Below are 72089 nucleotides of genomic sequence, written 5' to 3'. Positions count from 1 at the left end.
CTGTTATTATTGTGCATATTTTAAAACATATTTGAAGGATAGTGCAAGATTATGGCAGATTTTTTTTTTAAACTCCACCCAAAGTCAGATGTACTCGAGGATACATTTTTTTTTGTCTCTGCATTTAGTTTGAAGGATGCTGGAATTAGTTTTGCAAGCCAATGCTAACTAGTGTAAGGGAATGTTAGCGCAATGACAAAATGATGCTTAATTAACAGAATTTTGCACGATCTCTATAATTGTTTCTAACTTTTATTTCATACTTTTTTCTAGGTATATTTCTTAAAACTGCATTACTGGTAATTAAGGGCTTGTAATTAAACATTTCACTAAGGTCTACATCTGTTTTATTTCGGCGCATGTGACAAATATAACTTGATTCGATTTTTGATTTGATTTAATAAGGTTTGTACAAGCATAATCAGAAACATAACTTAGTGCTCGATTCAATAGCTGACATTTTGATGGTGTCAGAGGTGGAACTGTGTTGTAGCTGTTAAATCCACAAGGCATAATAACTGAAGAAATCCCAGTGAGATGTAATATACACCTCAATTATTTTGTTTAACAAGAACTGAAGCTTTCTGCCAATATCAGATATGTCTACATCCTGGGAAATGCTCTTGTTTCTTACAACCTCAAGGTAATCGCATTAGCCTATGTTAGCTCAACCATCCCGTGGAAGGGACAGCGATCCCAAATAAGTTTTTAATGATTTTTAATTTGAGCATCATTATTTCTTTATGTAGCCTACACTTCCTTGTTCTGAACTTCTAACACCCTTTCTGAAGAAAACAAAATGGGAAAATGGCTTCAACAGTGGTGAATAAATGAATCAGACTTGTTATGACTGCTAAAACTTTAGAAGTTAATCTGAGCTCTGATCTCTTCGTTGGTTGGCTGCTTCAGTCTGCGACTTCTCTTGTTATCTTCCCTCTGTTGGACTGGTGAGAAGGGACAAGGGGAATCCATGCATGGAGAATTGACAGTGTATATGTCATTGTCAGCCGTGTGTGTGTATGTTAGGCTAGCGAGGCTGAATGAAAATACTATTATGTTGATTAGAATATCTCTGGGCTTTTCACTGTTCATCCAAAACTTCCATCTTCCCCTTCCCGTCCATACATCAATGAGAACCTATTACAATGCCGTGATCTCCCTCTAGAAATCAGCACAGCAAGATGTCAAGACCCCTGAGGTGTCAAACGATACATTTTAACATGGGGTTTTATGGTTTCCTGCCCCGAAAACCATCACAGCTCATCTCTCAACACAAGGATTGCAGCTAGTATCTATCTCGACCCCAGGAAAGTAGTTTCCTATCAATTTTTTATCATGTGGACAGTTGTAAGGAAAATAAGCTCTGCTATGAGTGATAATGATTAGAGACAGAGGAGAGGTTCGACATGATGATGAGAATCTGTGATGTATTCAATGTAAACGTGTTTAGACTCAATGTATATGGACAATACATACAGCATGGAAATCTCCTTTTTAGAATAGATGTGTTTCCCAAATGGAACCCTATTCTCTACATACTGCACTACTTCAACCAGAGACTAGGGGTTCTCATCAAACGTAGTGCACTAAACATGGAATAGGGTGCCATTTGAGACGCAAACCTGTAACACATTCCTTTCAGTATTTATTGAATGCATTTTTATCTGTCTCTGACTGACTCAGCCAAACTCAATCTGTTTCCAGCAATGGTTTAAAATATGTATTTTTTGACTGTTTTGAACATGTATGAATGTATGAATATGAAATATGAATAGTAGCCTACAGACAGTACATAGTTGTCACAGGTCAGGGTTTGTTCCTGGAGTATACTACCTGTGGTTGCCACTGGAGAGCACCTTTGGGTTTCCTCCAGGATCCAGGTGACCCCGATTGGGTTTATTGGGATCACCGGCTGGATGATTATTGAGGTTCCTCTGTGGACTGGGCCAGTTGCTCAGGACTCATGTTTTGTTCAGTGTTTCTCATGTGTACTTGCTTTGTTGTTTCGCAATTAATACCTTAAGTAAATATTCTGGATTTCTCTACGCCTCGGTCCAAGTTCGTACTAGCACTATTGTCACAATAGTGTTATAGCATCTTAGTAGCGTTGCATTAGACTGTCGGTTATGTGAAACCTTTTTGTTGACAGTGTGACTTTACTGAATACATTTAACTAAATTAGTAAGGTGTCCAATCACCGGAGTGGATGAAAACGCGCTTTCATTTCATCCTAACCATTCAGCTGGGTCTTTATTTAGCATATCATTAGCATTATATCCCAGAAAGTCCAATTTAATGAATACATGCAGTAATAATCACGCTCTTGTTGACATAGTGGTGCAGGTTTCTCCTAACAACTTTTAAAGATTTAACATTTTGTGGTCGTCGTCTTCAAAGTAGTTTCCGAAGGTCACAAATAAGCAAAATTAGCACGAGCTGAATTAAATGAATTTAAAAAAAGATTTGTATACGCTCAGTGCGCTGTCGACATTTCATATTACACAGATATTCCCTAATTCTGACCATTCTACAACAATAATTTTTTTCACAAAATTTGATAGAGACATGAGGTATGGACCACTGGTTTTTGTAAAGGATTATCCAGGTAATACGCCGTGAGTCAGAAAGCACGTGCAGAAGGTGAGTTCATTGGGGCGGCAGGTAGTGGTTAGAGCGTTGGGCCAGTAACTAAAAGGTTGCTAGATCAAATTCCCGATGTGACAAGGTAAAAATCTGTCGTTATGCCCCTGAACAAGGCAGTTATCCCACCGTTCCTAGGTTGTCATTCTAAATAAGAATGTGTTCTCATCTGAATTGCCTAGTTAAATAAAGATAATACAAAACAGATACAAAAGAACAAACATAGGAAGCGAGAGAGACATCTAAGGATTGATGAAAGCAGAGGGCTTAAAAAAAGGGGGAGTAATCAGGGATGAAGTCCAGGCGGGCTGTATCACCGCCTGGTACGGCAACTGCTCCGCCCTCAACCGTAAGGCCCTCCAGAGGGTAGTGAGGTCTGCACAACGCATCACCGGGGGCAAACTACCTGCCCTCCAGGACACCTACACCACCCGATGTCACAGGAAGGCCATAAAGATCATCAAGGACATCAACCACCCAAGCCACTGCCTGTTCACCCCGCTATCATCCAGAAGGCGAGGTCAGTACAGGTGCATCAAAGCTGGGACCGAGAGACTGAAAAACAGCTTCTATCTCAGGGCCATCAGACTGTTAAACAGCCACCACTAACATTGAGTGGCTGCTGCCAACACACTGACACTGACTCAACTCCAGCCACTTTAATAATGGGAATTGATGGGAAATGATGTAAATATATCACTAGCCACTTTAAACAATGCTACCTTATATAATGTTACTTACCCTACATTATTCATCTCATAGGCATACGTATATACTGTACTCTATATCATCGACTGTATCCTTATGTAATACATGTATCACTAGCCACTTTAACTATGCCACTTTGTTTACATACTCATCTCATATGTATATACTGTACTCGATACAATCTACTGTATCTGCCTATGCTGCTCTGTACCATCACTCATTCATATATCCTTATGTACATATTCTTTATCCCCTCACACTGTGTACAAGACAGTAGTTTTGGAATTGTTAGTTAGATTACTTGTTGGTTATTACTGCATTGTCGGAACTAGAAGCACAAGCATTTCGCTACACTCGCATTAACATCTGCTAACCATGTGTATGTGACAAATAAAATTTGATTTGATTTGATTTGAGGTGTGTCTAATAACGGGCACAGGTGTGTCGAAGACCGCCATGAATCTCTCATAGGAACCCAAGCTCCTCCTCTCAGCCAGACGGCCGTAGCCCACTCCAGCGCCCGTTCAGTCAACAGGGAAATGACCTTGGACATCTTGGTGGTGGGGTCTCTCTCTCTGATAGGCAAAATAAAGGGAGCACTGGAGAAGGAGGCCAAGTTAGTTTGATGGAGTGCCTTTCATATTTTTCAGGAAGGGACAGTCGGGCATCGCTGACCTGTACGGACAGCTGGGTAGGCTGGGAGGCTGGCTGACTGTGAAGACCTGTGGTAGAAGGCCCTCTGATAGGTGTCGAGGTGGTCGAGGTGGATTTAAAAATAAACATAAGTATTCAGACCTTTTACTCAGTACTTTGTTGATGCACCTTTTGCAGAGATTACAGAGTAATTTCTTCTTGGGTATGAAGCTACAAGCTTGGCACACCTGTATTTGGAGAGTTTCTCCCAATCTTCTCTGCTGATCCTCTCAAGCTCTGTCAGGTTGGATGGGGAGCATGGCAGCACAGCTATTTTCAGGTTTCTCCAGAGATGTTCGATCGGGTTCAAGTCTGGGCTCTGGCTGGCCGTTCAAGGACATTCAGAGATTGGTCCCGATGCCACTACTGCGTTGTCTTGGCTGTGTGCTTAGGATTGTTATTCTGTTGGAAGGTGAACCTTTGCCCCAGTCTGAGGTCCTGAGCACTCAGGAGAAGGATCAATGATCTCACTGTACTTTGCTTCATTCATCTTTACCTCGACCCTGACTAGTCTCCCAACGCCTAACGCTAAAACACTTCCCCACAGCATGACACTGCCACCACCATGCTTCACTGTACGGATGATGCTAGGTTTCAACCAGACATGATACTTGTCATTCAGGCCAAAGAGTTCAAATCTAGGTTTCATCAGACCAGATAATCTTGTTTCTCATGGTCTGCAAGTATTGAGGTGCCTTTTGGCAAACTTCAAGCGGGCTGTCATGTACCTTTTACTGAAAAGTGGCTTCCGTCTGTCCACTCTACCATAAAGGCCTGGTTGGTGGAGTGCTTCAGAGATGGTTGTTCTTCTGGAACGTTATCCCATCACCACAGAGGAACTCTAGAGCTCTGTCGGAGTTACCATCGGGTTCTTGGTCATATCCCCGACCAAGGACTTTCTGCCCCAATTGCTCAGTTTGGCCGGGCAGCCAGCTCTAGAAAGAGTATTTTTGGTTCCAAATGTTTTCCTTTTACTAATGATAGAGGCTGTTCTTGTGGACCTTAAATGCTGCAGAAATGTTTTGGTGCCCGGGGCTCTACAGACAATTCCTTTGACCTCATGGCTTGGTTTTTCCTCTGACGTGCACTTTCAACTCTGAGACCTTATATAGACAGGTGTGTGCCTTTCCAAATCATGTCCAATGAACACAATTTACCACAGGTAGACTCCATTCCCGTTGTAGAAACATCTCAAGGATGTAAATAAATGGAAACAGGATGCACATGAGCTCAATTTCGAGTATCATACTGTAGCAAAGGGTCTAAATACTTATTTAAATTAGGTATTTCTGTTTATTTTTAATAAATTAGCTAACACTTCTAAAAACAACTCGGTCCAGGAATGTTCGTGTCTTTTGGATTTTCCGCTGTGCAGCATGTGTCCCAGTACATTTTGGAGTGTTTTACGCCTGTGTTCGGCGTCACCCTCTTTGTGCGCTGTGATTGTACGGAATAAAGTGTTTTTTTTTCCGAATCCTCTGCTCTCTACGCCTGACTCCACACCCATCACTCTTCAAAGCCTGACAGAAAAAGTCAAGGGGTCTGAATAGTTTCCGAAGGCAAATATTTAATATCAATAGTTTTTCGTCTGTTTGCACAATGGTCAACCTGGTTTATGTGAGTTTTGCTGAATAGTCACATGGGCAGACCTGGTTTATCAGAGTATTGGGACATAGCCACAGGTGGAAACCAGGTTGGTATTGTCATTTGGGGCTGAGATATGCTGGCATATATCTGGTTAATATTATATCCTCCTGATTTCTGCTTACAAGCAAAAACTAAAGCAGGAAGTACCAGTGACGCACTCGATAAGGAAGTGGGTCAGTTGACACAAATGCCACGCTTACAGGGCTATTTTGATAGCACAGACTGGAACATTGTCCAGGATTCATCCAATGGCATTATGGAGTATGCCACTTCTGTCAACGGCTTCATCAACAAGTGCATGACGACGTTGTCCACACAGTGACCGCGCGTACATATCCCAACCAGAAGCCATGGATTACACGCAACATTCGCAATGAGCCAAAGGCTCTCCGAACCCTTATAAGAAATCACGCTACTCCCTCAGATGAACAATCAAAAAGGCAAAGCATCAATACAGGACTCAAGATTCAAACCTTCTGCACTGACTCTGATGCTTTTGGATATGGCAAGGCTTGCAAACTATTACAGACTACAAAGGGAAACCCAAGAGCAAGCTGCCCAGTGATGCAAGCCTACCAGATGAGCTAAATGCCTCTTATGCTCACTTCGAGGCAATCAACACTTAAGCGTGAGATGAGAGGCTCAGCTCTTCCGGGCAACTGTGTTCACACTTTACATAGCTAATATGAGTAAGACTTTAATCCTCCATAGTCACGGTAGTCCGAACGTGTTATGGTAACTTTGAAAATGACACAATATCTAGAAATACTAAGCCATTACTATGTAACACCATGTTACTGCAGTAATTTTTGTGATCAATAGTCATGCCAGTTTTGTCTTCCCATTTGCGTCCGTCACACCTCTCTTGCTCCTGAGGTACAAAGCCGCAATCATCTAGCTGCTATATAGAAACTGTTTGTTCTAATTATAACAATTACAAACAGGAGCTTTGTCCAACTGGAAATAATGTTTGACCTTGAGCTAGAGCTCTGGCTTGAGCTTCCTGACTAGGTCTGGAGCCAGGGTTAGGGCTCTGGCTGGAGATTCCTGACTAGGTCTAAGATGGTCTAAGAGGTCTAAGATGACCACAGTATAAAACCTGTGGTCATCTTGGTAACTAGGAGGCTGAGATCTATCTATCAGCCCCTACAGTATAAAACCTGTGGTTATCTTGGTAGCTATGGGCTGAGATCTATCAACTACAGTATAAAACCTGTGGTCATCTTGGTAGCTAGGTGGCTGAGCTCTATCAACTACAGTATAGATCTTGTGGTCATCTTGGTAACTAGGAGGCTGAGATCTATCTATCAGCCCCTACAGTATAAAACCTGTGGTTATCTTGGTAGCTATGGGCTGAGATCTATCAACTACAGTATAAAACCTGTGGTCATCCTGGTGGCTAGGAGGCTGAGATCTATCAACTACAGTATAAAACCTGTGGTCATCTTGGTAGCTAGGGAGCTGAGATCTATCCACTACAGTATAAAACATGTGGTTATCTTGGTAGCTAAGGGCTGAGATCTATCAACTACAGTATAAAACCTGTGGTCATCTTGGTAGCTAGGAGGCTGAGATCTATCGATCAGCCCCTACAGTATAAAACCTGTGGTCATCTTGGTAGCTAGGGAACTGAGATATATCCACTACAGTATAACACCTGTGGTGTCTTGGTAGCTACGGGCTGAGATTTATCAACTACAGTATTAAACATGTGGTCATCTTGGTAGCTAGGGAACTGAGATATATCAACTACAGTATAAAACCTGTGGTCATCTTGGTAGCTACGGGCTGAGATTTATCAACTACAGTATAAAACATGTGGTCATCTTGGTAGCTAGGGAGCTGAGATCTATCAACTACAGTATAAAACCTGTGGTCATCTTGGTAGCTACGGGCTAAGATCTATCAACTACAGTATAAAACCTGTGGTCATCTTGGTAGCTACGGGCTGAGATCTATCAACTACAGTATAAAACATGTGGTCATCTTGGTAGCTAGGGGGCTGAGATCTATCAACTACAGTATTAGCAAGTGTTCTAGCATTGAGTGATTTTGTATCACCCTTTGGTAAGCTCATAGTTAGCAGTGACGTATGTTTGTCAAAGTATGATATGCAGTAAGTTGTAAAATGGGCTAGCAAAAATATCACTTTATAGTTTTTAAAGTTGAGTTTAATACCGTCTCAGTTTTTTTAATGTAACAATGTTTTCCCACAGATTGGACATCTCTGAGAGGGCATTCCAAGAAGGTGTTCAGAGAGAGAGAGAGAGAGCACTGCACATAAAACCTGTTATTATTTCTGAACTAAAGTCAGCGTGTCTCGACCTTCAAGCACCTTTTTGATTTGATGAATAGAAACATCAAAGAAAAAAGAATGAAATACAATCTGCTGACTTCTAAACCCCTTAAAAAAAAACGTATGTCCCTTTATTGGAACACTTTGAGCCAACCGTAGACAAAAGGACAGATCCCAAAGGGTCCAAATGAAGTGAACTAGATAGGGAATAGGGTGCCATTTGGGATGCAGATATATATTCCTCTCAGAAGTTAGACAGGAGAAATGTCTAAAAGCGTCAAAAGTTCTAATATAAGTGTTCTTTCTCAAGATATTTTACTCTTCATCAATTAAACATTTGGGGCAGTTTACAGCCATTTCAGTTAGGATGTTTGTAATAAAGGCTATGCAGGCTAGGTAGACTAGATAGGCTAAGCTGGCTCGGTAGGCTATGCAGGCTAGGTAGGCTATGCAGGCTAGGTAGGCTATGCAGGCTAGGTAGGCTAGATGGGATAAGCAGGCTCGGTAAGCTATGCAGGCTAGATAGGCTAAGCTGGCTCGGTAGGCTATGCAGGCTAGGTAGGCTATGCAGGCTAGGTAGGCTATGCAGGCTAGGTAGGCTAGATGGGATAAGCAGGCTCGGTAGGCTATGCAGGCTAGGTAGGCTATGCAGGCTAGGTAGGCTAGATGGGATAAGCAGGCTCGGTAAGCTATGCAGGCTAGGTAGGCTATGCAGGCTAGGTAGGCTAGATGGGATAAGCAGGCTCGGTAAGCTATGCAGGCTAGGTAGACTAGATAGGCTAAGCAGGCTCGGTAGGCTATGTAGGCTAGGTAGGCTATGCAGGCTAGGTAGGCTAGATGGGATAAGCAGGCTCGGTAAGCTATGCAGGCTAGGTAGGCTATGCAGGCTAGGTAGGCTAGATGGGATAAGCAGGCTAGGTAGAAAATGCAGCCTAGGCAGGCTAGGTAGAGTAGGCAGACTAGGTAGACTAGGTAGGCTATACAGGCTAAGGTGGCTAGGTTGGCTAGGCAGGGTAGGTAGGCTAGATAGGCTAAGCATGCTAGGTAGACTAGGCAGTCTAGGCAGGCAAGGCAGACTAGACAGACAAGGTAGGTTAGGTAGGCTAGGCAGGATAGGTAGGCTAGGCAGGGTAGGTAGGCTAGGTAGGCAGTCTGTGAGTTAGTGTGTGTGTGTGTGTGTGTGTGTGTGTGTGTGTGTGTGTGTGTGTGTGTGTGTGTGTGTGTGTGTGTGTGTGTGTGTGTGTACAGTTTGTGTCCACGCACACAAATGGGAGGCACCGTATTCATCAATATATGTTAAAATATCACCAACATATGTTGAACAAGGTAGTCATTGGAATGGAGTCAATGGAATGGAGTCATTGGAATGGAGTCAATGGAATGGAATTATTAGAATGGAGTCATTGGAATGGAGTCAATGGAATGGAGTCATTGGAATGGAGTCAATGGAATGGAGTCAATGGAATGGAGTTATTAGAATGGAGTCATTGGAATGGAGTCAATGGAATGGAGTCATTGGAATGGAGTCAATGGAATGGAGTCAATGGAATGGAGTTATTAGAATGGAGTCAATGGAATGGAGTCAATGGAATGGAGTCAATGGAATGGAGTCATTGGAATGGAGTCAATGGAATGGAGTCATTGGAATGGAGTCAATGGAATGGAGTCAATGGAATGGTGTCATTGGAATGGAGTCAATGGAATGGAGTCAATGGAATGGAGTCAATGGAATGGAGTCAATGGAATGGAGACATTGGAATGGAGACATTGGAATGGAGTCAATGGAATGGAGACATTGGAATGGAGTCAATGGAATGGAGTCAATGGAATGGAGTCAATGGAATGGAGTCAATGGAATGGAATCAAACACATCAAACACCTGGTTTCTAAGCTGTTGATACCATTCCATTCACTCCAGCCATTATTATGAGCCATCCTCCCCTCAGCAGCCTCCACTGGTAGCCTTGGAAATAAGGTTTATAAAATGAATAACTTGCTAATAACATCATCACTGAGACTCATTTAGATAAATAATTTGATGATACAGGAGTAGCAACACAGACATATAACATCAACAGATGAGACAGGAATGCCTATGGTGGAGGTGTTGCTGTATATATTCAGAGCCATATTCATGTAAAGTTTAGAGAGGATCTCATGTAAAATGCTGTTGAAGTGTTGTGTTTGCAGGTTCACCTAAAGCCTCTTCTTTTGGGGTGCTGCTATAAGTGCTGACAGTCAGTATTTGGATAATATGTGTAAAATGTTTGATAGTGTGTGTGATGTTAACACAGAAGTCTATTTTCTGGGTGAACTGTTTCTATTCAAGCTGTCCGCTTATTAAGAGGAAGCTGCTTATTGTAACCAGTGCCTGTAATCTGGTTCAGATTATTAATCAATTTACCAGGGTGTTTACAAACAGTACAGGAACTAGATCATCCATGTGTGTTGGATGAAATATGGATCACATGTTTACCAATGCTGTAGATCTATGCTCCATACCCATTGGATGTACTGACCCTAATATTGTGACCATGTCTAGAACTGCCAAAGTTCCAAAGGCTGGGACTGAAATAGTGTTATAATTTATCATATTTTGTATATTAGTTTTGTACTCTAATGTCGAAGATATAAAACATATGTGTTGGTGAGGAGCATCTGGACATGATACATTTATGAAATAGTTTTTTTTCCAGTTATTGATAAGCATACACCTATTAAGAAACTGACTGTTAGAACTGTTAAGGCTCCGTGGATTGTTGAGGAATTTAAAAACTGTATGGTGTGAGAGGGGGACGAGACACAATTAGTGGTGAATATGTCTGATTGACTGTCTTACTGTAAATTTTGAAATGACATGATTAAACTGAACAAAAATAAGAAATTGTAATCTGAAAATAACATAAGTGAAAAGGTATGGTGAAAAATACTTTTAATTCATTTTTGGGCAGATATTCATCTCCATATTTTATTGAATCAGATGTCTTCTTTAACACAAAACCTTTTGATGTTGCCAATTAATTTATTGACTATTTCATTAGCAAAGTAGGTCAATTTAGGTATACAATGCCAAAAACAAACTGTGAGCCATCACGTTCATGCATAACATACCTATTAATAAGGGGAAATAATTGTATTCCAGAATGTTGTTAGCTTGGGTGAGGTGGAAAAATGAGTTGTCCATTAATGAATAATGAGAAACCACCTGGTATTGAAACTTAGATTGGAAGCTACTGAGGTAGCAGACGTTATTGCCACTCCTATTTGTCATATCTTTAATCTGTGTGGAGAAAAATGATGTCCTCAGACCTGGAAGGAAGCCAAAGTCAATCCTCAATAGGCTTATGCCGACTCTTAGCAAACTTTTGGGAAAAATTGCGTTTACAATGCTATTTCTCAGTAAACGAATTAACAACAGACTTTCAGCATGTTTATGGAGAAGGGCACTCAACATGAACTGCAGTGACAGAAATGACTGATGATTGGTTGAAGTAAATCGATAATAAGAAGATTGTAGGAGCTGTACTGTTAGATTTCAGAGCAGCCTTTGATATTATTGACCATAACCTGTTGTTCAAAAACGTATGTCTTATGGCTTTTCAACATCTACCATTTGTGGATTCAGAGCTACCTATCTAATAGAACACAGGATTTTAGTTAATGGATGATTCTCTAATGTTAAACATATAAAGTGTGGTGTACCACATGGCAGCTCTCTAGGCCCTTTACTATTTTCTATTTTCACTAATGACCTGCCACAGGCATTAAAACCTATTCAGGCTAGGGTCTTTTTTTTCAGAATTTCCGCCTGACTAACGTGCCCAAAGTAAACTGCCTGTTTCTCAGGTCCAGAAGCCAGGATATGCATATAATTGGTATCATTGGAAAGAAGTTAGTAGAAATGTTAAAATAATGTATGAAACTATAACACAATTGATATTGTAGCCGAATATCCAAAGAAAAAACAACCAGAAATGTTTCTATTGAACATACTTCTTTCCATATGAAATATTATACTGTAGTTTAATTACATTTTAGGGAACCTGAGGATTAAATAGAAACATAGTTTGACTTGTTTGAACAAAGTTTAGCGGTATCTTTTTGGATTCCTTTGTCTGCATGTTGAACGAGTGGATTACTGAAATCGATGTCGCCAACTTAAGAAGGCCAGTTTTATTGCCTCTTTAACCAGAACATCAGTTTTCAGCTGTGCTAACATAATTGCAAAATGTTTTTCTAATGATCAATTAGCCTTTTAAAATTATAAACTTGGATTAGCTAACACAACGTACCATTGGAACACACAAGTGATGGTTGCTGATAATGGGTCTTTGTACGCCTATGTAGATATTCCATTAAAAATCAGCCGTTTCTAGCTACAATAGTAATTTACAACATGAACAATGTCTACACTGTATTTCTGACTGGTCTGATGTTATTTAAATTAACAGACCACAAATGTGTTTTTTTTTCAATAACACAAACATTTCTAAGTGACCCAAAACGGTAGTGAGTACATATCTATCTATTTATATATGTTTACATGTATTTCTTTTCTGGACTCCGACATCGCTCCTTCTTATATTTTCATAATTTATTTTTTTTCACTTTTTTGAATAATGTGTACTGTGTTGAGCTCTGCTAGGTATTACTGATTGAGCTAGAAACACAATCATTTCACTGCACATTTGTGTACGCGACCAATCATCTTTGATTCAATTTTAATTATTGTAACTTAACATTCATGTACATGTTTCTTACAGCCTTTCACCTTTAAAGTTTGACCTATGATTAGGCAATAAGGCACGAAGGACCTGTGTGGTTTCTTACAGCATTTAACCTTTAAAGTTTGACCTATAATTAGGCAATAAGGCACGAAGGACCTGTGTGGTTTCTCCAGGGAGTGCCTAAGAACAGCTAGGTTCTATAATGGTGAGATGCAATCAATAAATATATAAATACATTTAATAATTGATAAATTATCTAATAAATAAATAATAATTTAATAAATAAATAATGATTTAATAAATTATAAATGATTTAATAAATCATTTAAATTTGGCAACAAGAACCTCAGCAAATAAGGATTTGAAAAATAATGTGTAGATAGGTAAAAAAAAAAAACAGCTGATTGTCAAGTCAATAATATAGTTATGGAGGATAGCCAACTTCTCCTTTACTAGCTAGCCAACTAGCCAACTAACACACAATCTCTTCAAATAGCTGAAATGACAGCAAACTATGTTCATTTTCATTTGGTTTACCTTAGTATCTATATTGCCATTCATTTGGATATATCCATTTTAATGACCCTGATAAATTAATTCACCTAGCATAGAGAAGCTGTCATGGCATAGTGGAGATTCCGCAAGGTCGGAAAATTAACCCCCCGCTGTACCAAACTAAATTCCAGGCTTATATTAACCCCCCGCTGTGCCAAACTAAATGCCAGGCTTATATTAACCCCCCGCTGTGCCAAACTAAATGCCAGGCTTATATTAACCCCCCGCTGTACCAAACTAAATGCCAGGCCTAAATTAACCCCCCGCTGTACCAAACTAAATGCCAGGCTTATATTAACCCCCCGCTGTGCCAAACTAAATGCCAGGCTTATATTAACCCCCCGCTGTGCCAAACTAAATGCCAGGTTTATATTAACCCCCCGCTGTACCAAACTAAATGCCAGGCCTAAATTAACCCCCCGCTGTACCAAACTAAATGCCAGGCCTAAATTAACCCCACACTGTGCCAAACTAAATGCCAGGCCTACATTAACCCCCCGCTGTACCAAGCTAAATGCCAGGCTTATATTAACCCCCCCGCTGTACCAAACTAAATGCCAGGCTTATATTAACCCCCCGCTGTACCAAACTAAATGCCAGGCTTATATTACCCCCCCGCTGTACCAAACTAAATGCCAGGTTTATATTAACCCCCCGCTGTGCCAAACTAAATGCCAGGCCTAAATTAACCCCCCGCTGTACCAAGCTAAATGCCAGGCTTATATTAACCCTTCGCTGTACCAAACTAAATGCCAGGCTTATATTAACCCCCCCGCTGTACCAAACTAAATGCCGGGCTTATATTAACCCTTCGCTGTACCAAACTAAATGCCAGGCTTATATTAACCCTTCGCTGTACCAAACTAAATGCCAGGCTTATATTTACCCCCCCGCTGTACCAAACTAAATGCCAGGCTTATATTAACCCTTCGCTGTACCAAACTAAATGCCAGGCTTATATTAACCCTTCGCTGTACCAAACTAAATGCCAGGATTATATTAACCCTTCGCTGTACCAAACTAAATGCCAGGCTTATATTAACCCCCCTCTGTACCAAACTAAATGCCAGGCTTATATTAACCCTTCGCTGTACCAAACTAAATGCCAGGCATGTAGCATGGGGAAATAAGTTATTTTCTTCCCCAGGGGAAATTATAAATTGACTGGTTGGGCTGTGGGACAGTGGATGCGCCGTTGCGGCGGTTGTGGTGCTATAACTCTTTGCTATCAACCAATCAGCATCCAGAATCTAAACAACCTGTTTTATAAAATGCATTGCATGCTTGTGATTCTGCCCAGTGAACAAATATTGTATTTTAGCTTCTGTTGTGTTTGTTTACTGGGGCTGCCTAAACTCCACTCCACAGCTTGACAGGGAACGTTGGGGGGGAGAAAGCAAATTAATCAACATGAAAATAATGCCAATAAAATGTTTGCTCATTAATTTCAGCCTTCTTCCCCTAGAGAGGAGTTCCGTTGTTTGTTTGTTTTACCCACAGTGTGTGTGTGTGTGTGTGTTTTGTTTTTCCTGCAGCCAATGATCAATCAGGTCTCTGCTGCTGAGGATGCTCGCAGAAACAAAGGGAGAGAGAGCACAGTTTCACACCACACACACACACACACACACACACACACACACACACACACACACACACACACACACACACACACACACACACACACACACACACACACACACACACACACACACACACACACACACACACACACACACACACACATGCACACAGCTCAGTCCAGTCCAGGCCAGCCGACAAAACAACCAGCCAAACAATTCCCAGCCAACAGCAAGGCCAGTCATAAACAAAACTGTCATCATCATTTTACAACCGTTTCTCACATTGTTGTTGTACCTGCTGAAAAAGCGCCAAGAAAGAACCATCTTGGAGCCAGAAATTCCCAGTGATTCAGCAACGACTGTATGAAAATAACACTCAGTGGAAATAGTAACCAAATAATAACCACATATTTACCAAATAATAACTACATAATAACCAAATAATAACCAAATGTTAACCAAATAATAACCAAATAATAACCAAATATTAACCAAATAATACCCAAATATTAACCAAATAATAACCAAATAATAACCAAATATTAACCAAATAATACCCAAATAATAACCAAATAATAACCAAATATTAACCAAATATTAGCCAAATAATAACCAAATAATACCCAAATAATAACCAAATAATACCCAAATATTAACCAAATAATACCCAAATAATAACCAAATAATAACCAAATAATAACCAAATATTAACCAAATAATACCCAAATATTAACCAAATAATACCCAAATATTAACCAAATAATACCCAAATATTAACCAAATATTAGCCAAATAATAACCAAATAATACCCAAATAATAACCAAATAATACCCAAATATTAACCAAATAATACCCAAATAATAACCAAATAATAACCAAATAATAACCAAATATTAACCAAATATTAGCCAAATATTAACCAAATATTAGCCAAATAATAACCAAATAGTGCCAGTGCCACATGAACTGTCTATGAATGAGCGGACTGCGTCACAGTGGTTGTATTAACATTATTCCCGAGAATGACATTTCATTCAATTGACTTCTCATCTCACAACACAAATTTATACACCTAGAAGGACAGTTATTCAATCTTATGACTAGCCATTCATCTTGCCATGCTCTGCAACTTAATATAACGTAGCTACTACATTATCTCTCTCCCCTCTCCTCCTCGGGTTCTCTCCTCTCTCTTCTCAGTCTCCTCAGGTCTCTCATCTCTTCGCTGTCTCCTCAGGTCTCTCCTTTCTCATCTCTGTCTCCTTAGGTCTGTCCTCTCCTCTCTGTCTCCTCAGGTCTCTACTCTCTGTGGCCTCAGGTCTCTCCTCTCTGTCTCCTCAGGCCTCTCCTCTCTTTCTCCTCAGGTCTCTCCTCTCTGTCTCCTCAGGTCTGTCCTCTCTGTGTCCTCAGGTCTGTCCTCCCTGTCTCCTCTCTGTCTCCTCAGGTCTCTCCTCTCTGTCTCAGGTCTCTCCTCTCTGTCTCCTCAGGTCTCTCCTCTCTGTCTCCGCAGGTCTCTCCACTCTGTCTCTTCTCTGTCTCCTCAGGTCTCTCCTGTCTGTCTCCTCTCTGTCTCCTCAAGTCTCTACTCTGTGTCCTCTCTGTCTCCTCAGGTTTCTCCTCTCTGTCTCCTCAGGTCTCTCCTCTCTGTCTCCTCAGGTCTCTCCTCTCTGTCTCCTCAGGTCTCTCCTCTCTGTCTCCTCAGGTCTCTCCTCTCTGTCTCCTCAAGTCTCTACTCTCTGTGTCCTCAGGTCTGTCCTCTCTGTCTCCTCTCTGTCTCCTCAGGTCTCTCCTCTCTGTCTCCTCAGGTCTCTCCTCTCTGTCTCCTCAGGTTTCTCCTCTCTGTCTCCTCAGGTCTCTCCTCTCTGTCTCCTCAGGTCTCTCCTCTCTGTCTCCTCAAGTCTCTACTCTCCTGTCTTCTCTCGTTCACCTCTTCTTTCCCCCCAGAAGTGTAAGACTCCTCCTCCCAGAAGCTACGCTACTGACTAGCTGATTGTTTTATTTTCACATGAAATTTAGAATTTAGACTTTCTTGATGTATACATTTAATGAATTTCAATTTGCAGCTTACATAAGGAGAATGTTAGGAGTGATATTTCATTCATATTGCAAAGAGATAGGTAGGTATATACTCTTTGATACTGTGGGAATCAATGTTCTAGAGGATGATGTCCTCTGCTCTGCCACGTAACCTAGCTACATTGAAACAGCTTCTTTCAGACTCTTTCTGAAGTCCGGAGGAATCATATATGAGTCCAAAATTGCACCATATACCCTATATAGTACACTGCTGTTGACTACAACCAATAGGGCTCTGGTCAACAGTAGTGCCCTGCTAAAAGGGAATATGGTGCCATCTGGAACACATGGCATGTATACGTCCATCAGTAAAGGGTCTTGCCTGGGCTACAATCCAAATGGCAACCTATTCCCTGTTTATTCCACAGGTGGGTCTAACCGTGGATGCTGATTGGTTAAAACCGCATTCCAGCTAGAATCTATTCCACAAATTACCACCGGCTAAATCTATGACGTTAAAATGCCTATTTATTTATTTTTTTCCATCTGACTGCGCAATCCAATGTCTTATCAGCCCAGCAGGGCAATTTATATATGAGATCTACTCTATAAAAAACATCTACACATTATCTCATTATCTCATATCTCACATTTCTCCATATGGAATTATTAGTACAAAAATGTATTTTTCTCGACATAGGTACAGTGTGGATGTCACGACTTCTACCGAAGTCGATGCATCTCCTTGTTCGGGCGGTGCTCGGCGGTCGACGTCACCGGTCTTCTAGCCATCATTGATCCCTTTTTCCTTTTTCCATTGGTTTTGTCTTGTCTTCCCACACACCTGGTTTCAATCCCATTCATTACCATGTATTTAACCCTGTGTTTGCCCTCATGTCTTTGTCAGAGATGGTTAGTTATTGTTTTGGTGTTGTTTGTATTGGTGTTGTCGGGTCCTCGCACCCACTTTTTTTTATGTCATTAAACTACTCCATTTTACCAAGATAAATGATCCTTCGCCTGACTTCCTTGCCACCAATACACACGCCTCTGATAGTTGAATATACATACAGACAGACATACATATACACAGACATACAGACAGATATATACAAAGACATACAGACAGATATGTACACAGACATACAGACAGATATGTACACAGACATACAGACAGATATGTACACAGACATACAGACAGATATGTACACAGACATACAGACAGATATGTACACAGACATACAGACAGATATGTACACAGACATACAGACAGGCAGACATACAGACAGGCAGGCAGACGGACGGACGGACGGACAGACAGACAGACATGTACACAGACATACAGACAGGCAGACATATACACAGACATGCAGACAGATATATACACAGACATACAGACAGGCAGACATACAGACAGGCAGACATACAGACAAACATATACACAGACATACAGACAGATATATACACAGACATACAGACAGGCAGACATACAGGCAGACGGACGGACAGACAGACAGACAGACAGTCACTCCTCTTCCTCTTCTCAGAACCTCCTCTTCCTCATGGGAACAGACCAGTCAAACCTCAATTCCAAATAGCTAATTTATCCATGGTATGTCTATCTTAAAGCAATTCCAAATCTAACAGCTAATTAATCCGTTATATGGCCATCTTAAAAGAATTCCAAATCTAACAGCTAATTTATCCTTGGTATGTCCATCATAAAGCAATTCCATATTTTAGCTCGTTAGAAACCCAGCTCCGGGGCCCTTAGACCTGAGATGGTTTTAATGATGTCATAACAGTACATGAGTCATAACATCATTTGATGTTAGTTTAAGTAAAGCGTTATGATATTTTTTTAGGTCAAGATATTGGTGAGATCCGTTCAAGCAAACCATCCGTAGATCTGGACGCCTACGCCAGCAACCTTGCCCGAGGGGAGAGAAATCTGAGAGTTGGTTCGACACGCATTTAAATCACTGGAGACGTTAGAACAACGTTCAACTCTTGCTCTCTCTTGTAAGTTTACTTTTTATTTCGCGCTCTGTCACAGCCAAATTCCCAAGTACACTCAGCTTTGCTAGGCCTATATTATGGTAATTTCATAACTGATAGTGTAATTGGGAGAGATGGACACAGAGGAATGTTAGACAGAGAGGGATGTCAGATAGAGGGATGTTAGAGGGATGTTAGACAGGGGAATGTTACTGCCACTGTTACTGTTACTGTTACTGTTACTGTTGTTGTTACTGCCACTGTTACTGTTACTGCCACTGTTACTGACACTGTTACTGCCACTGTTACTGACACTGTTACTGTCACTGTTACTGAAACTATTACTGACACTGTTACTGTTACTGCCACTGTTACTGCCACTGTTACTGCCACTGTTACTGTTACTGACACACTGTTACTGCCACTGTTACTGACACTGTTACTGGCATTGTTACTGAAACTATTACTGACACTGTTACTGTTACTACCACTGTTACTGTCACTGTTACTGTTACTGCTACTGTTACTGTTACTGTTACTGTTAATGTTACTGAAACTATTACTGCCACTGTTACTGTTACTGCCACTGTTACTGCCACTGTTACTGCCACTGTTACTGACACTGTTACTGTTACTGCCACTGTTACTGTCACTGTTACTGTTACTGCTACTGTTACTGTTAAAGTTACTGTTACTGTTACTGCCACTGTTACTGAAACTATTACTGACACTGTTACTGCTACTGTTACTGTTACTGTTACTGCCACTGTTACTGCCACTGTTACTGAAACTATTACTGCCACTGCCACTGTTACTGTTATTGTTACTACTACTGTTACTGACACTGTTACTGTTACTGTTACTGTTACTGCCACTGTTACTGTTACTGTTACTGTTACTGCCACTGTTACTGTTACTGTTACTGTTACTGTTACTGCCACTGTTACTGCCACTGTTACTGCCACTGTTACTGTTGCTGTTACTGTTGCTGTTACTGCCACTGTTACTGTTACTGCCACTGTTACTGCCACTGTTACTGAAACTATTACTGCCACTGTTACTGTTACTGTTACTGTTACTGTTACTGTTACTGTTACTGTTACTGTTACTGCCACTGTTACTGTTACTGCCACTGTTACTGCCACTGCCACTACCACTGTTACTGTTACTGTTACTGTTACTGTTACTGTTACTGTTACTGTTACTGCCACTGTTACTGTTATTGTTACTACTACTGTTAATGACACTGTTACTGTTACTGTTACTGTTAATGTTACTGTTACTGCCACTGTTACTGTTACTACTACTGATACTGACACTGTTACTGTTACTGTTAATGTTACTGTTACTGCCACTGTTACTGAAACTATTACTGACACTGTTACTGTTACTGATACTGCCACTGTTACTGTTACTGCCACTGTTACTGTTACTGCCACTGTTACTGTTACTGTTACTGTTACTGTTACTGTTACTGCCACTGTTACTGCCACTGTTACTGCCACTGTTACTGTTACTGCCACTGTTACTGCCACTGTTACTGTTACTGTTACTGTTACTGCCACTGTTACTGTTATTGTTACTGTTGTTGACACTGTTACTGTAACTGCCACTGTTACTGCCACTGTTACTGCCACTGTTACTGTTACTGCCACTATTACTGCCACTGTTAATGTTACTGCCACTGTTACTGACACTATTACTGACACTGTTACTGACATTGTTACTGACACTGTAATTGTTACTGTCACTGCCACTGTTACTGTTACTGCCACTGTTACTGTTACTGTTACTGTTACTGTTACTGCCACTGTTACTGCCACTGTTACTGCCACTGTTACTGTTACTGCCACTGTTACTGCCACTGTTACTGTTGCTGTTACTGTTACTGCCACTGTTACTGTTATTGTTACTGTTGTTGACACTGTTACTGTAACTGCCACTGTTACTGCCACTGTTACTGCCACTGTTACTGTTACTGCCACTGTTACTGCCACTGTTAATTTTACTGACTGTTATTGTTAATGTTACTGTTACTGTTACTGTTACTGTTACTGTTACTGCCACTGTTACTGTTACTGCCACTGTTACTGACACTGCCACTGCCACTGTTACTGTTAATGTTACTGTTACTGTTACTGTTACTGTTACTGTTACTGCTACTGTTACTGTTACTGCCACTGTTACTGCCACTGTTACTGTTACTGCCACTGTTACTGCCACTGTTACTGTAACTGTTACTGTTACTGTTACTGCCACTGTTACTGTTACTGTTACTGGTACTGTTACTGTTACTGCCACTGTTACTGTTACTGCCACTGTTACTGTTACTGCCACTGTTACTGTTACTGTTAATGTTACTGTTACTGTTACTGTTACTGTTACTGTTACTGTCACTGTTACTGCCACTGTTACTGTTACTGCCACTGTTACTGCCACTGGTACTATTATTGTTACTGTTGTTGACACTGTTACTGTTACTGCCACTGTTACTGCCACTGTCACTGCCACTGTTACTGTTACTGCCACTATTACTGCCACTGTTACTGTTACTGCCACTGTTACTGACACTGTTACTGACACTGTTACTGACACTGTAACTGTTACTTTTACAGTTACTGTTACTGCTACTGCTACTGTTACTGTTACTGTTACTGTTACTGCCACTGTTACTGTTACTGCTGCTGTTACTGTTAATGCCACTGTTACTGTTACTGCCACTGTTACTACCACTGTTACTGCCACTGTCACTGCCACTATTACTGCCACTGTCACTGACACTGGTACTGTTACTGCCACTGTTACTGCCACTGTTACTGTTACTGTCACTGTTACTGACACTTTTACTGTCACTGTTACTGTTACTGCCACTGTTACTGTTACTGCCACTGTTACTGACACTGCCACTGCCACTGTTACTGTTACTGTTACTGTTACTGCCACTGTTACTGTTATTGTTACTACTACTGTTACTGACACTGTTACTGTTACTGTTAATGTTACTGCCACTGTTACTGCCACTATTACTGCCACTGTTACTGTTGCTGTTACTGTTGCTGTTACTGCCACTGTTACTGAAACTATTACTGCCACTGTTACTGCCACTGTTACTGCCACTGTTACTGAAACTATTACTGTCACTGTTACTGCCACTGTTACTGAAACTATTACTGCCACTGTTACTGTTACTGCCACTGTTACTGCCACTGTTACTGTTACTGCCACTGTTACTGACACTGCCACTGCCACTGTTACTGTTAATGTTACTGTTACTGTTACTGTTACTGTTACTGTTACTGTTACTGCTACTGTTACTGTTACTGCCACTGTTACTGCCACTGTTACTGTTACTGCCACTGTTACTGCCACTGTTACTGTAACTGTTACTGTTACTGTTACTGCCACTGTTACTGTTACTGTTACTGGTACTGTTACTGTTACTGCCACTGTTACTGTTACTGCCACTGTTACTGTTACTGCCACTGTTACTGTTACTGTTAATGTTACTGTTACTGTTACTGTTACTGTTACTGTTACTGTCACTGTTACTGCCACTGTTACTGTTACTGCCACTGTTACTGCCACTGTTACTATTATTGTTACTGTTGTTGACACTGTTACTGTTACTGCCACTGTTACTGCCACTGTCACTGCCACTGTTACTGTTACTGCCACTATTACTGCCACTGTTACTGTTACTGCCACTGTTACTGACACTGTTACTGACACTGTTACTGACACTGTTACTGTTACTGTTACTGCTACTGCTACTGTTACTGTTACTGTTACTGTTACTGTTACTGCCACTGTTACTGTTACTGCTGCTGTTACTGTTAATGCCACTGTTACTGTTACTGCCACTGTTACTGCCACTGTTACTGCCACTGTTACTGCCACTACTACTGCCACTGTCACTGACACTGTTACTGTTACTGCCACTGTTACTGCCACTGTTACTGTTACTGTCACTGTTACTGACACTTTTACTGTCACTGTTACTGTTACTGCCACTGTTACTGTTACTGCCACTGTTACTGACACTGCCACTGCCACTGTTACTGTTACTGTTACTGTTACTGCCACTGTTACTGTTATTGTTACTACTACTGTTACTGACACTGTTACTGTTACTGTTACTGTTACTGCCACTGTTACTGACACTGTTACTGCCACTGTTACTGTTGCTGTTACTGTTGCTGTTACTGCCACTGTTACTGAAACTATTACTGCCACTGTTACTGCCACTGTTACTGCCACTGTTACTGAAACTATTACTGCCACTGTTACTGCCACACTGTTACTGCCACTGTTACTGTTACTGCCACTGTTACTGCCACTGTTACTGCCACTGTTACTGAAACTATTACTGCCACTGTTACTGTTACTGCCACTGTTACTGCCACTGTTACTGCCACTGTTACTGAAACTATTACTGACACTGTTACTGTTACTGCCACTGTTACTGCCACTGTTACTGAAACCATTACTGACCCTGTTACTGTTACTGCCACTGTTACTGCCACTGTTACTGCCACTGTTACTGAAACTATTACTGACACTGTTACTGTTACTGCCACTGTTACTGCCACTGTTACTGCCACTGTTACTGAAACTATTACTGCCACTGTTACTGTTACTGTTACTGTTGCTGTTACTGCCACTGTTACTGCCACTGTTACTGAAACTATTACTGCCACTGTTACTGTTACTGTTACTGTTACTGCCACTGTTACTGCCACTGTTGCTGTTACTGCCACTGTTACTGTTACTGCCACTGCTACTGCCACTGTTACTGCCACTGTTACTGAAACTATTACTGCCACTGTTACTGTTACTGTTACTGCCACTGTTACTGCCACTGCCACTGCCACTGTTACTGTTACTGTTACTGTTACTGCCACTGTTACTGTTATTGTTACTACTACTGTTACTGACACTGTTACTGTTACTGTTACTGCCACTGTTACTGACACTGTTACTGCCACTGTTACTGTTGCTGTTACTGTTACTACTACTGATACTGACACTGTTACTGTTACTGTTAATGTTACTGTTACTGCCACTGTTACTGTTACTACTACTGATACTGACACTGTTACTGTTACTGTTAATGTTACTGTTACTGCCACTGTTACTGAAACTATTACTGACACTGTTACTGTTACTGTTACTGTTACTGTTACTGCCACTGTTACTGTTACTGCCAGTGTTACTGTTACTGCCACTGTTACTGTTACTGTTACTGTTACTGTTACTGTTACTGTTACTGCCACTGTTACCACCACTGTTACAGCCACTGTTACTGTTACTGCCACTGTTACTGCCACTGTTACTGTTATTGTTACTGTTGTTGACACTGTTACTGTTACTGCCACTGTTACTGCCACTGTTACTACCACTGTTACTGTTACTGCCACTATTACTGCCACTGTTACTGTTACTGCCACTGTTACTGACACTATTACTGTTACTGTTACTGTTACTGTTACTGTTACTGCCACTGTTACTGTTACTGTTACTGTTACTGCCACTGTTAGTGTTACTGCCACTGTTACTGTTACTGCCACTGTTACTGTTACTGTTACTGTTACTGTTACTGTTACTGTTAATGTTACTGCCACTGTTACTGACACTGTTACTGCCACTGTTACTGTTGCTGTTACTGTTGCTGTTACTGCCACTGTTACTGAAACTATTACTGCCACTGTTACTTCCACTGTTACTGCCACTGTTACTGAAACTATTACTGTCACTGTTACTGCCACTGTTACTGAAACTATTACTGCCACTGTTACTGTTACTGCCACTGTTACTGCCACTGTTACTGCCACTGTTACTGAAACTATTACTGACACTGTTACTGTTACTGCCACTGTTACTGCCACTGTTACTGAAACCATTACTGACCCTGTTACTGTTACTGCCACTGTTACTGCCACTGTTACTGAAACTATTACTGACACTGTTACTGTTACTGCCACTGTTACTGCCACTGTTACTGCCACTGTTACTGAAACTATTACTGCCACTGTTACTGTTACTGTTACTGTTGCTGTTACTGCCACTGTTACTGCCACTGTTACTGAAACTATTACTGCCACTGTTACTGTTACTGTTACTGTTACTGCCACTGTTACTGCCACTGTTGCTGTTACTGCCACTGTTACTGTTACTGCCACTGCTACTGCCACTGTTACTGCCACTGTTACTGAAACTATTACTGCCACTGTTACTGAAACTATTACTGTTACTGTTACTGCCACTGTTACTGTTACTGCCACTGTTACTGCCACTGCCACTGCCACTGTTACTGTTACTGTTACTGTTACTGCCACTGTTACTGTTATTGTTACTACTACTGTTACTGACACTGTTACTGTTACTGTTACTGCCACTGTTACTGACACTGTTACTGCCACTGTTACTGTTGCTGTTACTGTTACTACTACTGATACTGACACTGTTACTGTTACTGTTAATGTTACTGTTACTGCCACTGTTACTGTTACTACTACTGATACTGACACTGTTACTGTTACTGTTAATGTTACTGTTACTGCCACTGTTACTGAAACTATTACTGACACTGTTACTGTTACTGTTACTGTTACTGTTACTGCCACTGTTACTGTTACTGCCAGTGTTACTGTTACTGCCACTGTTACTGTTACTGTTACTGTTACTGTTACTGTTACTGTTACTGCCACTGTTACCACCACTGTTACAGCCACTGTTACTGTTACTGCCACTGTTACTGCCACTGTTACTGTTATTGTTACTGTTGTTGACACTGTTACTGTTACTGCCACTGTTACTGCCACTGTTACTACCACTGTTACTGTTACTGCCACTATTACTGCCACTGTTACTGTTACTGCCACTGTTACTGACACTATTACTGTTACTGTTACTGTTACTGTTACTGTTACTGCCACTGTTACTGTTACTGTTACTGTTACTGTTACTGCCACTGTTAGTGTTACTGCCACTGTTACTGTTACTGCCACTGTTACTGTTACTGTTACTGTTACTGTTACTGTTACTGCCACTGTTACTGCCACTGTTACTGCCACTGTTACTGTTACTGCCACTGTTACTGTTACTGCCACTGTTACTGTTATTGTTACTGTTGTTGACACTGTTACTGTTACTGCCACTGTTACTGCCACTGTTACTGCCACTGTTACTGCCGCTGTTACTGTTACTGCCACTATTACTGCCACTGTTACTGTTACTGCCACTGTTACTGCCACTATTACTGCCACTGTTACTGACACTGTTACTGACACTGTAACTGTTACTTTTACAGTTACCGTTACTGCTACTGCTACTGTTACTGTTACTGTTACTGTTACTGTTACTGCCACTGTTACTGTTACTGCTACTGTTACTGTTAATGCCACTGTTACTGTTACTGCCACTGTTACTGCCACTGGTACTGCCACTGTTACTGCCACTATTACTGACACTGTCACTGACACTGTTACTGTTACTGCCACTGTTACTGCCACTGTTACTGTTACTGTCACTGTTACTGTTACTGCCACTGTTACTGTTACTGCCACTGTTACTGACACTGCCACTGCCACTGTTACTGTTACTGTTACTGTTACTGTTACTGTTACTGCCACTGTTACTGTTATTGTTACTACTACTGTTACTGACACTGTTACTGTTACTGTTACTGTTACTGCCACTGTTACTGACACTGTTACTGCCACTGTTACTCTTGCTGTTACTGTTGCTGTTACTGCCACTGTTACTGTTACTGCCACTGTTACTGCCACTGTTACTGCCACTGTTACTGAAACTATTACTGCCACTGTTACTGTTACTGCCACTGTTACTGAAACTATTACTGCCACTGTTACTGCCACTGTTACTGCCACTGTTACTGAAACTATTACTGCCACTGTTACTGTTACTGCCACTGTTACTGAAACTATTACTGCCACTGTTACTGCCACTGTTACTGCCACTGTTACTGAAACTATTACTGCCACTGTTACTGTTACTGCCACTGTTACTGCCACTGTTACTGAAACTATTGCTGCCACTGTTACTGTTACTGCCACTGTTACTGAAACTATTACTGCCACTGTTACTGTTACTGTTACTGTTGCTATTACTGCCACTGTTACTGCCACTGTTACTGTTGCTGTTACTGTTGCTATTACTGCCAATGTTACTGTTACTGTTACTGTTGCTGTTACTGCCACTGTTACTGTTACTGTTACTGTTGCTATTACTGACACTGTTACTGCCACTGTTACTGCCACTGTTACTGCCACTGTTTCTGAAACTATTACTGCCACTGTTACTGTTACTGTTACTGAAACTATTACTGCCACTGTTACTGCCACTGTTACTGAAACTATTACTGCCACTGTTACTGTTACTGCCACTGTTACTGCCACTGTTACTGTTACTGCCACTGTTACTGACACTGCCACTGTTACTGCCACTGTTACTGTTACTGCCACTGTTACTATTACTGCCACTGTTACTGCCACTGTTACTGAAACTGTTACTGAAACTATTACTGCCACTGTTACTATTACTGCCACTGTTACTGCCACTGTTACTGTTACTGCCACTGTTACTGACACTGCCACTGTTACTGCCACTGTTACTGTTACTGCCACTGTTACTATTACTGCCACTGTTACTGCCACTGTTACTGAAACTGTTACTGAAACTATTACTGCCACTGTTACTATTACTGCCACTGTTACTGCCACTGTTACTGTTACTGCCACTGTTACTGACACTGCCACTGTTACTGCCACTGTTACTGTTACTGCCACTGTTACTATTACTGCCACTGTTACTGCCACTGTTACTGAAACTGTTACTGAAACTATTACTGCCACTGTTACTATTACTGCCACTGTTACTGCCACTGTTACTGTTACTGCCACTGTTACTGACACTGCCACTGCCACTGTTATTGTTACTACTACTGTTACTGCCACTGTTACTGCCACTGTTACTGCCACTGTTTCTGAAACTATTACTGCCACTGTTACTGTTACTGTTACTGAAACTATTACTGCCACTGTTACTGCCACTGTTACTGAAACTATTACTGCCACTGTTACTGTTACTGCCACTGTTACTGCCACTGTTACTGTTACTGCCACTGTTACTGACACTGCCACTGTTACTGCCACTGTTACTGTTACTGCCACTGTTACTATTACTGCCACTGTTACTGCCACTGTTACTGAAACTGTTACTGAAACTATTACTGCCACTGTTACTATTACTGCCACTGTTACTGCCACTGTTACTGTTACTGCCACTGTTACTGACACTGCCACTGTTACTGCCACTGTTACTGTTACTGCCACTGTTACTATTACTGCCACTGTTACTGCCACTGTTACTGAAACTGTTACTGAAACTATTACTGCCACTGTTACTATTACTGCCACTGTTACTGCCACTGTTACTGTTACTGCCACTGTTACTGACACTGCCACTGTTACTGCCACTGTTACTGTTACTGCCACTGTTACTATTACTGCCACTGTTACTGCCACTGTTACTGAAACTGTTACTGAAACTATTACTGCCACTGTTACTATTACTGCCACTGTTACTGCCACTGTTACTGTTACTGCCACTGTTACTGACACTGCCACTGCCACTGTTATTGTTACTACTACTGTTACTGACACTGTTACTGTTACTGTTACTGTTACTGTTACTGACACTGCCACTGCCACTGTTACTGTTACTGACACTGCCACTGTTACTGTTACTGTTACTGTTACTGTTACTGTTACTGACACTGCCACTGCCACTGTTACTGTTACTGTTACTGTTACTGTTACTGTTACTGTTACTGACACTGCCACTGACACTGTTACTGTTACTGTTACTGTTACTGTTACTGCCACTGTTACTGACACTGCCACTGTTACTGTTACTGTTACTGTTACTGTTACTGTTACTGCCACTGTTACTGTTACTGTTACTGTTACTGTTACTGTTACTGGCACTGTTACTGACACTGCCACTGACACTGTTACTGTTACTGTTACTGTTACTGTTACTGCTACTGTTACTGTTACTGACACTGCCACTGTCACTGTTATTGTTACTGCCACTGTTACTGACACTGTTACTGTTACTGCCACTGTTACTGACACTGTTACTGTTGCTTTTACTGTTACTACTTCTGATACTGACACTGTTACTGTTACTGTTAATGTTACTGTTACTGCCACTGTTACTGTTACTACTACTGATACTGACACTGTTACTGTTACTGTTACTGCCACTGTTACTGCCACTGTTACTGACACTGTTACTGTTACTGTTGTTGACACTGTTACTGACACTATTACTTACACTGTTACTGTTACTGTTACTGCCACTGTTACTGTTAATGTTACTGCCACTGTTACTGTTACTGCCACTGTTACTGTTACTGCCACTGTTACTGTTACTGCCACTGTTACTGTTACTGTTACTGTTACTGTTACTGTTACTGCCACTGTTACTGACACTGCCACTGACACTGTTACTGTTACTGTTACTGTTACTGTTACTGCTACTGTTACTGTTACTGACACTGCCACTGCCACTGTTATTGTTACTGCCACTGTTACTGACACTGTTACTGTTACTGCCACTGTTACTGACACTGTTACTGCCACTGTTACTGTTGCTTTTACTGTTACTACTTCTGATACTGACACTGTTACTGTTACTGTTAATGTTACTGTTACTGCAACTGTTACTGTTACTACTACTGATACTGACACTGTTACTGTTACTGTTACTGCCACTGTTACTGCCACTGTTACTGCCACTGTTACTGTTACTGTTGTTGACACTGTTACTGACACTATTACTTACACTGTTACTGTTACTGTTACTGCCACTGTTACTGTTAATGTTACTGCCACTGTTACTGTTACTGCCACTGTTACTGTTACTGCCACTGTTACTGTTACTGTTACTGCCACTGTTACTGTTACTGTCACTGTTACTGTTACTGCCACTGTTGCTGTTACTGTTACTGTTACTGTTACTGCCACTGTTACTGCCACTGTTACTGCCACTGTTACTGTTACTGCCACTGTTACTGCCACTGTTACTGTTACTGTTACTGTTACTGTTACTGCCACTGTTACTGTTATTGTTACTGTTGTTGACACTGTTACTGTTACTGCCACTGTTACTGTCACTGTTACTGCCACTGTTACTGTTACTGCCACTATTACTGCCACTGTTACTTTTACTGCCACTGTTACTGACACTATTACTGACACTGTTACTGACACTGTTACTGACACTGTAACTGTTACTTTTACATTTACTGTTACTGCTACTGCTACTGTTACTGTTACTGTTACTGTTACTGTTACTGCCACTGTTACTGTTATTGCTACTGTTACTGTTATTGCCACTGTTACTGTTACTGCCACTGTTACTGCAACTGTTACTGCCACTGTTACTGACACTATTACTACCACTGTCACTGACACTGTTACTGTTACTGCCACTGTTACTGCCACTGTTACTGTTACTGTCATTGTTACTGACACTGTTACTGTCACTGTTACTGTTACTGTCACTGTTACTGACACTATTACTGACACTGTCACTGTCACTGTTACTGTTACTGCCACTGTTAACGCCACTGTTACTGCCACTGTTACTGCCACTGTTACTGTTACTGTCACTGTTACTGCCACTATTTCTGACACTGTTACTGACACTGTTACTGACACTGTAACTGTTACTGTTACTGTTACTGACACTGTTACTAACACTGTTACTGTTTCTGTTACTGTTACTGTTACTGTTACTGTTACTGCCCCTGTTACTGTTACTGCCACTGTTACTGTCACTGTTACTATCACTGTTACTGCCACTGTTACTGCTACTGTTACTGTTACTGTTACTGTTACTGTTACTGTTACTGCCACTGCCACTGCCACTTTTACTGTTACTGCCACTGTTACTGCCACTGTTACTGCCACTGTTACTGACACTGTTACTGCCACTGTTACTGTTACTGTTACTGTTACTGTTACTGTTACTGCCACTGCCACTGTTACTGTTACTGTTACTGTTACTGTTACTGACACTGCCACTGACACTGTTACTGTTACTGTTACTGTTACTGTTACTGCCACTGTTACTGACACTGCCACTGTTACTGTTACTGTTACTGTTACTGTTACTGTTACTGTTACTGCCACTGTTACTGTTACTGTTACTGTTACTGTTGCTGTTACTGCCACTGTTACTGACACTGCCACTGACACTGTTACTGTTACTGTTACTGTTACTGTTACTGCTTTTGTTACTGTTACTGACACTGCCACTGCCACTGTTATTGTTACTGCCACTGTTACTGACACTGTTACTGTTACTGCCACTGTTACTGACACTGTTACTGTTGCTTTTACTGTTACTACTTCTGATACTGACACTGTTACTGTTACTGTTAATGTTACTGTTACTGCCACTGTTACTGTTACTACTACTGATACTGACACTGTTACTGTTACTGTTACTGCCACTGTTACTGCCACTGTTACTGACACTGTTACTGTTGTTGACACTGTTACTGACACTATTACTTACACTGTTACTGTTACTGTTACTGCCACTGTTACTGTTAATGTTACTGCCACTGTTACTGTTACTGCCACTGTTACTGTTACTGCCACTGTTACTGTTACTGCCACTGTTACTGTTACTGTTACTGTTACTGTTACTGTTACTGCCACTGTTACTGACACTGCCACTGACACTGTTACTGTTACTGTTACTGTTACTGTTACTGCTACTGTTACTGTTACTGACACTGCCACTGCCACTGTTATTGTTACTGCCACTGTTACTGACACTGTTACTGTTACTGCCACTGTTACTGACACTGTTACTGCCACTGTTACTGTTGCTTTTACTGTTACTACTTCTGATACTGACACTGTTACTGTTACTGTTAATGTTACTGTTACTGCCACTGTTACTGTTACTACTACTGATACTGACACTGTTACTGTTACTGTTACTGCCACTGTTACTGCCACTGTTACTGCCACTGTTACTGTTACTGTTGTTGACACTGTTACTGACACTATTACTTACACTGTTACTGTTCCTGGTACTGCCACTGTTACTGTTAATGTTACTGCCACTGTTACTGTTACTGCCACTGTTACTGTTACTGCCACTGTTACTGTTACTGTTACTGTTACTGCCACTGTTACTGTTACTGTCACTGTTACTGTTACTGCCACTGTTACTGTTACTGTTACTGTTACTGTTACTGCCACTGTTACTGCCACTGTTACTGCCACTGTTACTGTTACTGCCACTGTTACTGTCACTGTTACTGTTACTGTTACTGTTACTGTTACTGCCACTGTTACTGTTATTGTTACTGTTGTTGACACTGTTACTGTTACTGCCACTGTTACTGTCACTGTTACTGCCACTGTTACTGTTACTGCCACTATTACTGCCACTGTTACTTTTACTGCCACTGTTACTGACACTATTACTGACACTGTTACTGACACTGTTACTGACACTGTAACTGTTACTTTTACATTTACTGTTACTGCTACTGCTACTGTTACTGTTACTGTTACTGTTACTGTTACTGTTACTGTTACTGCCCCTGTTACTGTTACTGCCACTGTTACTGTCACTGTTACTATCACTGTTACTGCCACTGTTACTGCTACTGTTACTGTTACTGTTACTGTTACTGTTACTGCCACTGCCACTGCCACGTTTACTGTTACTGCCACTGTTACTGCCACTGTTACTGCCACTGTTACTGACACTGTTACTGCCACTGTTACTGTTACTGCCACTGTTACTGTTACTGCCACTGTTACTGTCACTGTTACTGTTACTGCTACTGTTACTGTTACTGTTACTGCCACTGTTACTGTTACTGCCACTGTTACTGTCACTGTTACTGTTACTGATACTGTTACTGTTACTGCCACTGTTACTGTCACTGTTACTGTTACTGCTTCTGTTACTGTTACTGTTACTGTTACTGTTACTGCCACTGTTACTATTACTGCCCCTGTTACTGTTACTGCCACTGTTAATGTTACTGTTTTTGTTACTGACACTGTTACTGCCACTGTTACTGTTACTGCCACTGTTACTGCCCCTGTTACTGTTACTGTTACTGTCACTGTTACTGTCACTGTTACTGCCACTGTTACTGCCACTGTTACTGTTACTGTTACTGCCACTGCCACTGCCGCTGGTACTGTTACTGCCACTGTTACTGCCACTGTTACTGACACTGTTACTGCCACTGTTACTGTTACTGTTACTGTTACTGCCACTGTTACTGTTACTGCCACTGCCACTGCCGCTGGTACTGTTACTGACACTGTTACTGCCACTGTTACTGTTACTGCCACTGTTACTGTTACTGCCACTGTTACTGTCACTGTTACTGTTACTGCTACTGTTACTGTTACTGTTACTTTTACTGTTACTGTTACTGTTACTGTTACTGCCACTGCCACTGTTACTGACACTGTTACTGCCACTGTTACTGTCACTGCCACTGTTACTGTTACTGCCACTGTTACTGTTACTGTTACTGCTACTGTTACTGTTACTGTTACTGTTACTGCCACTGTTACTGTTACTGTTACTGCCACTGTTACTGTTACTGCCACTGTTACTGTCACTGTTACTGTTACTGCTACTGATACTGACACTGTTACTGTTACTGTTACTGTTACTGTTACTTTCACTGCCACTGTTACTGTTACTGTTACTGTTACTGCCACTGTTACTGTTACTGTTACTGCCACTGTTACTGTTACTGCCACTGTTACTGTCACTGTTACTGTTACTGCTACTGATACTGACACTGTTACTGTTACTGTTACTGTTACTGTTACTGTCACTGCCACTGTTACTGTTACTGTTACTGTTACTGCTACTGTTACTGCCACTGTTACTGTTACTGCCACTGTTACTGTTACTGCCACTGTTACTGTCACTGTTACTGTTACTGTTACTGCCACTGTTACTGTTACTGTCACTGTTACTGTTACTGCTACTGCCACTGTTACTGTTACTGTTACTGCCACTGCCACTGTTACTGTTACTGCCACTGCTACTGTTACTGTCACTGTTACTGTTACTGCCACTGTTACTGCCACTGTTACTGTTACTGCCACTGTTACTGCCACTGTTACTGTTACTGCCACTATTACTGTTACTGCCACTGCCACTGTTACTGCCACTGTTACTGTTACTGCCACTGTTACTGTTACTGTTACTGTTACTGCCACTGCCACTGTTACTGCCACTGTTACTGTTACTGCCACTGTTACTGCCACTGTTACTGCCACTGCCACTGCCACTGTTACTGCCACTGTTACTGTTACTGACACTGTTACTACCACTGTTACTGACACTGTTACTGCCACTGTTACTGCCACTGTTACTGTTACTGTTACTGCCACTGTTACTGCCACTGTTACTGCCACTGTTACTGCCACTGTTACTGACACTATTACTGACACTGTTATTGCCACTGTTACAGTCTGCAAGACTAGAGAGATCTGCATTAGTGCATTTTGGATGGAAAGACACATTGGGATGCTAGAAAGTTACTAATTATTTTCGAGCCCAACCTATCAGATCACATGAAGCCACAGTTACCTCTCATGGCTAGAGAGAGAGAGAGAGATAGAGAGAGAGCACGCTCACAGAGAATAATTTTCCAGCTCCCTGACAGAAAACAGGCAATTTGGAGGTCAGGCCAGTTTAAAGTGTTAATTAGGGCAATATTTCAAGTCCCTGTGTTTCTCTGCCAGATAAATCAATGGGTTCTAGAGGACTAGAAAACAAAACAAATAAAACCAGAGAGGGCCAGAGGCTGATCAATCCCTTGGTCTTAATTATTATCTCTGTCTTCTGTTTTGAGAAAGAGAGTGAGACGGAGACTGAGAGGGAGAGAGAGAGAAAGAGACTACTTTGTCAATGGTAGGTTATGTTGTTACTCTTTGGGGAGATTCACCTACTGCTCACTTCTTGGCCACAGCACAGTAGACTATATGATCACAGACATTGACCCCTTCTCTGTCAGCTCATTCACCGTCAAACCACTAACACCTCTGTCTGATCACAGCCAAATGACATTGTTCCTCAACAGAACAGACATGGAAACAACCACACATTCACAACCCAGTAAGCTGTACATCAGACATTCATACAGATGGGCCCAAAACAGCACAGAAGAATACCAGAAAGCAACCTGTAACCAAAATATCCAAACACTCTTAGATAACTTTCTGGATACCAGATTCACTCACAGTAAAGAAGGCATCAATCTGGTAGTACAAAACATCAACTATATATTCAGACAAGCGTTCACTCTCAGTGAAGAAGGCATCAATCTGGCAGTACAAAACATCAACTATATATTCAGACAAGCGTTCACTCACAGTGAAGAAGGCATCAATCTGGCAGTACAAAACATCAACTATATATTCAGACAAGCGTTCACTCACAGTGAAGAAGGCATCAATCTGGCAGTACAAAACATCAACTATATATTCAGACAAACGTTCACTCACAGTGAAGAAGGCATCAATCTGGCAGGTAAAAACATCAACTATATATTCAGACAAACGTTCACTCTCAGTGAAGAAGGCATCAATCTGGCAGTAAAAACATCAACTATATATTCAGACAAACGTTCACTCACAGTAAAGAAGACATCAATCTGGCAGGTAAAAACATCAACTATATATTCAGACAAACGTTCACTCTCAGTGAAGAAGGCATCAATCTGGCAGTAAAAATATCAACTATATATTCAGACAAACGTTCCCTCACAGTAAAGAAGACATCAATCTGGCAGTAAAAAACATCAACTATATATTCAGACAAACGTTCACTCACAGTAAAGAAGACATCAATCTGGCAGTAAAAAACATCAAACTATATATTCAGACAAACGTTCACTCACAGTAAAGAAGACATCAATCTGGCAGAACAAAACATCAACTATATATTCAGACTAACGGCAAAAGAAGCACAACTGAAATTGATAAAAACAACTAACAAAAAGACCACAGATGACAACTGGTTTGATGCAGATTGTAAAATTATAAGGAAAAAACTTAGAACACTATCCAACCAAAGTACAGAGACCCAAATAATGTTGAATTACGCCTTCATTACTGTGAGACTTTACAACTCTATAAATGTACATTGTGAACCAAAAAAAACACAGTACAACATCAAGCAGCTGACACTAATCCATAAACACAAACAACTTCTGGAAAAAAAAATGTAAAAAAGAAAAAATCTTAACAATAAGAATTAGTGATACAAAATGGTGACATACGGACAAACCATTTTTAAAACACTCTACAACTCCGTTCAAATTAACACAAACGCAGAACAACGCTAAATTCATGAGAAGTTGAATGGATTAGAAAAGCTATAAAGCACATTCAAAATACATCGGACTCCCTACCTTACTGACCAGGAGCTCTATAAGAAACTAAACTATTACTGACCAGGAGCTCTGTAAGAAACTAAACTATTACTGACCAGGAGCTCTATAAGAAACTAAACTATTACTGACCAGGAGCTCTATAAGAAACTAAACTATTACTGACCAGGAGCTCTATAAGAAACTAAACTATTACTGACCAGGAGCTCTATAAGAAACTAAACTATTACTGACCAGGAGCTCTATAAGAAACTAAACTATTACTGACCAGGAGCTCTATAAGAAACTAAACTATTACTGACCAGGAGCTCTATAAGAAACTAAACTATTACTGACCAGGAGCTCTATAAGATACTAAACTATTACTGACCAGGAGCTCTATAAGCAACTAAACTATTACTGACCAGGAGCTCTATAAGACACTAAACTATTACTGACCAGGAGCTCTATAAGAAACTAAACTATTACTGACCAGGAGCTCTATAAGACACTAAACTATTACTGACCAGGGGCTCTATAATACACTAAACTATTACTGACCAGGAGCTCTATAAGAAACTTCAAGCCCTCAAATTTAAAAAAGCATGCGGACCTGGTGGCATCCTAAATTAAATGCTCAAACTCACTAGTGCAAAATTTCAATTGGCTTTAATTTGATCCTGAGTGTAGGTTATTTCCCTGACATCTGGAATCACGAACTCATAACCCCAATCTTGAAGAACGGAGACAAATTTGACCCTAATAATTACAGAGGCATTTGTGTGAACAGTAACCTGGTTTCTGTCGTATTATACATGGAAGAGTTATAAACTTACTTAATAACCACAATGTCTTGAGTAAAAGCCAAATTGACTGAAACACTGATCATATTTACACCCTACACACCCTGATAGATAAACATGTCTACCACCATAAGACCAAAATGTACGCTGGCTTTAAAGCATTTGATTCTATTTGGCATACAGGAAAACATATTGAAAGTGGTGTAGGGGTTAAGGAGCTAGAGCAGTACTGCCAGACCTGGGCCCTGGCAGTAAACACCCACAGCACATGGCCTACAGCAGAGCCTGGAGGAGCTAGAGCAGTACTGCCAGACCTGGGCCCTGGCAGTAAACATCCACAGCACATGGCCTACAGCAGAGCCTGGACGAGCTAGAGCAGTACTGCCAGACCTGGGCCCTGGCAGTAAACACCCACAGCACATGGCCTACAGCAGAGCCTGGAGGAGCTAGAGCAGTACTGCCAGACCTGGGCCCTGGCAGTAAACACCCACAGCACATGGCCTACAGCAGAGCCTGGACGAGCTAGAGCAGTACTGCCAGACCTGGGCCCTGGCAGTAAACACCCACAGCACATGGCCTACAGCAGAGCCAGGACCTGCTAGAGCAGTACTGCCAGACCTGGGCCCTGGCAGTAAACACCCACAGCACATGGCCTACAGCAGAGCCAGGACCTGCTAGAGCAGTACTGCCAGACCTGGGCCCTGGCAGTAAACACCCACAGCACATGGCCTACAGCAGAGCCTGGAGGAGCTAGAGCAGTACTGCCAGACCTGGGCCCTGGCAGTAAACACCCACAGCACATGGCCTACAGCAGAGCCTGGACGAGCTAGAGCAGTACTGCCAGACCTGGGCCCTGGCAGTAAACACCCACAGCACATGGCCTACAGCAGAGCCTGGAGGAGCTAGAGCAGTACTGCCAGACCTGGGCCCTGGCAGTAAACACCCACAGCACATGGCCTACAGCAGAGCCTGGACGAGCTAGAGCAGTACTGCCAGACCTTGGCCCTGGCAGTAAACACCCACAGCACATGGCCTACAGCAGAGCCAGGAGGAGCTAGAGCAGTACTGCCAGACCTGGGCCCTGGCAGTAAACACCCACAGCACATGGCCTACAGCAGAGCCTGGACGAGCTAGAGCAGTACTGCCAGACCTTGGCCCTGGCAGTAAACACCCACAGCACATGGCCTACAGCAGAGCCAGGACCTGCTAGAGCAGTACTGCCAGACCTGGGCCCTGGCAGTAAACACCCACAGCACATGGCCTACAGCAGAGCCAGGACCTGCTAGAGCAGTACTGCCAGACCTGGGCCCTGGCAGTAAACACCCACAGCACATGGCCTACAGCAGAGCCAGGACCTGCTAGAGCAGTACTGCCAGACCTGGGCCCTGGCAGTAAACCCCAAAAATACTAAAATAATATTTTCCAGAGAGGATCCAGATCTCAGGGAAATAGACCAAAGTTCTAAATTGGTATAAAATATATAGAGTACTGCACACACTACAACTACTACTTAGGTTTAATAATAAGCTCAACTGGACAGCTTTATGATGCAGTGAATGAACGGGCTAGGCATCCCGCTAGCGGGACAACTTCCGATGAAACTGGAGATTGCAGATTGTAGCTCTGATCCAGCCTCTCGTCAGGATATACAGCCGTCTGCAATTACTGACTCCTTCTGCAGCTTGGAAAGCCAGTGTTCCATTGTCAGGAAGAGAGAGCCTCTTGGATGTCCTGTGTTGGTTGTTGCTCAAAGACAGTTTTGTTGTAAAGTATTTGTAGCCAGTCCTGCTGAGGTATGTGTTTGCCAATAGGACTCAGTGTTTTTGATTATTGAAGTTGTTCTCTTTATGTTTGTATTATTCTGTTTGATTTGTTCACAGGGAGGGGGGCATCTTGGGAGTGCTTAGGCAAGAGGCCTGCGGGCATACATACAGTGCCTTGCGAAAGTATTCGGCCCCCTTGAACTTTGCGACCTTTTGCCACATTTCAGGCTTCAAATATAAAGATATAAAACTGTATTTTTGTGTGAAGAATCAACAATAAGTGGGACACAATCATGAAGTGGAACGACATTTATTGGATATTTCAAACTTTTTTAACAAATCAAAAACTGAAAAATTGGGCGTGCAAAATTATTCAGCCCCCCTTAAGTTAATACTTTGTAGCGCCACCTTTTGCTGTGATTACAGCTGTAAGTCGCTTGGGGTATGTCTCTATCAGTTTTGCACATCGAGAGACTGACATTTTTTCCCATTCCTCCTTGCAAAACAGCTTGAGCTCAGTGAGGTTGGATGGAGAGCATTTGTGAACAGCAGTTTTCAGTTCTTTCCACAGATTCTCGATTGGATTCAGGTCTGGACTTTGACTTGGCCATTCTAACACCTGGATACGTTTATTTTTTAACCATTCCATTGTAGATTTTGCTTTATGTTTTGGATCATTGTCTTGTTGGAAGACAAATCTCCATCCCAGTCTCAGGTCTTTTGCAGACTCCATCAGGTTTTCTTCCAGAATGATCCTGTATTTGGCTCCATCCATCTTCCCATCAATTTTAACCATCTTCCCTGTCCCTGCTGAAGAAAAGCAGGCCCAAACCATGATGCTGCCACCACCATGTTTGACAGTGGGGATGGTGTGTTCAGGGTGATGAGCTGTGTTGCTTTTACGCCAAACATAACGTTTTGCATTGTTGCCAAAAAGTTCAATTTTGGTTTCATCTGACCAGAGCACCTTCTTCCACATGTTTGGTGTGTCTCCCAGGTGGCTTGTGGCAAACTTTAAACAACACTTTTTATGGATATCTTTAAGAAATGGCTTTCTTCTTGCCACTCTTCCATAAAGGCCAGATTTGTGCAATATACGACTGATTGTTGTCCTATGGACAGAGTCTCCCACCTCAGCTGTAGATCTCTGCAGTTCATCCAGAGTGATCATGGGCCTCTTGGCTGCATCTCTGATCAGTCTTCTCCTTGTATGAGCTGAAAGTTTAGAGGGACGGCCAAGTCTTGGTAGATTTGCAGTGGTCTGATACTCCTTCCATTTCAATATTATCGCTTGCGCAGTGCTCCTTGGGATGTTTAAAGCTTGGGAAATCTTTTTGTATCCAAATCCGGCTTTAAACTTCTTCACAACAGTATCTCGGACCTGCCTGGTGTGTTCCTTGTTCTTCATGATGCTCTCTGCGCTTTTGACAGACCTCTGAGACTATCACAGTGTAGGTGCATTTATACGGAGACTTGATTACACACAGGTGGATAGTATTTATCATCATTAGTCATTTAGGTCAACATTGGATCATTCAGAGATCCTCACTGAACTTCTGGAGAGAGTTTGCTGCACTGAAAGTAAAGGGGCTGAATCATTTTGCACGCCCAATTTTTCAGTTTTTGATTTGTTAAAAAAGTTTGAAATATCCAATAAATGTCGTTCCACTTCATGATTGTGTCCCACTTGTTGTTGATTCTTCACAAAAAAATACAGTTTTATATCTTTATGTTTGAAGCCTGAAATGTGCAAAAGGTCGCAAAGTTCAAGGGGGCCGAATACTTTCGCAAGGCACTGTATACTGTATAGTATGTACTCTGTCTATGCACACTGGCTAAGACCTGGGCGGCCACCCCCTGTATTGTGGTTAGCGTGCCAGGTGGCATTAAGGTAGATAGGTAGTGGGTAGGCAGGTAAGGTAGGAGAGGGGACTCTAACTTTTACTTTCTTTGCTTTGGTTCCGTCCAGCCACTTTTCCCCACATTAGCATGTTAAGGAAATAAGTCACATACTTCTTTACCTCCACCTACAGTCACATACCTCTTTACCTCCACCTACAGTCACATACCTCTATACCTCCACCTACAGTCCCATACCTCTATACCTCCACCTACAGTCCCATACCTCTTTACCTCCACCTACAGTCACTTACCTCTTTACCTCCACCTACAGTCACATACCTCTTTACCTCCACCTACAGTCCCATACCTCCACCTACAGTCACATACCACTTTACCTCCACCTACAGTCACATACCTCTTTACCTCCACCTACAGTCACATACCTCTTTACCTCCACCTACAGTCACATACCTCTTTACCTCCACCTACAGTCACATACCTCTTTCACTCCACCTACAGTCACATACCTCTTTACCTCCACCTACAGTCACATACCTCTTTACCTCCACCTACAGTCCCATACCTCCACCTACAGTCAGATACATCTTTACCTCCACCTACAGTCACATACCTCTTTACCTCCACCTACAGTCACATACCTCTTTACCTCCACCTACAGTCACATACCTCTTTACGTCCACCTACAGTCCCATACCTCCACCTACAGCCACATACCTCTTTACCTCCACCTACAGTCCCATACCTCCACCTACAGTCACTTACCTCTTTACCTCCACCTACAGTCCCATACCTCTCTACCTCCACCTACAGTCCCTTACCCCCACCTACAGTCACTTACCTCTATACCTCCACCTACAGTCCCATACCTCTATACCTCCACCTACAGTCACATACCTCTTTACCTCCACCTACAGTCCCATACCTCTTTCACTCCACCTACAGTCACATACCTCTATACCTCCACCTACAGTCCCATACCTCTATACCTCCACCTACAGTCCCATACCTCCACCTAGTCCCATACCTCTATACCTCCACCTACAGTACAGACTATACCTCCACCTCTCCCATACCTCCACCTACAGTCCCATACCTCTATACCTCCACCTACAGTCACATACCTCTATACCTCCACCCTACTATACCTCCACCTACAGTCACTCCACCTACACCTCTACAGTCCCATACCTCCACCTACAGTCCCATACCCTCTATACCTCCACCTACAGTCAGTCCCATACACCTACAGTCCCATACCTCCACCTACTTACAGTCCCATACCTCTATACCTCCACCTACAGTCCCATACCTCCACCTACAGTCCCATACCTCCACCTACAGTCACTTACCTCTATACCTCCACCTACAGTCCCATACCTCTATACCTCCACCTACAGTCAGATACCTCTTTACCTCCACCTACATTCCCATACCTCTTTCACTCCATGGTGAGTTGAGTGTAGCAGGGTGTTGCATTTCCTCCACCAAGAGACATGTGTAACAGGTACCAATTATATGCATATCCTGGCTTTATGGCCTGAGCAACAGGCAGTTTACTTTGGGCACATCATGGAGGTCGGAAATTAAGAATAACGTGGTCTAGCCCTAATAAAACAAATTCATATTCCTATGAAAATTTGACTAAAACTAATTGAATGTGTCATTGAACCAATTGCACTTCATGGCAGCGAGGTATGGGGTCCACTTGCAAAACAAGATTTCACCAAACGGGACAAACAGCCAATTGCAACCCTGAAGAGTTCTGTAAGATTCTCCTACATGTCCAGAGGAAAACTACAAACAATGCATGCTGGGCAGAATTAGGCCAATCCACTAATGATAAACTCAAAAGAGTAATTAAGTGCTAGAAACATCTAAAATACACTGCCCCTGTCTCATATCATTACCAAGCCCTGGAATACCAATAGCTGAGCATAGAAAATAGTCCCCTCATCCAGCTGGTCCCGGGGCTGAGTTCACTAACCTGTTCTACTAACACACTGAACCCTCAGGACCAGAACATCCGATCAATAAGAATAAAACAAGTTACAACACAATCAAAACAAAACTACATTGCTTATTGGGAAGCACAAGCACAAAGCAAAATGCGGTGCTAGCTATTAGACCGTGGTTACTGATCAAAACCTTATAAAAACCCTGACAAAGTACAGGCTCAGTGAGCACAGCCTTGCCATTGAGAAGGGTAGACACAGGAACACCTGGCTCCCTGTAGAGGAAAGGCTGTGCAACCACTGCACAACAGCAGAACCTGAGACAGAGCTACACAACTGACAAAATTAAAAAAATATAAAACAATTAGACTGTCATTTCCCAAAGACCTCTCTAATGAGATGAGGCTCCCATCCTGTTGGGGGAGGACGCAGAGAGCTGTGGGTTGGCAGCCACCACATTGCTACCTGTCATAATATGAGGGAAAATGTCTGACAGACCAACCAACCTGCACATGTCATCTATGCTTATTGTTATTGTTGAATGTATGGTTATTTTGACACTTGGTTTTTGTTGTTACTGTTGTCCCGTTGACAATTTTGACTCTTATTATTTTAATATTGTAAACATCCAAAGTAAGCTTTGGCAATATGTGCATTGTTATGTCATGCCAATAAAGCAAATTGAATTGAATTGAGAGACAGAAAGAGAGAAAGAAATGCTGCTGTGGAAATAAAGTCTGATTATTTCCAGTGTCTTTGGACAAAAGCTCCATCAAATCATCTTTTTTCCCCTCGTCTCCCCTCGTCTCCCCTCGTGCTTCGTGGGTCATTATTACAACCACTCATGATGAATGAATGACTCATAAAAGGAAGACGCAAATATAGACACTAGTATCTATAATATAAAAATTATGATCATCTGAGATAAATATTTCCTGTCAAGTCTAGTTCATTATAGTAATTTGTGTAGAAAACACTTTTGGTATTTTTCACTGTGACAAGAGCGCAAAAGAAAAGCCACTGTAAACTGTAAAAGAGTACTGCTAGTCAAATCAACGTTTATTTATGATACCACTTGTAAGCTACACAATAAAATGAAATGCCTACTCACAATAAAGATCTCCTTGCAAACAGTGCAATGATTTTAAACTTGTTGTCAAGCCCTGATCTGTTTCACGTGTCTTGTTGATTGTCTCCACCCACCTCCAGGTGTTTCCTGTTTTCCCCATTAGTCCCCAGTGTATTTGTCCCTGTTTCCTGTCTCTCTGTGCCAGTTTCTCTTGTTTTCCCCATTAGTCCCCAGTGTATTTATCCCTGTGTTTCCTGTCTCTCTGTGCCAGTTCCTCTTGTTTTCCCCATTAGTCCCCAGTGTATTTATCCCTGTGTTTCCTGTCTCTCTGTGCCAGTTTCTCTTGTTTCCCCATTAGTCCCCAATGTATTTATCCCTGTGTTTCCTGTCTCTCTGTGCCAGTGTATTTATCCCTGTTTCCTGTCTCTCTGTGCCAGTTCCTCTTGTTTTCCCCATTAGTCCCCAGTGTATTTATCCCTGTGTTTCCTGTCTCTCTGTGCCAGTGTATTTATCCCTGTTTCCTGTCTCTCTGTGCCAGTTCCTCTTGTTTTCCCCATTAGTCCCCGGTGTATTTATCCTTGTGTTTCCTGTCTCTCTGTGCCAGTTCCTCTTGTTTTCCCCATTAGTCCCCGGTGTATTTATCCCTATGTTTCCTGTCTCTCTGTGCCAGTTTTTCTTGTTTTCCCCATTAGTCCCCAGTGTATTTATCCCTGTGTTTCCTGTCTCTCTGTGCCAGTTTCTCTTGTTTTCCCCATTAGTCCCCAGTGTATTTGTCCCTGTTTCCTGTCTCTCTGTGCCAGTTCCTCTTGTTTTCCCCATTCGTCCCCGGTGTATTTATCCCTGTTTCCTGTCTCTCTGTGCCAGTTCTTCTTGTTTTCCCCATTAGTCCCCAGTGTATTTATCCCTGTGTTTCCTGTCTCTCTGTGCCAGTTTCTCTTGTTTTCCCCATTAGTCCCCAGTGTATTTATCCCTGTGTTTCCTGTCTCTCTGTACCAGTGTATTAATCCCTGTGTTTCCTGTCTCTCTGTGCCAGTTCTTCTTGTTTTCCCCATTAGTCCCCACTGTATTTATCCCTGTGTTTCCTGTCTCTCTGTGCCAGTTCTTCCTGTTTTCCCCATTAGTCCCCAGTGTATTTATACCTGTGTTTCCTGTCTCTCTGTGCCAGTTTCTCTTGTTTTCCCCATTAGTCCCCAGTGTATTTATCCCTGTGTTTCCTGTCTCTCTGTGCCAGTTTCTCTTGTTTTCCCCATTAGTCCCCAGTGTATTTATCCCTGTGTTTCCTGTCTCTCTGTGCCAGTTTTTCTTGTTTTCCCCATTAGTCCCCAGTGTATTTATCCCTGTGTTTCCTGTCTCTCTGTGCCAGTTCCTCTTGTTTTCCCCATTAGTCCCCGGTGTATTTATCCCTATGTTTCCTTTCTCTCTGTTGTTTTCCCCAAGAGGAACTGCCTATCCCCTTGTACTGTTTGGACTCAGTACTGATCACTGAACCCTTGCCTGTTCTGACCTCGAGCCTGACTATCCCCAGGTACTGTTTGGACTCTGACCTGGTTTATGAACTCTCGCCTGTCCATGACCTGCCTTTTGCCTACCCATTTTGGTGTAATAAGTATCGGAGCTCAAGCATCTGCCTCCTGTGTCTGCATTTGGGTCTCACCTTGTGCCCTTGTAGCTATATGTATTTGTATTTACATTAGGCTACAAATAGTTATATCAAGTAGTCATAGGTCTATTAGACTAACACCTACTGATAATTATATCAAGTAGTCATAGGTCTATTAGACTAACACCTACTGATAATTATATCACGTAGTCATAGGTCTATTAGACTAACGCCTACTGATAATTATATCAAGTAGTCATAGGTCTATTAGACTAACGCCTACTGATAATTATATCAAGTAGTCATAGGTCTATTAGACTAACGCCTACTGATAATTATATCAAGTAGTCATAGGTCTATTAGACTAACACCTACTGATAATTATATCAAGTAGTCATAGGTCTATTAGACTAACACCTACTGATAATTATATCAAGTAGTCATAGGTCTATTAGACTAACACCTACTGATAATTATATCAAGTAGTCATAGGTCTATTAGACTAACACCTACTGATAATTATATCAAGTAGTCATAGGTCTATTAGACTAACGCCTACTGATAAGTATACCATATAGACATAAGTATATTAGGCTATAACCTACTAATAGCTATACCACGTGGTCACAGGTCTATTTAAAAAAATATATTTTTCCACCTTAATTTAACCAGGTAGGCTAGTTGAGGAAAAGTTGTCATTTACAACTGCGACCTGGCAAAGATAAACCAAAGCAGTGTGACACAAACAACAACACAGAGTTAAACAATGACTGAACAAGCATACAGTCAATAATACAATAGAAAAAATAAAGTCTTTATACAGTGTGTGCAAATGGCGTGAGGAGGTAAGGCAATGAATAGGCCATAGTAGCGAAGTAATTACAATATAACAAATTAACAGTGGAGTGATAGATGAGCAGATGATAATGTGCAAGTACAAGTATTGGTGTGCAAAAGAGCAGAAAAGTAAATAAAAACAATATGGGGATGAGGTAGGTAGATTGGATGGGCTATTTACAGATGGGCTATTTACAGCTGCAGCAATCGGTTAGCTGCTCAGATAGCTGATGTTTAAAGTTAGTGAGGGAAATATAAGTCTCCAGCTTCAGCGATTTTTGCAATTATTTCCAGTCATTGCCAGCAGAGAACTGTAAGGAAAGGCGGCCAAAGGAGGTGTTGGCTTTGGGGATGACCAGTGAAATATACCTGTAGCGTATGCTACGGGTGGGTGTTGTTATCGTGACCAGTGAGCTGAGATAAGGTGGAGCTTTACCTAGCATAGACTTATAGATGACCTGGAGACAGTGGGTCTGGCAACAAATATGTACCAAGAGCCAGCCGACTAGAGCATACAGGTCGCAGAGTTGGGTGGTATATGGGGCTTTGGTGACAAAATGGATGGCACTCTGACAGACCGCATCCAGTTTGCTGAGTAGAGTTTTGAAGAATATCGAAGTCGAGGATCGAGGATGGGTAGGATCGGTAGGATAGTCAGTTTTCCGTGTGTATGTTTGGCGGCGTGAGTGAAGGAGGCTTTGTTGCGAAATAGGAATCCGATTCTAGATTTTATTTTGGATTGGAGATGTTTAATATGAGTCTGGAAGGAGAGTTTACAGTCTAGCCAGACACCTAGGTATTTGTAGTTGTCCACATATTCTAAGTCAGAACTGTCCAGATTAGTGATGCTAGTAGGGCGGCCGGGTTGAAAAGCATGCATTTAGTTTTACTAGCGTTTAAGAGCAGTTGGAGGCCACGGAAGGAGTGTTGTATGGCATTGATGCTCGTTTGGAGGTTTGTTAATAACACAGTGCCCAAAGAATGTCCAGATGTATACCGAATGGTGTCGTCTGTGTAGAGGTGAATCAGGGAATCACTTGCAGCAAGAGCGACATCGTTGATATATACAGTGAAAAGAGCCGACCCGAGAATTGAACCCTGTGGTACCCCCACAGAGACTGACCCCTGTTTATCGTAAGGAGCCAAGGAGGAAACCAGAACCAGAGCCGGTGTTGGAGGTGAGCGAAGCAGAGACTGTGAAGGAGTTAATGGGGAAATTGGAGGAGAGAGTTATGAGGGAGTTGCTGTGTTGGTGCATTAGGCACGGAATTCGCCCAACGAAGCGTGTCGGGGATTTGATGGCACCTGGGTCAGCGCTCCATACTCGTCCTGAGGTGCGTGTTAGTCGGCTGGTGAAGATTGTGCCAGCCTCACGCACCAGGCCTCCTGTGCACCTCCCTAGCCTTGCACGTCCTGTGCCAGCCCTGCTCTCAAGATCTCCAGTAGGCCTTCACGGTGGAGCCTTCCTCCTCTACAGCGCTGCCGGAGTCTCCCGCCTCTCTAGCGCTGTCAGAGCCTTCCTCCTCTACAGCGCTGTCGGAGTCTCCCGCCTGTCCAGCGCTGCCGGAGCCTTCCTCCTCTACAGCGCTGCCGGAGCCTTCCTCCTCAACAGCGCTGCCGGAGTCTCACGCCTGTTCTGCGCTGCCGGAGTCTCCCACTTGTTTAGCGCTGCCAGAGCTGCCAGTCTGCATGGAGCAGCCAGAGCTGCCAGTCCGCATGGAGCAGCCAGAGCTGCCAGTCTGCATGGAGTAGCCAGAGCTGCCAGTCTGCATGGAGCAGTCAGAGCTGCTAGTCTGCATGGAGCAGCCAGAGCTGCCAGTCTGCATGGAGCAGCCAGAGCTTCCAGTCTTCATGGAGCAGCCAGAGCTGCCAGTCTGCATGGAGCAGCCAGAGCTGCCAGTCTGCATGGAGCAGCCAGAGCTGCCAGTCTGCATGGAGCAGCCAGAGCTGCCAGTCTGCATGGAGCAGTCAGAGCTGCTAGTCTGCATGGAGCAGTCAGAGCTGCCAGTCTGCATGGAGCAGCCAGAGCCGCCAGTCAGCATGGAGCAGCCACAGCAGCCAGAGACGCCAGTCAGCCAGGATCCGCCAGAGCCGTCATTCAGCCAGGATCCGCGAGTCAGCAAGGATCTTCCAGATCCGCCAGTCAGCCAGGATCGGCCATTCAGCCAGGATCGGCCATTCAGCCAGGATCCGCCAGTCAGCCAGGATCTGCCGGAACCGCCAGTCAGCCAGGATCTTCCAGAACCACCAGCCAGCCAGGATCTGCCAGAGCCAACTACCTGCCTGAGCTTCCTCTCAGTACTGAGCTTCCTCTCAGTCCCGAGTTACCCCTCAGTCCCGAGCTACCCCTCAGTCCCGAGCTACCCCTCAGTCCCGAGCTACCCCAGTCCCGAGCTGCCCCTCAGTCCCGAGCTGCCCCTCAGTCCACTGGGGCCCTTGGTGAGGGTTACTAGGCCAAGGTAGGCGGCGAGGGTCGCCAATCAAAGGATGCGATGTATGCGGACTAAGACTTTGTTGGAGTCGGGTCCATGAAGCTGGAGCTGCCACCGTGGACAGACGCCCACCCGGACCCTCCCCTATGGGTTTTGATGTGCGGCCGGGAGTCCGCACCTTGGGGGAGAGGGTTCTGTCACGCCATGGTCTTAGTATTTTGTGTTTTCTTTATTATTTTGGTCAGGCCAGGGTGTGACATGGGTTTATTTATGTGGTGTGTTTTGTCTTGGGGTTTTCGTAGGTATTGGGATTGTGGTTTAGTGGGGTTCTCTAGCAAAGTCTATGGCTGTCTGGAGTGGTTCTCAATCAGAGGCAGGTGTTTATCGTTGTCTCTGATTGGGAACCATATTTAGGCAGCCATATTCTTTGAGTGTTTCGTGGGTGATTGTTCCTGTGTCTGTGTTAGTTTGCACCAGATAAGGCTATTTAGGTTTTTTCACGGTTCTTGTTTTTGTATACTGTTCGTGTTTTCATCTTTATTAAATATGTATAAAAATAACCACGCTGCATTTTGGTCCTCCTTTCCTTCTTCGAAGCCTTAACAGCTGAATAGTCCCACAAAAAATGATCATGTGCCAAAACTCAACCGAGCCATTAGACTGGGTATAATGTTATGCTTTGATTAAGACAAAATACAAGAAAGACTAATAGTTAGTTAACACCATCTGCTCTGATTCATTCACCAAACTGGAATCCAAGAATCCAAGACCTAAATGAATATTCCCATGAAACTGACGGAGATCAATCAAATGATTTGCACGGTGATGCAGTTTGGACGTGAAGAACGTGAAGAAACTAATTCACGATTGACAGCGATGATGATCGCTTTGGAAATTAGATAGCCTATGCAGTTAGGGGCGGCAGGTAGCCTAGTGGTTAGAGGCAGGCACCCTAGTGGTTAGAGGCAGGCACCCTAGTGGTTAGAGGCAGGCACCCTAGTGGTTAGAGGCAGGCACCCTAGTGGTTAGAGGCAGGCACCCTAGGTGGTTAGAGGCAGGTAGTCTAGTGGTTAGAGTTAGGTAGTCTAGTTGTTAGAGGCAGGTAGCCTAGTGGTTAGAGGCAGGTAGCCTAGTGGTTAGAGGCAGGTAGACAAGTGGTTAGAGTGTTGGACTAGTAACCAAAAGGTAGCTGGATCAAAATCCCAGAGCTGACAAGGTAAAAACTCGTTGTTCTGTCCCTGAACAAGGCAGTTAAACCCACTGTTCCCCGGTAGGCTGTCATTGTAAATAAGAATGAGATTTTTACTGAGTGTCCTAGTTAAAATGAAAAAAGATGCCTAACTTGGTGTTTGAGGGTATTAAAACTAGAAAATGTTATTTTGACAATATGTACGGGCATAGGAAGACGTTCCAATTGGAGGATGCATTTTATGCATATTCTATAACGATAAGCTATTCGATTGGCTACATTTGTCAGTACAAATTTTGGATATTATGACGCCATTTACTTTATTTATAGTGCGCTCTAAACACTTAAAAAACAGAACACTACAGCAGTGACAATAAATCCACCCTGGTAGAGTAGAGTTGTAGGGTAATAAGTCCACCCTGGTAGAGTTGTAGGGTGCTAAGTCCACCCTGGTAGAGTAGAGTTGAAGGGTATTAAATCCACCCTGGTAGAGTAGAGCTGTAGGGTAATAAGTCCACCCTGGTAGAGTAGAGTTGTAGGGTATTAAATCCACCCTGGTAGAGTAGAGTTGTAGGGTAATAAGTCCACCCTGGTAGAGTAGAGTTGTAGGGTAATAAGTCCACTGTATCTCTAGCACCTCCGCCTTTCCATTCACTCTCCCTCTCTTTCGCTCTCAATCTGCCCTCCCTCTGTTCAGAGTTCAGGTGGGACTCAGTGAGTACAGTAAAAGGGATTTGTTAAACCTTTAAAAGCTTTAAAAGGTTTTTGAATGGGATTTCAGACCATTATTTCAGAACATTGGCAGTCACTTCTCAACATGCATAATCATCTGTCATGTAATTGTGTGATTCAAACAGTTTGTGGATTTGAGAGTGAGGATAGAGAGAGAGAGAGAAGAAGAGAGAGAGAGTAGGAGTTAGAGAGAATGATAGAGAGAGAGAGAGAGAGAGAGAGAGAGAGAGAATGAGAGTGAGAGAGAGAGAGAGGAGATTCAGAGAGAGAGGAAAGAGAGAGAGAGAGAGAGAGAGAGAGAGAGAGAGAGAGAGAGAGAGAGAGAGTAGAGAGCGAGAGAGAGAGAGAGAGGAGAGAGAGAGAGAGAGAGAGAGAGAGAGATAGAGAAAGAGAGAAGGGGAGTGACACATGGAGATAGAGAGAATGTTGGACGAGATAGCAACAAGGAAGTCTGTCTGATAAACAGTATTAAAAGAAAACAAGAATATGACCACAGATGCCCGATCCTCCCACCCCGCACTGACACACACACACACACACACACACAATCCGCCGCCCCCACTCTTCTTGTGTTGTGTTGTGAACAATCATCAACAAGGAATCCAGCATTTAGTACCAGTCACAGGTTTATTTCCTGACAGGGAAACAGTATGGGTTGAAATGCAGCCTCCAAGGATCATTCTACTCTCGCTGGTTTGACGCTTGTTGACTAGGGTTACCATAGTTACCAAAAATAATAAATAAAACAAGTTTATTTTTCAAGGGCTGCATCGCAGCGCTAGCTGTGCCACCAGAGACTCTGGGTTCGCGCCCAGGCTCTGTCGCAGCCGGCCGCAACCGGGAGGTCCGTGGGGCGACGCACAATTGGCCTAGCGTCGTCCGGGTTAGGGAGGGTTTGGCCGGTAGGGATATCCTTGTCTCATCGCGCACCAGCGACTCCTGTGGTGGGCCGGGCGCAGTGCGCGTTAACCAAGGTGGCCAGGTGCACAGTGTTTCCTCTGACACATTGGTGCGGCTGGCTTCCAGGTTGGAGGCGCGCTGTGTTAAGAAGCAGTGCGGCTTGGTTGGGTTGTGTTTCGGAGGACGCATGGCTTCCGACCTTAGTCTCTCCCAAGCCCGTACGGGAGTTGTAGCAATGAGACAAGATAGTAATTACTAACAATTGGATACCACGAAGTTGGGGAGAAAAGGGGGTAAAAAAATTTACAAAAAATAAGAAGTTTATTTGTCACTTTCCCCAAATACAACAGGTGTAGACAATACAGTGACAAGCTTACAATCCCTTAACTCCTTAAGGCTGAAATCCCGTTGACGGGAAGGGAACACCTGCCCTACAGCCAGTGCCCTACAGCCAGTGAAAGTGCAGTGTGCCGAGTTCAAACAACAAAAATCTCATAAATAAAATTCCTCAAACATACAAGTATTATACACCATTTTACAGAGAAACTTGTTGTTAACTTCTTATGGAGTTATACAAGTACAAACCTTTATATTTTTTTGGTTTGTGTTCTTGTTCTTTCCCGAGTTGATAATAATATCATTAATCAGACAATCAAATTAATATTTTAATTGGCGGTCAAAACATTTTCATGACGTGGACCTTTCTGGGTATAGATCATGGCTCTCTCTCTCTCTCTCTCTCTCTCTCTCTCTCTCTCTCTCTCTCTCTCTCTCTCTCTCTCTCTCTCTCTCCTACACCCAGGTTCTGAGATGCACAACTTTTGCACAGAAAAAAGCTCTTCAAAACATTCCATAGTTCTGTTCTGTGAAGGTACACAAAGTTGTGCAAGATCTTCAGTTTCTTGGCAGTAGAATAGCCTTCATTTCTCAGAACAAGAACAGACTGACGAGTTGCAGAAGAAAGTTCTTTGTTTCTGGCCAAACCCCAAACAACGAATGGATAGAGTGGCAACTGGAATCATCAATAATATCTGTGTTACACACAGGTAGAAAAACACACACATATGCATTGTCCCTCGCCGATTATGCCAGATGTCATGTTATTTTTGTTATACGTGACACATTTCATGTGTACGTGGCACGTCACTACTTCACAGGAGATTTGATTGTTATGTGTTTTTAGTTTTTTTATTATCAAAATGCGTTTTTTGGGGGCATTGAAATAAAATATAAAACATGCATAACCTTTGACGAGCTTCTTTTGTTGGCACTCCAATATGTCCCATAAACATCCCAATTAGTCCTTTTGTTCGATTAATTCCGTCCATATATATCCAAAATGTCCATTTATAACGTGCGTTTGATCCAGGAAAAAACAGATTGCAAAAAACGCAACGTCACTACAAAATATTTCAAAAGTTGCCTATAAACTTTGCCAAAATATTTCAAACTACTTTTGTAATACAACTTTAGTTATTTTTAAACGTTAATAATCGATCAAATTGTAGACGGGGCAATCTGTATTCAATACAGGAAAGAAAACAAACTAGCGCTGCTTTTCACGTCTTGCGCAACTCACAAAAGTGTCCAAAGTTCCGTGTTGGCCTACTTCTTCATTGTATAAAGGAATAACCTCAACCAAATTCCAAAGACTGGTCACATCCAGTGGAAGCTGTAGGGACTGAAAATAGGTTCCTATGAAATATCCTTTGGCAAAGACAATGCAGGGAACAGAGAGGGGGGGGGGGGATTCTGAACAGTTAGTCCTCTGGGTTTTGCAACCAAATATATGACTATGCATATTATATGCATATCTTATATTCTTGGGATGAGTAGCAGGAAGTTGAAATTGGGCACGCTATTTATCCAAAAGTGAAAATTCTGCCCCCTATCCCCAAGAGGTTTTAAACCACTTGAGTGTTGCTTTGGCAGTATGCTTAGGGTCATTGACCTGTTGGAAGGTGAACCTCCGTCCCAGTCTCAAATCTATGGAAGACTGAAACATGTTTCCCTCAAGAATTTCCTTGTATTTAGCACCATCCATCATTCCTTCAATTCTGACCAGTTTCCCAGTCCCTACCAATGGAAAAACTTCCACACAGCATGATGCTGCCACAGCCATGATTCACTGTGGGGAAGGTATTCTCGGGGTGATGAGAGGTGTTGGGTTTGCGCCAGACATACTAGTTTCCTTTTTCCAAATGTGTTTTCTTATTTCTTTCTTTACCTGTTAAGTCTATAGCTATTTCATTATTGGATTAAAAAACGTGCCCGTTTTAAGCGCAATATTTTGTCACGAAAAGATGCTCGACTATACATGGAATTGACAGCTTTGGAAGGAAAACAGTCTAACGTTTCCAAAACTGCAAAGATATTATCTGTGAGTGCCACAGAACTTGGCGAAACCAAGATGAAACTTCGAACAGGAAATTAGCAGAAATCCTGAAGCTCTGTTTTCAAATGTCTCCTTATATGGCTGTGAATGCAGCAGGAACGAGACTGCCCTTTCTGTCGTTTCTTCAAGATGTCTGCAGCATTGTGACGTATTTGTAGGCATATCATTGGAAGATTGGCCATAAGAGACTACATTTTCCAGGGGTCCGCCCGGTGTCCTTCGTCTAAATTCGTGCGTAATCTTCAATTGCGGTCATTATCTCCTGGGATTCAGAACAGAAAGCACACTTCCACGAAGGATATACCATCGAAGAGATATGTGAAAAACACCTTGAGGATTGGTTCTAAACAACGTTTGCCATGTTTCAGTCGATATTATGGAGTTAATTTGGAAAAAAGTTCGGCGTAATTGATGACTGGATTTTCGTTTTTTTTTGGTAGCCAAACGTGACGCACCAAACGGAACGATTTCTCCTAAACAAATAATCTTTCAGGAAAAACTGAACATTTGCTATCTAACAGAGTCTCCTCATTGAAAACATCTGAAGTTCTTCAAAGGTAAATTATTTTATTTGAATGCTTTTCTGGTTTTTGTAAAAATGTTGCCTGCTAATTGCTAACGCTAATTCTAACGCTAAATGCTACGCTAGCTAGCTACTGTTACACAAATGATTGTTTTCCTATGGTTGAGAAGCATATTTTGAAAATCTGAGATGACAGTGTTGTTAACAAAAGGCTAAGCTTGAGCGCTAGCATATTTATTTCATTTCATTTGCGATTTTCATGAATAGTTAACGTTGCGTTATGGTAATGAGCTTGAGTCTGTATTCACGATCCCGGATCCGGGATGGGGAGATCAGAGAGGTTTTAAGCAATGGCTTTTGTTCTGTCCACTCTTCCATAAAGCCCAGCTCTGTGGAGTGTACGTCTTAAAGTGGTCCTATGGACAGATACTCCAAACTCCTCTGTGGAGCTTTGCAGTTCTTTAAGGGTTATCTTTGGTCTCTTTGTTGCCTCTCTGATCAATGCCCCCCTTGCCTGGTCCATGAGTTTTGGTGGGCGGCCCTCTCTTGGCAGGTTTGTTTTTGTGCCACATTTAAAAAAAAAAAAGGATTTAATGGTGCTCCGTGGGATGTTCAACGTTTCTGATATTTTGATAACTCAACCCTGATCTGTACTTCTCCACAACTGTGTCCCTGACATGTTTGGAGACCTCCTTGGTCTTCATGGTGCCACTTGCTTAGTGGTGTCTGAGGCCTTTCAGGACAGGTGGATTCAGTTACATTCGGAGGTTTACAAACTCATTTTTCAACCACTCCATACATTTCTTGTTAACAACTATAGTTTTGGCAAATCGGTTAGGACATCTACTTTGTGCATGCACAAATAATTTTCCCAACAATTGTTAACAGACAGATTATTTCACTTATAATTCACTGTATCACAATTCCAGTGGGTCAGAAGTTTACATACACTAACCTGCAGGGTTGAAATATGCTAACCCCTTTTGTTTACTGCTGGTGCAGATGGTGCAGGCTATCAGATAATAGCTTCTTATGCTTTCGCCGAAAAGCATTTAAAAAATCTGACATGTTGGCTGGATTCACAACGAGTGTAGCTTTAGTTGAGTATCTTACATGTGATTTAATGAAAGTTAGAATTTCATAGTATTTTATTTGAATCTGGCGCTCCACATTTTCCCTGGCAACTGGCCAGTTGAGACATTTGCGTCCCGCCTATCCCTAATTCTGATTATTAATTATTAATTATTATTATAAAATATTTTTTATCTGGATACTTTCAAATTTTTGAAAATTGAAAATGAAATTTTTATTTATTTATTTCACCTTTATTTAACCAGGTAGGCAAGTTGAGAAACAAGTTCTCATTTACAATTGCGACCTGGCCAAGATAAAGCAAAGCAGTTCAACAGATACAACGACACAGAGTTACACATGGAGTAAAACAAACATACAGTCAATAATACAGTATAAACAAGTCTATATACGATGTGAGCAAATTAGGTGAGAAGAGAGGTAAAGGCAAAAAAAAGGCCATGGTGGCAAAGTAAATACAATATAGCAAGTAAAACACTGGAATGGTAGATTTGCAATGGAAGAATGTGCAAAGTAGAAATAAAAATAATGGGGTGCAAAGGAGCAAAATAAATAAATAAATTAAATACAGTAGGGAAAGAGGTAGTTGTTTGGGCTAAATTATAGGTGGGCTATGTACAGGTGCAGTAATCTGTGAGCTGCTCTGACAGTTGGTGCTTAAAGCTAGTGAGGGAGATAAGTGTTTCCAGTTTCAGAGATTTCTGTCGTTCGTTCCAGTCATTGGCAGCAGAGAACTGGAAGGAGAGGCGGCCAAAGAAAGAATTGGTTTTGGGGGTGACTAGAGAGATATACCTGCTGGAGCGTGTGCTACAGGTGGGAGATGCTATGGTGACCAGCGAGCTGAGATAAGGGGGGACTTTATCTAGCAGGGTCTTGTAGATGACATGGAGCCAGTGGGTTTGGCGACGAGTATGAAGCGAGGGCCAGCCAACGAGAGCGTACAGGTCGCAATGGTGGGTAGTATATGGGGCTTTGGTGACAAAACGGATTGCACTGTGATAGACTGCATCCAATTTGTTGAGTAGGGTATTGGAGGCTATTTTGTAAATGGCATCGCCAAAGTCGAGGATTGGTAGGATGGTCAGTTTTACAAGGGTATGTTTGGCAGCATGAGTGAAGGATGCTTTGTTGCGAAATAGGAAGCCAATTCTAGATTTAACTTTGGATTGGAGATGTTTGATATGGGTCTGGAAGGAGAGTTTACAGTCTAACCAGACACCTAAGTATTTGTAGTTGTCCACGTATTCTAAGTCAGAGCCGTCCAGAGTAGTGATGTTGGACAGGCGGGCAGGTGCAGGTAGCAATCGGTTGAAGAGCGTGCATTTAGTTTGACTTGTATTTAAGAGCAATTGGAGGCCACGGAAGGAGAGTTGTATGGCATTGAAGCTTGCCTGGAGGGTTGTTAACCTCTTTGATCTCTAGGGGCGCTATTTCATTTTTGGATAAAAAACGTTCCCGTTTTAAGCGCGATATTTTGTCACAAAAAGATGCTCGACTATGCATATTCTTGACAGTTTTTGAAAGAAAACACTCTGAAGTTTCAGAATCTGCAAAGATATTGTCTGTAAGTGCCCCAGAACTCATTCTACAGGCGAAACCAAGATGATGCGTTAACCAGGAAATGAGCAGAATTTCTGAAGCTCTGTTTTCCATTGTCTCCTTATATGGCTGTGATTGCGCAAGGAATGAGCCTACACTTTCTGTCGTTCCCCCAAGGTGTTAGCAGCATTGTGACGTATTTGTAGGCATATCATTGGAAGATTGACCATAAGAGACTACATTTTCCAAGTGTCCGCCTGGTGTCCTGCGTGGAATTCGGTGCGCAAACGCCAGCTGCTTGTACTTTTCCATTTGATTGAGGGGAGAAACCATGCTTCCACGAACGATATATCATTGAAGAGATATGTGAAAAACACCTTGAGGATTGATTCTAAACAACGTTTGCCATGTTTTCAGTCGATTTTATGGAGTTAATTTGGAAAAAAGTTTGCGTTTTGAGGACTGAATTTTCGTTTTTTTTTTGGTAGCCAAATGTGATGTGCAAAACGGAGCTATTTCTAATACACAAAGAATCTTTTGGGGAAAAACTGAGCATCTGCTATCTAACTGAGAGTCTCCTCATTGAAAACATCCGAAGTTCTTCAAAGGTAAATGATTTTATTTGAAGGCTTTTATGTTTTTGTTGAAATCTTGCGTGCTGGATGCTAACGCTAATGCTAACGCTAAATGCTACGCTAGCTAGCCACTTTTACACAAATTATTGTTTTCCTATGGTTGAGAAGCATATTTTGAAAATCTGAGATGACAGTGTTGTTTACAAAAGGCTAAGCTTGAGAGATGGCATATTTATTTCATTTCATTTGTGATTTTCATGAATAGTTAACGTTGCGTTATGGTAATGAGCTTAGGTCTGTAAATAGAATCCCGGATCCGGGTTTGGTAGACGCAACAGGTTAACACAGTGTCCAAAGAAGGGCCAGAAGTATACAGAATGGTGTCGTCTGCGTAGAGGTGGATCAGAGACTCACCAGCAGCAAGAGCGACCTCATTGATGTAAATGGAAAAAAATTGAAAATTACAGGCCTCTCTCATCTTTTTAAGTGGGAGAACTTGCACAATTGGTGGCTGACTAAATATTTGTTTTTTTCCCCACTGTATAGATAGATTATATGATGCGCCCCATCCAACCTGACAGAGCTTGAGAGGATCTGCAGAGAAGAATGGGAGAAACTCCCCAAATACAGGTGTGGCAAGCTTGTAACGTCATACCCAAGAAGACTCAAGGCTGTATTCGCGGCCAAAGGTGCTTCAACAAAGTACTGAGTAAATTGTCTGAATACTTATGCAAATGTGATATTTCTGATTTTTGTTCTTAATACATTTGCACAAATATTAACATGTTTTTGCTTTGTCTTTATGGGTTAATGTGTGCAGATAGATGAACGGGAAAAACACAATGTAATACATTTTAGAATAAGGCTATAATGTAACAAATGTAGAAAAAATGTTGTCTGAATACACCGTAGAACCCTTTTTGGTAAAGGATTCTTCAAAGGGTTGTCCCTTGGGGGCCTGCCGAATATCCCCTTTAGGCTACAGATAGCACATTTTACAATGCACCATCAGCCTCTTGTTTCTGACTCGATCATAAACCATTCTACACTCCAAGCTATTTTTCCATGAAGTTTATAACAACAGAGGAAAATAAAAGGTTGCCCTTTTTTGGGGTGGGGGGTTGATCATCTTCATTTCTATATGTCACACATGTCAGTGAATATGATTGATGGTGGTTCAACACATGCCTGGGGTATAGATGACCACACCTGAGTCCAAACACTATTTGAAATCTTTAAAAAATACTACAGCTGTTTTTGATTGAGTCTGACTTTTGCAAAATAACCAATAGAATATTCCCTAAAGTGTAAACCCCGCCCATCTGGCACTCCAGGCTGGTTGAAGCAAACTCAAAAGAAAACGGAGTGAGAGGGAGAGAGTATTTTATTTTATTTTACTGCTAATGGCTTAATAGTTGTATAGTTAAATGCAAATACTTTCCTAGACCTAGACCTAGAAAATTAGAACCAAGCCCCCTTCCTCGTCCACTGTAGGCCGATACCCACTAATTATCAAAATCCAGAAAAGAGCCATTTAATTCTACAACCACCTAAAAGGAAGCGATTCCCAAACCTTCCATAACAAAGCCATCACCTACAGAGAGATGAACCTGGAGAAGAGTCCCCTAAGCAAGCTGGTCCTGGGGCTCTGTTCACAAACACAAACACACCCCAGCACAATTAGACCCAACCAATCATGAGAAAACAAAAAGATAATTACTTGACATATTGGAAAGAATTAACAAAAAAAACTGAGCAAACTAGAATGCTATTTGGCCCTAAACAGAGAGTACACCACGGCAGAATACCTGACCACTGTGACAGACCCAAACTTAAGGAAAGCTTTGACTGTGTACAGACTCAGTGAGCATAGCCTTGCTATTGAGAAATGCCGCCGTAGGCAGACATGGCGCTCATGAGAAGACAGGCTATGTGCACACTGCCCACAAAATGAGGTGGAAACTGAGCCACACTTCCTAACCTCCTGCCCAATGTATGACTATATTAGAGACACTTATTTTCCTCAGATTACACAGATTACACAGAATTCAAAAACAAATCCAATTTTGACAAACTCCCATATCTACTGGGTGAAATACCACAGTGTGCCATCACAGCAGCAAGATTTGTGACCTGTTGCCACGAGCAGAGGGCAACCAGTGAAGAACAAACACCATTGTAAATACAACCCATATTTATGCTTATTTATTTTATCTTGTGTCATTTAACCATTTGTACATTGTTAAAACACTGTAAATATATATATACATATATATATATATATATAATATGACATTTGTAATGTCTTTATTGTTTTGAAACTTCTGTATGTGTAATGTTTACTGTTAATTTGTATTGTTTATTTCACTTGCTTTGGCAATGTTAACACATGTTTCCCATGCCAATAAAGCCCCTTGAATTGAATTGAATTGAATTGACAGACAGACAGACAGACAGACAGACAGACAGACAGACAGACAGACAGACAGAGACAGACAGACAGACAGAGACAGAGACAGACAGACAGAGACAGAGAGACAGAGAGACAGAGAGACACAGATACAGAGACAGAGAGACAGAGAGACAGAGACACAGAGACACAGAGACACAGAGACAGAGAGACAGAGACAGAGAGACAGAGAGAGACATGACCTTCAGGCCCTATCCCACCCAGGCCCAATTGCTTCTGCCAATTGTAAGTCCGGCCCGAAATCAGAAATAACTTCCTTTGTTAGTAAATCCATTAGCTGCTCCTCTCTGTCTGTCACACACTCCCTGCACTCTGCTCATGGCGGCTCTGAGTCTGAGTTTCCATAGCAACTGCTCTGCTTGTGTTGCTCTGCTCAGTGACGAGACATGAGAGAGCAGTTGGCTGTTAACTACTTTTCGTCACTCAAATCTCCAACAAAACTCAAAGAACATTATTATTTTGTGTGAAATAATCTAGCCTGTCTTGTATTTGACGAGGTTGAAGCACTTCTGACACTATGTTTTGACAAAGGTCAAAAGTAAATAAATACGATCTTAGTTAGATGTGATTTGTACTGAATAGATGAGTACGGGAAAATGGCTCAGCTTAATAATGTTAGTGAGACCCAAGCCCTACTCGTACCCTAGTTATTGATGAAAAAACAGGCCCTACCTGACCCTAAATCGATGAACTGTGTAATGTCGAAGCCCGTCAAAACAACGCCAGATTCAAAACGTGTTCTATTTAAATTATTATACACAATTATTGCAACCAATTGAATGATATATACATACACTACCGTTCAGAAGTTTGGCGTCACTTAAAAATGTATTTGAAAGAAAATCAGTTTAAAGGTAGGCCTTGAAATACATCTACAGGAACACCTCCATTTGACTCAAAATATGTCAATTAGCCTATCAGAAGCTTCTAAAGCCATGACATAATTTTCCAACCTGTTTAAAGGCACAGTCAACTTAGTGTTTGTAAACTTCTGACTCATTGGAATTGCTATACATTGAGTTATAAACGTGAAATAATCTGTCTGTCAACAAATGTTGGAAAAATTACTTGTGTCATGCACAAACTATAGTTTGTTAACAAGAAATTTGTGGAGTGGTGGTAAAATGAGTTTTAATGACTCCAACCTAAGTTTATGTAAACCTCTGACTTCAACTGTAGCCTATAGATATAGATACAGTGGGGAGAACAAGTATTTGATACACTGCCGATTTTGCAGGTTTTCCTACTTACAAAGCATAAAGAGGTCTGTCATTTTTATCATAGGTACACTTCAACTGTGAGAGACGGAATCTAAAACAAAAATCCAGAAAATCACATTGTATGATTTTTACGTAATTCATTTGCATTTTATTCCATGACATAAGTATTTGATCACCTACCAACCAGTAAGAAATCCGGCTCTCGCAGACCTGTTAGTTTTTCTTTAAGAAGCCCTCCTGTTCTCCACTCATTACCTGTATTAACTGCACCTGTTTGAACTCGTTACCTGTATAAAAGACACCTGTCCATACACTCAATCAAACAGACTCCAACCTCTCCACAATGGCCAAGACCAGAGAGCTGTGTAGGGACATCAGGGATAAAATTGTAGACCTGCACAAGGCTGGGATGGGCTACAGGACAATAGGCAAGCAGCTTGGTGAGAAGGCAACAACTATTGGCGCAATTATTAGAAAATGGAAGAAGTTCTGGAAGATGACGGTCAATCACCCTCGGTCTGGGGCTCCAAGCAAGATCTCACCTCGTGGGGCATCAATGATCATGAGAAAGGTGAGGGATCAGCCCAGAACTACACGGCAGGACCTGACCAATGACCCGAAGAGAGCTGGGATCACAGTCTCAAAGAAAACCATTAGTAACACACTACGCCGTCATGGATTAAATGTAGGGCACTATGTAGGGCACTATATAGGGAAATCGGGTGGCATATTGGACATTGTGTAGCTTACGCACTGTGATGTTTCTGTGGTGGAACTATTGTAGTCCGGAGCGATGAACGCATTTGTTTTCTACTCGTGATTATTAAATGAATAATTGACCCACGTAAGCTCAATTACTTGTGAGAGAAATCCTAGAGAGAAATCCTGTCAAGCAGAGAGAGGTCAAATCAAGAACGAATTGTAGGGAATTATAGTTTTCAATAGGCAAATATTCAACCTAGTTCTGCACAGATCATTTGGTAATTAACTACAACGACCAGAATCCATTTATTCTATTCTTCCCAGCATCCGCACACAGACCTCATGAGAGAGGAATGTACACAACACAGTGACCAGAAGGATAGAGACAGTTCGGAAGGTATAGCTATACTAACCGATTGATTGTTGTAGCAGTCTTGAAATAATGCCTCATGTCTTAGCAGTCTTGAAAGTATGCCTTATGTCTTAACAGTCTTGAAAGTAGGCCTCATGTCTTAGCAGTCTTGAAAGTAGGCCTTATGTCTTAGCAGTCTTGAAAGTATGTCTCATGTCTTAACAGTCTTGAAAGTATGTCTCATGTCTTAGCAGTCTTGAAAGTATGCCTTATGTCTTATCAGTCTTGAAACTATGCCTCATGTCCTAGCAGTCTTGAAAGTATGCCTTATGTCTTATCAGTCTTGAAACTATGCCTCATGTCTTAGCAGTCTTGAAAGTATGCCGTTTGCACTATCTTTAGAATTACTAAAATAGTGATTTAGTCAGACAACTCTGCAGCAATGGACAGCTGTGACAACCCAATGATCATGGGCTACTCTTTAACTATTTAACTATCGAGCATGGCTCGTTGGGGAGCACAGAGATAACATTAGATGTTTGCCTTTCTGTCTGGCTGCTACTGCCTGAACAGACATGAGATGTTATCTTCAAATAAAATCAAAAATCAAAAAAGTAATGTTTACAACTGAAAGATTTAAATAAAGTAAAGTGAATAAATGATTGTTAATAAGTGATAAGCAGTGATAAGCAGTAATGGACCGTCACAACCATCGTTTGGTTCTTAGTAGCCCTTTTATTGCAGTCAAATGAGTGGAATGTTATTCATATTTGTCCTAATTAATAATAATTATTATTATTTAAAAAAAACTGCTAAAAATCTGGTATTTCTATGTCAAACGGTTTTGTTAAGTAAAGTAAAAGTAAAGTATAATATATTTAAAGTAAAGTATATTTGTTTAAGACGTACCAAGAAACTCTGTGTGACCCTTCTTTTAAAGCGTTTTTAAAAAAATACATGTTGTTTGGGACAACGAAATGTTTTACATTTTCAATTAAAAATCTGAAGTATTTTCAAGTTCACATTTCAAGATATTTCACAATGAATTTAATGAATAAATCTTTTTTTTGCGATGCAAAACCCATCCGACCTCATAAAGCACTAAACACTCAGCACTAACCAATTGTTGAGCTTTGTTAAGCATAAATGCAAACCAGATAGAATCTGAATTGAATAGCTGTTTGTATATAATATTTATATTCTATCTAAAATGTTGAACTCACATTGTACGATGATCCATAGATTGCATCACAAATGTCACCCTATTCCGTCCTTAGTGCACTACTATACTACTCCTATAAGAGTAGTGCACTACATAGGGTGCCATTTGGGAGACAGCACTAGTTTAGTAGGAGCGGATTTGGATCACTCAGGAGAAGAAATAAAACACTTTCACTCACATACAAAGGTTTGGAATATGCCTATACATCTTCAACCAACACTCACATTCTCCTAAACCACCTGGCCAACTTTATGTGCATACATGTACGTGACCTATGACCTGACCTTTGACATTAAGGTCGTAAATCAAAACCTCACATTTCTGAGTGAACGAAATGCATTCCTTCTAATTACTGATGTTCTTGCCAAATTCCACCCTATTCCTTATGTCGTGCTGTTGACCCGGACCGTAATGACTAATTATCTCCCAGAGGACTTCAAACTTGTTGATATTAAAAGGTGCATAGGCCGTTGTCTACACTTTGTGTGTGTGTGTGTGTGTGTGCGTGTCCGCGTGTGTGTTCATAGCGTGTGAAAACCACTGAGTGGAATGCAGAGGGCTTAACTCTAAAAGGAGATCCTGTTGCCATAGCAACACGCAGTGGGGGGGGGGGGGGGGGGGGGGGGGGGGGGGCGTTTAGGCCTAGGTGGTAGTGGTGGATGGTGGATGGGAGTGGAATAACGTTTGAATCTTATTGGATAATGTGATAATCATTCCGATTGCTTCGCAGGTCATGCCTGGCACTCACTGTTTAGTGATTGAATTCCAACCACATAGCCTCAGCCTAAATATTTATCCATTAATATTAGATTTTATTTATTTATTTGATAAGGATGATGTGCAAAGCTGCAACGTGCTGCAGGATTGCCACAGGATAAGTTGGCCCTTTGGGCAAATACAATACAATGCAATACAATAGTGGCAGGCAGCCATACAAAAAAAGGCACACTAGATAACACTAGGAATTGTTCCCTTACCATCTATTTCAAATCCAAACATGGCACTGACTGTATTCATGAATGACATTTTCCCGCTGAGGGGTCATCTTCTATTGCTTTCACAGTTAAGTGCCAAGCATAAGTGCTGTTCACTCTTAGCAGGCTACAGGAAATGGAGTATAGCTGCACTACTGTATTACTATATTACCATCATACTATAATATTACTATTGTATTACCCCTTAAAGGACATGGAGAATAGCTGTATTACTGTATTACTATATTACCATCATACTATAATATTACTATTGTATTACCCCTTAAAGGACATGGAGAATAGCTGTATTACTGTATTACTATATTACCATTATACTATAATATTACTATTGTATTACCCCTTAAAGGACATGGAGAATAGCTGTATTACTGTATTACTAGGGCTGGGGGTGGTGGTGGAGGAAGACTAGGGCTGGGGGTGGTGCTGGGGGAAGACTAGGGCTGGGGGTGGTGGTGGGGGTAGGGGAAGACTAGGGCGGGTGGTGGGGGTGGAGGAAGACTATGGCTGGGGGTGGTGGTGGGGGTGGGGGAAGACTAGGGCTGGGGGTGGTCGTGGGGGTTGGGCGCATCTCTGAGTTTGAGCCCCAGACGCATCTCTGAGGTTGAGCCCCAGACACATCTCTGAGGTTGAGCCCCAGACACATCTCTGAGGTTGAGCCCCAGACACATCTCTGAGGTTGAGCCCCAGACACATCTCTGAGGTTGAGCCCCAGACACATCTCTGAGGTTGAGCCCCAGACACATCTCTGATGTTGAAACTGCCCTCCGATAATCTACTTACTAGCAAAGGCTCTGATTTAGTGTCATCATTACCTTGTTTTAATTTAAAGTGAACCGCTCTGGCATGCTGCTAACTATAATCTCAAGTAGATCTCACACACACACACAGAGATCTTGAAACACACACAAACACACTCACAGAGCTATAACACACACACACACACACACACACACACACACACACATACACACACACACTTGCTCAATCACACACAGAGCTATAATACACACACAGGTGCACACACAGGTGCACACACACACACACATCCTCAATCAGACAGCCAATCAGGCCCAAATGACACAATGAGTTGAGTGAATATAATACCCAGTGTTTTGAAACCTGGAACAATGTACTTTATCGTCACTGGGAGAGTTACCAGAATAGATATGACACAGTACTGTAATATATATACCATCTGTGTGAATCAGCCCATGTAGCTGTAACCTGGATGGGTTTTAGTGTTATTGACCCTACCTACCCTTCCTAGTGCACTACTTCAGGGCTCTGGTCAAACATAGTTCACTATAGGGGAAAGGGTGCCATAGGGCTCTGGTCAAACATAGTGCACTATGGGGGAAAGGGTGTCATAGGGCTCTGGTCAAACATAGTGCACTATGTAGGGAATAGGGTTCCATAGGGCTCTGGTCAAACATAGTGCACTATGGGGGAAAGGGTGCCATAGGGCTCTGGTCAAACATAGTGCACATAGTCAAACATAGTGCACACTATAGGGCTCTGGTCAAACATAGTGGGGAAAGGGTGCCATAGGGCTCTGGTCAAACATAGTGCACTATAGGGGAAAGGGTGCCATAGGGCTCTGGTCAAACATAGTGCATTATAGGGGAAAGGGTGCCATAGGGCTCTGGTCAAACATAGTGCACTATGGGGGAAAGGGTGCCATAGGGCTCTGGTCAAACATAGTGCACTATGGGGGAAAGGGTTCCATAGGGCTCTGGTCAAACATAGTGCACTATGGGGGAAAGGGTGCCATAGGGCTCTGGTCAAACATAGTGCACTATAGGGGAAAGGGTTCCATAGGGCTCTGGTCAAACATAGTGCACTATGGGGGAAAGGGTGCCATAGGGCTCTGGTCAAACATAGTGCACTATGGGGGAAAGGGTGCCATAGGGCTCTGGTCAAACATAGTGCACTATAGGGGAAAGGGTTCCATAGGGCTCTGGTCAAACATAGTGCACTATGGGGGAAAGGGTGGCATAGGGCTCTGGTCAAACATAGTGCACTATGGGGGAAAGGGTGCCATAGGGCTCTGGTCAAACATAGTGCACTATGGGGGAAAGGGTGCCATAGGGCTCTGGTCAAACATAGTTCACTATAGGGGAAAGGGTGCCATAGGGCTCTGGTCAAACATAGTTCACTATAGGGGAAAGGGTGCCATAGGGCTCTGGTCAAACATAGTGCACTATGGGGGAAAGGGTGCCATAGGGCTCTGGTCAAACATAGTGCACTATGGGGGAAAGGGTGCCATAGGGCTCTGGTCAAACATAGTGCACTATGGGGGAATAGGGTGCCATAGGGCTCTGGTCAAACATAGTGCACTATGGGGGAAAGGGTGCCATTTGGGATGCTGTGTAATAAATCCACCAAATTCACAAATAGTATAGTAAGAATCAGTGATAGGTCAACACAACACACGTGGTTATTTTCCCACAACCCACTGTGATAGAATCCTGTGTTATTTCCCCATAACCCACTGTGATAGTATCCTGTGTTTAGTGGTGTGGTCTCTGAACACCATACAGCCCACTGTGATAGTATCCTGTGTTTAGTGGTGTGGTCTCAGAACACCGTACAGCCCACTGTGATAGTATCCTGTGTTTAGTGGTGTGGTCTCTGAACACCGTACAGCCCACTGTGATAGTATCCTGTGTTTAGTGGTGTGGTCTCTGAACACTGTGTACTGAATAACGTGTTGCCGTAGTTACGTGGATATTGAAGAGACGCTCTGAAGGCTCCAGGGCCGATGATTCTCTCTTATAGTAGAGAGTTAGTGTTTATGCCAAACGGCACCCTATTCCCTATTCAATGCACTACTTTAGACCACATTCCAGGGCTCCACACAGCCCACTAAATATAGAATAGGGCTCCATTTGGGAGCCTCACAGCTGAGGAGTTGACACCCTAGCGGGAGTGTACCATGTGACTCAAATACTCCATTTCCTAACCTTAAGACAATACGTTGCTATTACATTATGTAAATTTCATATCTGACTGTCTACCACTGGCAGTGATTAATTGTGGCCTATCTAGAAGTAACAATGAACAAAGAAGACATGGAAGGACGGAGGGAGGGAGGGAGGCAGAGAGGGAGGGAGGGAGGCAGAGAGGGAGAGGGAGGGAGGGAGGCAGGGAGGGAGGGAGGCAGAGAGGGAGGGAGGGAGGCAGGGAGGGAGGGAGGCAGAGAGGGAGGGAGGCAGAGAGGGAGGCAGAGAGGGAGGGAGGGAAGGAGGCAGAGAGGGAGGGAAGGAGGGAGGGAGGGAGGCAGAGAGGGAGGGAGGGAGGGAGGCAGAGAGGGAGGGAGGCAGAGAGGGAGGGAGGCAGGGAGGGAGGGAGGGAGGGAGGGAGGCAGAGAGGGAGGGAGGGAAACTTGCTTCCCTTTGGTCGGTGTGAAGGGAGAAGAAAGGCTGCAACAGACTAACCTGCCAGTTCAGGAAGGACAACAATAAAGCTCTGCTCCTAATTAAGACTCATTGGAGATTTGAGACGCAAGACGAATGCAACAGAAAATAATGCTTAGAGCTGTAACATGTGGTGGATCTATGGAATGTTTTGAAGAGCTTTTTTCTGTGCAAAAGTTGTGCATCTCAGAACCTGGGTGTAGGAGAGAGAGAGAGAGAGAGAGAGAGAGAGAGAGAGAGAGAGAGAGAGAGAGAGAGAGAGAGAGAGAGAGAGAGAGAGAGAGAGAGAGAGAGAGAGAGAGAGAGAGAGAGAGAGAGAGAGAGAGAGAGAGAGAGAGAGAGAGAGAGAGAGAGAGAGAGAGAGAGAGAGAGAGAGAGAGAAGCCATGATCTAGAAAGGTCCATGTTATTGAAAATGTTTTGACCGCCAATTAAAATATTAGTTTGATTGTCTGATTAATGATATTATAATTAACTCGGGAAAGAACAAGAACACAAACCAAAATATAAATAAAAAAACACATCATATTAGATTATATAAAGGTTTGTACTTGTATGCATCTGTAAATGTAGAGTTTAATGTGATCTAGAGTTTTTGTCACTTCCAGTAACACAAGTGACATGCAGATAGGAATAAGTCATTTCACTCCGAGTATTTAAAACACCTCCTCTGAATGTGCACTGTCTTGTCTTCTTACAGATTGTTGAGTGCGTTTTTAGTAACAGCATCGGTTTGTGGTTGTAAAAAGATAGATACGAAAAACAAAAGCTTTTAACAAATGTCTTGGTAAATAGTATGGTCTGCGGCTTACCATGAGGTATTCTAACTCAGAAAACCCTCGTGCAATTATGTTAGCACAACTGAAAAACTGTGGTACTGATTTAAAGAAGCAATACAACTGGTCTTCCTCAGACTAGTTGAGTATCTGGAGCATCAGTGTTTGTGATTTATATTCAAGGGTTAAAATGGCCAGAAACAAAGTCGTTTCTTCTGAAACTCGGCGATCTCTTCTTGTTCTGATAAATGAAAGCTATTCCATGTCAGAAATTGCAAAGAAACTAAAGATCTCGTACAACGCTGCAAACGGGCTCTAAACAGAATATATAGAGGAGTCGGAGGCCCCTGGGGGCACAACTGAGCAAGAAGACAAGTACATTAGAGTGTCTAGTTTTAGAAAGAGACGCCTCACAAGTCCTCAACTTGCAGCTTCATTAAATAATACCCGTAAACACCAATATCAATGTCAACAGTGAAGAGGAGACTCCGGGATGCTGGCCTTCTAGGCAGAGGTCCTCTGTCCAGTCTCAACGTCAACAGTGAAGAGGCGACTCCGGGATGCTGGCCTTCTAGGCAGAGGTCCTCTGTCCAGTCTCAACGTCAACAGTGAAGAGGCGACTCCGGGATGCTGGCCTTCTAGGCAGAGTTCCTCTGTCCAGTCTCAACGTCAACAGTGAAGAGGCGACTCCGGGATGCTGGCCTTCTAGGCAGAGTTCCTCTGTCCAGTCTCAACGTCAACAGTGAAGAGGCGACTCCGGGATGCTGGCCTTCTAGGCAGAGGTCCTCTGTCCAGTCTCAACGTCAACAGTGAAGAGGAGACTCCGGGATGCTGGCCTTCTAGGCAGAGTTCCTCTGTCCAGTCTCAACGTCAACAGTGAAGAGGAGACTCCGGGATGCTGGCCTTCAGAGGTCCTCTGTCCAGTCTCAACGTCAACAGTGAAGAGGCGACTCCGGGATGCTGGCCTTCTAGGCAGAGGCGACTCCGGGATGCTGGCCTTCTAGGCAGAGGTCCTCTGTCCAGTCTCAACGTCAACAGTGAAGAGGAGACTCCGAGATGCTGGCCTTCTAGGCAGAGTTCCTCTGTCCAGTCTCAACGTCAACAGTGAAGAGGAGACTCCGGGATGCTGGCCTTCTAGGCAGAGGTCCTCTGTACAGTCTCAACGTCAACAGTGAAGAGGCGACTCCGGGATGCTGTCCTTCTAGGCAGAGGTCCTCTGTACAGTCTCAACGTCAACAGTGAAGAGGCGACTCCGGGATGCTGTCCTTCTAGGCAGAGGTCCTCTGTACAGTCTCAACGTCAACAGTGAAGAGGCGACTCCGGAATGCTGTCCTTCTAGGCAGAGGTCCTCTGTACAGTCTCAACGTCAACAGTGAAGAGGCGACTCCGGGATGCTGGCCTTCTAGGCAGAGTTCCTCTGTACAGTCTCAACGTCAACAGTGAAGAGGCGACTCCGGGATGCTGGCCTTCTAGGCAGAGGTCCTCTGTACAGTCTCAACGTCAACAGTGAAGAGGCGACTCCAGGATGCTGGCCTTCTAGGCAGAGGTCCTCTGTACAGTCTCAACGTCAACAGTGACGAGGCGACTCCAGGATGCTGGCCTTCTAGGCAGAGGTCCTCTGTACAGTGTCAACGTCAACAGTGAAGAGGCGACTCCGGGATGCTGGCCTTCTAGGCAGAGGTCCTCTGTACAGTCTCAGCGTCAACAGTGAAGAGGCGACTCCGGAATGCTGTCCTTCTAGGCAGAGGTCCTCTGTACAGTCTCAACGTCAACAGTGAAGAGGCGACTCCGGGATGCTGTCCTTCTAGGCAGAGGTCCTCTGTACAGTCTCAACGTCAACAGTGAAGAGGCGACTCCGGGATGCTGTCCTTCTAGGCAGAGGTCCTCTGTACAGTCTCAACGTCAACAGTGAAGAGGCGACTCCGGAATGCTGTCCTTCTAGGCAGAGGTCCTCTGTACAGTCTCAACGTCAACAGTGAAGAGGCGACTCCGGGATGCTGGCCTTCTAGGCAGACGTCATCTGTACAGTCTCAACGTCAACAGTGAAGAGGCGACTCAGGGATGCTGGCCTTCTAGGCAGAGGTCCTCTGTACAGTCTCAACGTCAACAGTGAAGAGGCGACTCCGGGATGCTGGCCTTCTAGGCAGAGGTCCTCTGTACAGTCTCAACGTCAACAGTGAAGAGGCGACTCCGGGATGCTGGCCTTCTAGGCAGAGGTCCTCTGTACAGTCTCAACGTCAACAGTGAAGAGGCGACTCCGGGATGCTGGCCTTCTAGGCAGAGGTCCTCTGTCCAGTCTCAACGTCAACAGTGAAGAGGCGACTCTGGAATGCTGTCCTTCTAGGCAGAGGTCCTCTGTACAGTCTCAATGTCAACAGTGAAGAGGCGACTCTGGAATGCTGTCCTTCTAGGCAGAGGTCCTCTGTACAGTCTCAACGTCAACAGTGAAGAGGCGACTCCGGGATGCTGTCCTTCTAGGCAGAGGTCCTCTGTACAGTCTCAACGTCAACAGTGAAGAGGCAACTCCGGGATGCTGGCCTTCTAGGCAGAGGTCCTCTGTACAGTCTCAATGTCAACAGTGAAGAGGCGACTCCGGGATGCTGGCCTTCTAGGCAGAGGTCCTCTGTCCAGTCTCAATGTCAACAGTGAAGAGGCGACTCCGGGATGCTGGCCTTCTAGGCAGAGGTCCTCTGTCCAGTCTCAATGTCAACAGTGAAGAGGCGACTCCGGGATGCTGGCCTTCTAGGCAGAGGTCCTCTGTACAGTCTCAATGTCAACAGTGAAGAGGCGACTCCGGGATGCTGGCCTTCTAGGCAGAGGTCCTCTGTACAGTCTCAATGTCAACAGTGAAGAGGCGACTCCGGGATGCTGGCCTTCTAGGCAGAGTTCCTCTGTCCAGTGTCTGTGTTCTTTCGCACGTCTTAATCTTTTATTTTTATTGTCCCATCTGAGATATGACATTTTCTTTGCAACTCTGCCTAGAAGGCCAGCATTCCGGAGTCGCCTCTTCACTGTTGACGTTGAGACTGGACAGAGGACCTCTGCCTAGAAGGCCAGCATTCCGGAGTCTCCTCTTCACTGTTGACGTTGAGACTGGACAGAGGACCTCTGCCTAGAAGGACAGCATTCCGTAGTCGCCTCTTCACTGTTGACGTTGAGACTGGACAGAGGACCTCTGCCTAGAAGGACAGCATTCCGGAGTCGCCTCTTCACTGTTGACGTTGAGACTGTACAGAGGACGTCTGCCTAGAAGGACAGCATTCCGGAGTCGCCTCTTCACTGTTGACGTTGAGACTGGACAGAGGACCTCTGCCTAGAAGGACAGCATTTCCGGAGTCGCCTCTT

The sequence above is a fragment of the Oncorhynchus clarkii genome, chromosome 17 (assembly GCF_045791955.1).
Source record: "Oncorhynchus clarkii lewisi isolate Uvic-CL-2024 chromosome 17, UVic_Ocla_1.0, whole genome shotgun sequence".
NCBI classification, from domain to species: Eukaryota; Metazoa; Chordata; class Actinopteri; order Salmoniformes; family Salmonidae; genus Oncorhynchus; species Oncorhynchus clarkii.
This window is presented reverse-complemented; position numbering follows the sequence as displayed.